This window comes from Dasypus novemcinctus, chromosome 25, assembly GCF_030445035.2.
Source record: "Dasypus novemcinctus isolate mDasNov1 chromosome 25, mDasNov1.1.hap2, whole genome shotgun sequence".
Lineage (NCBI taxonomy): Eukaryota > Metazoa > Chordata > Mammalia > Cingulata > Dasypodidae > Dasypus > Dasypus novemcinctus.
Genome location: NC_080697.1, coordinates 54,057,783 through 54,129,871, shown reverse-complemented (window position 1 = coordinate 54,129,871; position 72,089 = coordinate 54,057,783). Strand labels below are relative to the sequence as shown.

Here is a 72,089-nt window from a genome sequence, read left to right as displayed (position 1 = left end):
TCAGACGCTGGACTGAGGTAACAAGCATGCTACCATCGTTGGGCAGGCCCAGCACGTTGAGATGAGGCCTCGTCTCCTGCTGGGTGAGTGCTTGGTGTGGGTAGATTGTCGCCCCCTGCTACTCTTGCCCGTAATGGCTGCCTCCTCTATCTCCACCCAGCATCCGGTCTCCATAGGGGCCGCCCTAGGGTAATCGGCCTGCCTCTCCCGCGCCTCACCAGAACCCAACCCACAACTTCCCCTTATCTTCTGCCCCAGCCCCCATATACCCCCCGCCAGAATGATAACCTCACCTCTGCCCCTTTACCTAGCAACAGCCTCCAACAACCAATTGGAGGTCGCCTTCAGCTTAAGCCAATCCGCACCCCACACGTCGCCCCTTACCCTCGTACCTCACCCCCAACCGTCCCCCAGCCAATTAGCGGCCTCCCCTCACATACATTGCCTTATTTGGCTTGGCCTTGCTACCGCCAGCGCCCTAGCCTATATAAACGCTTGTCTTCCTCAATAAAGCAGACGCGTTGCCACCACTCTCCCTCTCCGCAGCATTCTTCGCGCCGCTGTGCGTCCGCCCTTGACACCGCCCGCTGTCCGCCGTGCGCCCTCACTGGACCTTATATATCCTGCCATAACCCACTGAATGTACTGGGGGAGAGTGCGAACTACAGTGTAAACTATTATCTGTGTAGTGAAGCAGTGCTTCAAAATGTGTTCACTCAGTGCAATGAGGGTGCCGCAATGATGAGGGAGGTTGTTGGTGTGGGAGAAGTGGGGTTTGGGGTGAGGGGTATACAGGAAACTCTTATGTTTTTTAGTGTAACAATTTTTTTGTGATGTACATATCTTAAAAAATATACAATTTACAAAACAGATGTGGTGGGGCATGGGGAGTGGGTTATATGGGAACCTCTTATGTTTTTTGTTTTTTTATGTTTTTTAATGTAACATTCCTTGTGATATATTAATTAAAAAAAATAAAAAAATCATAAGACCTGTATTATAAGTAAATAAATAAATGAATAAAATATGGTAATGAACCAGAAAATTTGACCTGAGAAATCTGCCTTTCTTTTTTTAAAATTTATTTATTTATTTATTTTTAAAAAAATATTACATTAAAAAAATATGAGGTCCCATTCAACCCCACCACCCCCACCCCCCACTCCCCCCACAGCAACGCTCTCTCCCACCATCACGACACATCCACTGTACCTGGCAAGCACATCTCTGAGCATCACTGCACCCCATAGTCAACGGTCCACATCATAGCCCACACTCTCCCACGCTCCATCCAGTGGGCCCTGGGGGGATCCACAATGTCCCGTAATTGTCCGTGAAGCACCACCCAGGACAACTCCACGTCCTGAAAACGACTCCCCATCTCATCTCTTACTCCCATTCCCCGCACCCAGCAGCCTCCATGGCCACCCTTCCCACACCAATGCCACATTTTCTCTGTGGACATTGAGAAATCTGCCTTTCCATTTGCTTGTTTGTTTCCTTTTTGCAAAAGTTTTGCATTCCTTTTTTTTTTTTTTTTTTTTACTTCTTTCCTTTTCGTCTTTGGCTTTGGTCTTGATCCTTTTGTGAATCTGATGAGAGGTGGAACTCTCCCTCAGAAAATGCACATATACACAAAATTCTACAATTAAAGGGTTCATCTTTGAAAACTTTTTCAGTGATTACTGAGTCCTCCTAGTGCCTAAAATGCCAGCTCCTGGCCATTTAATTGCAATTCCTGCGCGTGGGCTTTCCCCTTTGGATTCAATTTCTGGCTCTATTCCAAGCATCTCAGAGCTCCCTGGCCTCCCACCAGCAGCATCCACACAGCACTGCACATTTCCTTATCTACAAAGGCAGCAAACAAATGCCGACGTGCTTAGGCAGAACTAAGTTCCTTTTTATTTTCTTTTCACACGATTTTTCAGTGTCATTGGTAAGCAAAGCTCTGTCTCTGAGAATTGTTTGGAAGCCTTGGTTATGGATTATAGAAGAACCAATCAGCACTTTGGCTTTTTGTGTCTCAGACTTGCCATCTTGACTCCATTTAGATGGAGGGAGCAAACACTCCTGTTGCCCGCCAAGACTGGGGTTCGCTTATTTACTACTGCACACTGACAATTTACTTCCAAGAGCCAGCATGAAGGGCAAAGCAGTTTAATTTTAAGGTGTCCCATGCAATTTTAAGAAAGAGGATAATATTGGAGCACCTCAAGTTTATAATGTTGAGAACTTATTGGGCACCTACTGCTTATGGTCAGAGTCTATACTGGCAGCTGCACGTCTATTAATAAATCCATGATGTAGCTACAGTCATTCACCATTTTGCAGATGAGGATATAGAGTTTAAGAGATATTCAGTAATCTTCTTCAGAAGGCACTGTGTTAGCATTTCAGGGGTTTGGTAGGGTTGTGATGACATCTGAGATATGATTTAGGAACAGGAGCCATGTGAAGGTACATAATGGACTTGAAGAGAGGAGAAACCCTGGCAGGTGCTCGGTCACGGGAGACTGACCTGAGCAGGGTCTGCTGGAGCCAAGGGGGAGAGCTGTGAATCTCCCCTTCAAGGTCGAACTGGCAGGAAGAAGCAACCTTAAATGTGGACTCGTCAAGGTGAACCCATTTCATTTTTAAAAGTGACTCAGGGAAGGTTTTTGATCTTTAATCCTTCTCCTCTCTGGCTGGACAAGCAGGACACACTTTATGTAGATGCTCTGTAGTAGACCCAATGCACAGCAGCTGTGATGCAATTCATGGTTTAGAGCTACTGGCAAATGACTAAGTGTTTATGTAGGTCTGCCCTGTAGCTATTCTTCTATAAACACTGCCTTTAGCAATAATGCAAGAACCCTGTTAGAGCAAATGGAGTCACCTTAAGCATAATTTCCCAAATTTCACTATTCCTTGCTCCAATCTGTTAGTTTAGTCTGTTCCCCAGGTAGTAGCCCTTAAGTATTTCTGGAAGGCTTCAGGCAATCCCACACATGGTTTCCTGGTCAAGGCTGTGTCCTGCTGGTCTGTCTCTGACCACTGACAGCCTGGGGTCCTAATGATTCCAAGTGTGAGTGTCTTCTGCAAAGTGAAAAATGGACCCTCTTCCTTTTAATGTCACAATATGCAGGAGATACAAAAATGCTATCATTTGTGCTCTGGCATTTTATTTGCATTTTTAGTCAAAAACTGTCTTTTTTATTTCCAGCGCTATCCTTGCCTGACCAAGGTGGAACTAATCATAGATCCAAGGGCCCAACACCTTGAAATACACAGAATCCAAAAAATAAGACTTTGTTATTAGGTCAGGAACAGTGTTCTTAGCTTCCTAATCTGTTGATGAGTTTCTTTCCCAAGAACTCTTATTATGTGCTGAGCATAGGTTTCCAGAAAACCCACCAAATATCTTAAAAAACATGTCTAGTATCCCAGATCAAGCTAAAGGTAGGGTTTGTGCCTCCATTATTAATGAGTACTTGCAGGGCATATAGCATCAAAAGGTGTACATCATGGTTTCTATTCTCAAGTAGATAAAACAGGTTCAAGAAATGTCAAGTAATACAATTAATAACATTGCAAACAATGATTTCCTCCCTGTTAGGATAATAAATAGACGGTCATGCATTCCCCTTACCCCTAATCCCCACACTCCGTCCTCCAAACATTCGTATTTCTGGAGAATCTGTTTTCAGGCAAGCATCTGGCTCAGTCTGAAACGTGAAAACCAAAGGATGCACGGAGCAGGCTCATTGCAGGATGATGGAGTCAGAGAGGAAGACAAGATTCTGAGAAGGTCACTTGGACTTGAATCAAATTTTGTTCGTTTTTTTACTTAACTCCAGTCAGGACAAGAGACCTCTTTAACTGTCTGTAGCAGTTGATATGGTTATGAATTCCAAAAGTAGATATTGGATTATGTTTGTAATTTGGTCTGTGGACATGATTAAATTATGATTAGGGCTTTGATTGGGCCACATCATTTGGGCATTGAGACCCGACCCCTTGGTGGGTGGGGACTCACAGATAAAAGGCATGTCAAAGGGAAGAGTTGAGGGTTCTTAATGTTGGAGTTGTGATGTTGGAGTTTGATGCTGAAGTCTTAAGCTGGAGCCCCAGGGAGAGAGACAGAGCCATTTACTTGATAGTCTACATCTGACCTTGTGGAGAGAGGCAAAACCTAGAGAGCCTCCTAGTCTACAGCTGATCTTGTGGAGAAAACAGAGGAGTTGAGCCCAGAGGAACCCAGGAAGCCTGGACCCTCACAGACATCGGCAGCCATCTTGCTCCAACACGTGAAAATAGATTTGTGAGGAAAATAACTTATGCTTTCTGGCCTGGTAACTGTAAGCTTCTACCCCAAATAAATACCCTTTATAAAAAACAACTAATTTCTGGTATTTTGCATCAGCACCCCTTTGGCTGACTAATAAACTGCCCTTCAATTGTTTTAGCAGTTATTGCCAAAACATGTCTCCTCCCATCTCCAAAACATCAAGCCCTGGGGATGACAATCCCACCAAACTTTTAAAGCAAGGTTGGGTAGTACTAGATGGAGTATTTGGACAATATACTTTCAGCATTGAGGGAAAAAGAAATAGCTATGGTTTAAGGTAGCTAGGGCAGATTTCAAAATTAGGATCAGGAAGAAAATTAACCATGAAGGCATGGAGCATCATAAAGATAAAGTTCCTTGGGGCTCATTTCCTTGTGAAAATGGGATAGTCTATATTTCCTTGTAAATCATTTTTGAAGGTTACAGATGACAGAGGGGTGGAAAATGGATTCACAAATTATTTCATAAATTATAAAATTATATTCCTGATCTATTAAACTTCTTCCACATAGTGCCCAATGTATTTTGAGGGATGCATCTGAGGCATCCACCTCTTTTATTAAGGTTGGTAGCAGCTGGACTTCAGATTAATTGCAATGTGAGTACAAATGAAATAACTTTAGCCTTCAGACCCAGATTTTGATGGCTTGACAACATGCTCTTAGACCCAAATCTTTTTCAAAGTTCCTTTCCTTCCTCTACTATCCTGTGAGGCCCTGGGAGGATATCTCACATCAAACTGGGAATCAATCAGCCTGGGGCTCTACTTGCTTATCTTCTCTCTGCCACACGGCTTGAATAAAAAATGCTGTTCAACGTTCTTCTGTGGCAGCTGCTCATACTGGTGCCACCTTCCACCCAGACAACTCCTAATGATACTAGTGCCTGCAGTACCACTGTCACAACTGTTAGGCTTGCCTCATCTGGGCTACACTTGGAAACTCACTTGTACAAGAACAGCTGCTTTGCCATAACCTCAAACCTCCACTAGTACTTGTGTGGCATTCGGTCTTAACTCTTTACTCCCAGGGAAAGGGTTTTACTTTTCTACTCCCCCTGAATTCAGGTTTGACTATGATTTGCTTGACCCTTGGAATGTGAGTTGAAATGAAGTCACTTCCCAGAAAGAGTTTTAAAAGTGAGTTTGAGCTTCTCCATGTTGTCCTTTCTCTTAGCCATTCTAATAATGTTTTCTAGATGATGATGTTGGCCTGGGTTGTACCATGAGGGAGAATTGTCACGGAATTCCTAGGACATACAGGATGGACCTGCAATCGGAGTGGGAAGTAAACTGTTACTTACATCACTGAGATTTTGAGATGGTTGTTACTGCATTATAACCAATCTGATACCGACAGATCACTCCCTCAAATGTGGTCTGAAATGAACACCAAACTTCCTAGATTATTTATATATTGCCATGATGCTGTTACTTTTTCTCTGGACACCGAATTCTGGCTAAAACCTTCACTACTGTTAACAAGCCTTGACTATGACTAAGTACTCCACTAGGACTGCTACCTTATATTATCTTGAATCAATATGCTACCACTTTTGTGCTCCAGAGCAAATGGTTTGTTTCTTTGAAGTATATAAAGCTATGTCTCCCCTGTTTCTTAATTTCTAGCGGTTTTCATAATACAGCTGCTGGTGAAAAGTGTGAAACAGGGTTTCTTTGACTTTTTTACAGCCTTTTCTTCCTAAGGTTTATGGACTCTGTTGGGTACTAAAATAGGGTGCGCTAAAGTATCAGCAGCCATGCTACTCCAGGGTCATCTATTTATCCTTTGATCTAATGCTAAACCCACTTTATTATGCCTTTTTCTCTTAGGATAAAGGTACGTTTAGAAGCCTGGTAGAACCTCTTTGAAATCTGCCCCCCGTTGCCTCACGCAACTATGCAAGAAGTTTGGTTCATAGACACATGGATCGTTTGAATTTTTTTCCCAGGTGGCTCCCCTTCCCCTAGATAAATCAGAGGAGGCAACTGGATGGCAGGAAATGAGCAGAGGGTTCCTTTTACCGTGTGCTACATAGATATATCTGACTGCTTTAAAGTCATTTGGCCAGTTGAAAATTTATTAATAGGAGAATGAAGCAGTTGGCTCCAAACAATGGGTTAATGTGCATCTGCATCAAAGGTTAATGGTCATTAATAATCAGGAAATGAACAGCAGGTGCCCCTTTAGGAAAAGACAAGTTTCATATGTACTAGTGGTGTCTCTTCGTAAGCACAACAAACTGAATTAACAGTCATCCTTATATCAAGCTAACCCTTAATTTCAGAATTAGGCTGGTGTTTTATTTCAGGTAGGGTAAGGTTTGGGTGAGGAGCATTTGGGACCCTGGGGGCCCTGGAAACTCAAATGGTCTCCCTTAGACTTGTCTTTCCTTCCTCTGTCTCTTTTTCTTTAGCATTACCAGGCCTGTAACCAAAGGCTTTATTTTTTGTCAAGGTGAGGAGGGGCATTAGGCTGTGAATTACTAGTCATAATAAAAAATTAAAAACAGTAGTAATCGCAAATATAACATAAACAGTAACTACTCCTTAGTGATCATGTAACATATGCCAGATATGATAGATCTTTTAAGACCTAGTAGTTGCAATAAACCTGAAAATGAGTTGATTAACTTTATTTTACTAATAATGAAAATAGTTTAACTTGCCAAGGTTTGTATAGTCAGTGTCTGAATATATAGACCCAGATACGTTGTCTCCTATCTGATTTTCCTTCAAATATAATATTGATGCACACATTTCTTAAAATAACAGTTTCATTATTATTTTGGTTCAATCAATCACAAAAACTTCTTTTGGTTTCCTGCAGTTATATTTCTTGTTGTTATCATCATGGGTCCATCCCAAACTTCTTGGACTAGTTTTCCAAGATTCTGCTATGGTATCACCCTTACTATCCAAAATAATTTTATTGCATTAAGTTCCTCAACAAATATGATTTACCTGCAGACATCTCACCCAGGAAGGAGAACAATGGCCTGGCCACCATCAGATCTTCCCTTTCTTACTCACTGCCACCACCCAGAAATTTTTCTTCTGCTTTTCCAGCTAGGTCTCTGTGTCCAGGAGTTAATCTCACTCTCCCAACCTTCCTTCATTCTTCTTCTTTTTTGGCAAATAGGCAAAAATGGTATTAGCTTGAAAACCCAAGGAGTCTAATTTAGTGAAGAAATTTAAGCATGGGTGTGAATGAAGCTTCTACAACTACATGGCCTTATTGTTTTCCTTTGCTTCTAGCCTTCTTGTACATTCTTACTACCTATCTTTCCACTTCCTCCTTATTATCCATCTGCTCTGTTGATATTGCTCTCTTCCGGATCCAGACCTTGAAACTTGTTCAACCTTCAGCTCTTTATTAGATCCTTCTCCTCTTCTCTAGAGCAGCAGTTCTCCTCCTGGGACTTGCAGCAGCATCACCACCTGTGACTCTGTGTTATAATAAGCCTTACAGGAGATTGGGTTGCCATGAATCCTTCCAGGAGATTTAAGGTTTGAGAACCATAGCTATTGAACATGTGTTCCCCCTTGAAAATTTCTCCTGCTTTGCTTATATTTTAAATTTTAAATTCCTTTATTGCAATAAAGGAACACATTAGTGTTCTCTTATAATTTGCTTTATTTTCTTGATGTTTTAGTTACCCACTGCCTGCCTGACATTTTTCCTATGACTTTTATAAGTACCTCTATCCACTCTTGCTCTCAAACTTTGGATTTCTCCTCCTAAAACTCTATCCCTGTCCCTATTCTTATGGTTTTCTATTCTCATTCTCAACTTTATTTTCAATTATCTTGTCTATGCTATGATTCACATTTCTATATCTCTAATCTAAGCCTCATATTGTTTCATATCTCCAAATGCCTAATAATTATCTCTCTTTTTACTTTCTTAACATAGCATTTTAAAGAATCATTCTTTATTCTGGAATAAGCAGAAGGGCTGTCAATATTAGAAAAAAATAAGAGGAATTCCTGGAAAATAAATGTGTTAGGATAGGTGCTGTACCTATACCACAACTCAAAACATAGCTGAAAAACTGCTGTAAATTAGGAGCAAATTCAGGGACTTCCTAAGATCAGGAAGAACAAACAGTAAGAGCAGGAGTTGCCCCAAGGTGATCTTTTGGGTAATGGATTAAATAACTCAATGTGGTGAGTGGGACCAGGAGTCATCCATTACTCCCCCCCTGCAACTCCCATGCCTGCTACACAATCACACACACTTAGTGACAGCATCTGTACCCAGACCGACAACAGCATAGGAAAAGTTAACCATCTGCTTAATTTTGTGTATATGGGCTTGAGAGAATTCAGTCCAGAAATTGAGATAATTCAAGACCTCCATGGAAAGCAGAAAAAGAAAGGAGGCTTTGAGTGGTCAAGTCTACCAAGGAGAAAAAAAATCACTATACAATCCCATAAGTCTAGAATAAAGACTTCATTCTTCTGGACATTTAAGAATCCTGAGCCTATTTGCTGGCTTTCCATTCACACAGGCAGAGACAGGGGGGAAGTCTCTCAATTGCTGTGAGCAATTCAATTCCAGGAAGATGACAGGAAAACAGACCTCTAGAACCCAGAGGAAATTATCCAACTGCCTATGAAAGCTATCTTATGAGTTTATTTAAATGGGAAAAAACAAGAATCGAAAAATAGTTGAAGAAAACCAAGAGTCTTAAATAGTAGGACTGAAATGAAGCAAGCAAATATTCAAATAGATCAACTGATTCTAGAAACAAAGAGAGAATTCACTGAAGGTGAAAATATTCCAAATAATGCTTCTGGAGATATTTGAGAAGATAATGCTTCAATAAACTTAATAGGGTGTTGTTAAAAAAGGAGTGATCAGAGAACAAGATTTAACTTTGGAAATTAAACATTATTGATTAAAAGTTTAATATATTATTAGCAAATGGACATAGCCAAAGGCAGAAATTTGTACTAGGGAATTACCCAAGACTAAACAGCAAAAATGGGAAAAGGCTTAAAATATAAGATTATGGGTAGGGAGAATCAAACTAGAGGTTTCACCATATGTTATCTACTAGGAATTTCAGAAGGAGCAAATTGAGGTTACAAAAGAAAGAAACAAGTTCAATTCCATTCATAACCAAGCAAATGCAAATGAAAAAAGTCCACTGTATAAGAAAGAGGCCAGTTTTAAGAATTCAGGTATATTATTTACATTACTGTTAATATTTATTTACATTTTATAGGTGAGATTATTGTGGCATTGAGAGGATAAGTTCACACAGCAAGAAAGTGGTAGAGGTATGTTATGACTACAAATATTCATATCCTGGCATAAATATAATAAATTATAATGTGAAGCATTCTATAAAAGAAACCTGAATAATTGGAAAGAAGGGAAATCATCTTCTCAAACGGAAGTTTGTAAGGATTTTAACTTTTCCCAAATTAACCTATAAATTCAAAACTGTGATGGTAAATTATTCAAAAGGATTTTAATGGATCCTGACAACCCACTTTAAAAATTTATCTAGAAAATAAATAACCAAAAAACAAGAAAGAAAATTTTGAAAGGAGAAACAATCAAAATTGAAGCAAAACAAGATATTTAAACAATGTGGTAGATTAACCAGAATAGATAGAGTATCTGATAAAATTGCCATTCACAAAATGTGGCGAAATGACATATGCATAGCCATTCCATCAGATTTCAAAATTATGTATATATATAATTAAATGAGATATATAGTTATCTCATTTAATGTTGGTATGGGTGTGTTGCTATTGGAGATATAAATTGGTTATGTTCTTTTTCAATAGTAAGTTGGCAATATCAATATCTATCAAAGCAAAATGTGCTTTTCCATTTCTAATCTTCTATTTTGGAACAGTGTTCATATATATATATGCATGACCATGTTCATACTGAAATGAAGTTTGAAATATAGAAATATTGTAAAAAATTAATTCCCACAACAATTGAATGGTTAAATAAATTTAATGATTAATAGTTAAATAATTAATAGTATATCCATGCAATAAAGTACTGTGTGGTGATTAAAAAGATTGACACACACACACACACGAACACACACATAGAAGGTATTCTGGAAAAGTTTACTTCAAAATCACCAGAGTTTGCCTTTAGAGAAGGGAATGCTTTCCGTGTGGGTAGTGGTAAAGGGAGATTTTTAGTTTGTCACTTTGTACATTTCTGGGTGATATTTTTTGAAACTGTACTAGGCTATTCTCTAGAAAATATTTTTTAAAACCCCAGGAATCATGGTCATCTACTAAACAGGTAAAATTAGATTTCTAAGTGTTAATCAATACAGCCAATGGAGTTACGAGTTTTAGATGTGTGAACTGGAAACCTCTGCCCAGCTGAGTGAATGTGCCCGTGGGTACATAGTCCAAGTTCACTGAGCTCTACTGCAGGGAAATGAGTAAGTCAGAAGGACTATCTGACTGCATTCCCAAGACTAAGCCTAAAGTTTGTGAGACTAGAATTGAGTTAGGAATTAATTAGGTAAATTGAACTAGAAACACTAAATTTATACCTGAAATATGAAATGAACACAACTGCATTTTTCTGGTGAGAGATGCAGAGGACAGGTCACTGTGTTCTTTGAATATAACACAGGTTCACTTTGTATTGTCACAAAAATAGCATTAAAAATATAAAATTCTTCAAATGACACAAAACGAAGACCCAATGAAATAATTGGTTGTGGTAATTTTTCACAATACTGCCATTGTTCCTTCCTAGTGGTTTAAGGAGTTTTAAGGTCGCCGACCTGAAATCAGCATTTGGAATGCGTTTCTCCTCAGATCAGAGAAGAAAACAAAGTATTGCTCAAATATGCCCCAAATTCCCTTTAGGAAAAGTGATGACCCACTGCCTGCAGCTCTGCTCTGGCACTAACTTTCAGGCTATGACGGTAACATGAAGGAAAGGGGAGTGAGGCAAAGCTTGGCAACAAATACCAGACGTCAGTACCTGCTTCAAAGTTCAAGCTGTAATAAGAAGTTCTCTGGAATAAAACGGCGAGGACGCCTCCTCAGGACAATTTTCCGCATGGTTCACCCACCCTTGTAACCTGAGCACTAAATCCGACTCGCTCTTGCTTTATGTGTAGTTCTGTGTTATTCTACATTAAAAGGTCTTTTTAGGCAGCAGTTTACGTAATAATAGTCCTCAGAATCCAGGATGAAATCTTACGACCTTAATCGCATTTGTTGTGAGATTCTGGCATAAATTTGTGAAAGGCCAGTGCTTAATTTTAAAAAAAATAAATTTTATATTTGTTAAATAGATATATTAACTTCCCCTCCCCAAACAAACAAACAAAAAGGATAAAATGCCTCACTATTTTCTCAAACCAATTCTCAAGCTATAGGAAGAGACGGAATAAATATAACCCTGTGCTTTACTAGTAGGTTCTGGCCCAGAGCCCTCAGTCCCCTGCAAATTTGTTGAAAAGGCAAACATTGCCCCCGCCCCCACCAGCCCATGCCCACCCAGACCTGCTGAATCAGAAACTGCATGTGGGCTTACCAGTCTATCTTTTAACAGGCCTTCCAGGTGATTAGATATGTCTCAGCAATGCTATTATTAAGCCATGACACATTGAACTTATTTATATCTACATTAATTTGTACTAAATTATAATAATTTATATTATTTATAATCTATTAGGCATTATTTAGACCAGTACTGTCCAACAGAAATATGACCTAAGCACAAATGGGAGCCACGGATGTAATTTTAGATTTTCTAGTAGCCACATTAAAAAAAAGGTAAACACCGTGTGAAATTCACTTTAATGGTGTATTTTATTTAACATGGACTATGCAAAGTATCATCATTTCAAAGTTTCATCAATATAAATATATTTAAACTCACTTAAACTCACTTCATTTCAGACCGGCCACGTTTCAAGTGCTCACCAGTCACAAAGGTTTGTGGCTACTACACTGGATAATGTAGCCTGAGACTTAGGGGATGTTATAGCGCTCAGCTGGGGGAAATACAAGTCTTCAGTTATGTACTATCTTTGAACCACCAGAGTTGGATTGAATAAAGAATTATTTATCCAATTGGTTGAAACCATGGTCCTTGGTTCTCTCTCTTGGCAGCCAAAGCGAGGGCAGAGGAACCTCATAAGTGCAAAGTGAAGAGGGCGACTAGGGGACGTTTGGCTCTTCAGTAAATGGTGGTAGATGATAATCATTCCAAAGTAGGAGAAAAATCCAGTGACACTCTCCCCAGGTCCATTGGATGAGCAGGAGGGAAGAGCATCCTCTTCCTGGTGAAGGACGAGGGACTAGTGGCAAGCACCTGGGATTTTGTGTCCAAGCCTGGAAAATGAAGCCAGGATCTGCTTCCCCTCTGCTGAATCACGGTTTTCCTGAGTGGTGGAGGGCTGGTCATATTTGCCTCATGGGTTGTTGAAAATCAAATATATATATTTGAATTTGCCTTTTGCAAAATTTCAAGGACATTAGGTGGTGTCTGGCACCTTTAGAGGTAAAGCTTTTGTCTAATTGATTTCAGACCCTCTTTTCTTATCGTGTTGGTTTTGAACCCTCAGATCTGGGCACCTTGGCAAGAGGCTTCCAGTGACCTCTGTGTCCTCTTTTGAAGTAAAAAGAATTTCACCCCAAGGTATGGGCAATGAAAAAATAATTAATTATGAAAGAGCACGGGTATCAAGAGACTTCCTGTTATTTATTGAAGAGAATATTACCTTTCACCTATCTTCCCATCACCTACCTATCATCTATTTTAATATCCATTCAACCACAATTTGTCTTGCATGCCTTTGTGTGAAATTAAGGAATTTACAGCCTGTTAGCCAGTTTATTTCTCTTTTCCTTCGCTTGATTCCTTTTCTAGTCATCATTAGTTTCATTTGTAGATTTGAAGTAAGGCTCCTTCATCCTTTAAAAAATCCTTTATTTTTATTTCATCTATTACTACAGTTAAATATATTAATTAGCAACATTCTCCCGTCTTAGTTTTATTTACTTATGGTCTCTACCAGGAATAGATGACCCACATTCATGATATTTTCATATTTCAATTTGTGCAATAAGGTTCTGCAGCAATTTTTTCATACAAGGTTATTCATATTCTCTCTCCACCCAGCCACCTCAGTTCTCAGCATAGGTCTCTGTTGCCTACATGTATAAATGACAGTTTGACACTTTTCAATTCCTGACATTCTTGGATCACAAACTTTTTCTGAAAGGATTCTTAGACTTTCATACCCTGCATTAGTTTTGCAGTAAAGCAATCCAAAGCCACCCTTTTCTCTCTTTCTCTTATCTCTTTTCTCTCTTTTATTTTTGTTTGAAAGAGTAGACAATCCTTATTTTATTGTTAGTATTGAAGACTTTTTACCAGTGTTAGTCTTGACATTGGTTTATATTTATTAATTTTTACTTGTGACATAGTTTTCCCATTTAACTTTGAGAACTTTCAATTCCTTAAAAATATATTCTTCAGTTATACAATTGATTACCATTTTTGTTCTATTTATTTGGTTTCAATATTCAGGAGCTGCTATTATTTACATACTCAATCTTTGTTTTCTATCCTTTAGGTCCCATATTTCTCTTTAACTTCTTCACTTCTTCACTTTTTTTTTTTCATGAGAAAAATACAGTAATGTAAAAGCAAAGAGAAAAGAAAAGGCATAAATAACCCCACCATGATGAAACTGTGACTCAATATTTTGACATATTTCTTCCCAGCTTTTTTACTGTACATTTTTTTACATAGTATTATACTATGTATATTTTTTCACTATTTATGTAATTACCTGAATTTTGGAATTTAGATTATTCCCACTTTTCACTATTGATAAGAACAATGTGATGCATATATTTGTGAACGCTTGTTGCATTTAATAATTTCTTACAGATTCCAAGAAGGTAAACATAAATATCTGTTACTTAATGCTATGACTTCTCAATTATTTATATTTATATAGTCAAGAAATTTTTACCAATTTACATGGCTCTTGTGGCAGTTTGAGATTATTTATGAATTCCAAAAAAAGAGATTATTCTTGTAAACTAATCAATGCCTTTGGGTGTGATACTCTTTTATTGTATTAGACTCAGCTGAGATGTCTTTGATTAAATTATGTTATGACTAAGGCTTTGATTTGACTGCATCATTAGTGCCACTCAGAGTTGAGTGCCCACCCCCTTGTGGGTTATATAAACAGACACTCAGTCAAGAATATGGAAACAGAGTAAAGAGAGGAAGCTCCATGGACACAGAAGAGGGCCCTGTGGCCCTGGAAAGGGAGATGAGACATTTGCCTGATAGTTTACAGCTGACCTCATGTAGAAAGCAGAGCAGCTGAGTTTGGAAAGAAACTAACCCTCTGAAGAGAGACAAGCCTTATGCCAGCCTACAGCTGAGATGGAAAGGAGCTGGACTTATGGAATCTTAAGAGGAAAGAGGAATGCTGAACATTAACAGACATCACCTGCCATCTTACATCAACATGTGACAACAGACTTTCGGTGAGACAGTACCCCTTAAGGTAGCTTGAGTTGGATTCTCTAGGAAACTATAAGTTTCTACCCCAAATAAATACCCTTTATAAAAGTCAACAGAGTTCTGGTACTTAGCATCAGCATGCCTTTGGCTGACTAATACAGCTGTAATCTTTTCTGAAGTCTTTTTATTTTGTATATCTGAAAGTGTTTTTCTTGTTTTCTATATGAAAGATTACTTGGTTGTGTAGAAAATTCCTAGATCACACCCTTCACTCATCTAAACTCTTTAGAAGTGGCTTGTTTGTCTTTTTTATATTTAGAGCTGAAGAGAAGTTTGATTTTTCTTTCTTTGTAGGTAATTCTTTTTCTTGTTAATTCCTGGATGATTTTAGGTTTTTTTTTTTTTTTTTCTGTGTCCTGAGAATTCAAAACTTTGCCAGGATGTATTTGGCTTGGTTTAACTTTTTAATTATTTTTCCTGGAACTTGGTAATCTTTTTTGATCTTCATACTCAAATATTTTTCCAGACAAATAAAATTTCTTAGAATTTTCAAGACTAATGTGGATTTGTATCTGGTATCTTCAAAGGTATCTTAGTTCATGGCATCTCCATCCTTCAGTTGCTTGGGCTAAAAACCTTGGAGTTGTCCCTGACTCCTCTCTTTCCCATATACCCACATCTAATACAGCCACGAATCCCAGTTTGTTCTTTCATCTATGTCTCAAATCCTCCTACTCTTACCCCACCATAGCCACTGCTCTGATCCAAGCTAATCTCATTTTTCACCTGCATTTATGTAATTGCCTCCTAACTGACTCCTGCTTTAATTATTGCCCTCCAGTCTATTTTCAACATAGTAGCCAGAGTGATCCTATAAATCCTAAGTCAATTTTTGTTACTGGTCTGTTCATAATCTCCAAATGGTTCCTCATTTCACTTGGAGAATTATCCACATTCCTACCTTGGCTCACAAGTCCCTACCCAATATGCCCTCAGTTGTCTCTCTGCTCTCATCTCTACTTGTGCAGTTGCTGCTCAATCCTCTTCCACCATAATGATTCTCAAACATCCCCTTGTCTTTGCACTGGCTACTTCTCCTGCCAAGAAAGCTCTTCTCCCCGATGTTTCTTCTTCATCTTGGAGTGTGGTGGATATGGAGAACTATGTACTGAGATGTTCTACTAAGTCCCACCACACTGTTTTCCAGCTTTCAGACTGAGGAACTTATTCTTCTTCCCATGTACTAATTGCCATGGTGTTGTCTGCTGAAGGCCAACAGCTAAGTCTCTCCTGCAGAATTCATTTTTCTTGAAGAGAACCTCCTCTCCAAAATTATAGCCCCCTTCCTGGGTTCCACTTCCAATTTTAAAAATATGGATAACCCTGAAGAACCTATAGAAAACTTATTAGGAATATAAGAATAGCCAAAAATTAGATTCTGCAATTAAGTAGAAAATACCATTTATAATAGCATCCAAGAATATTGTGGGTATTGGAATAGAACTAAACAGATGTGATAAGGTCTCGACAAGGAAAGTTAGAAAAATTTTTAAAGAACTCTAAAATAATAGACATGTAAATTGATTTGTAATAGTTATTTATATATTGTTAATACTAATTCTTTGTCATATGTGTATATAATAAAGCATAATGTAAAGATGGCAATTCTGTCCAAACTGATGTATAGATGTAATGCAAACCTGGTAAAAAACGTTGGGGGTTTTTCATGTAACGTAAGATGTTTCTAAAATTTAAATGAAAGAAAAAATGGTCAAGAATATCTAGGATACTGATGAAGGAGGAGATGGGAGGAGAGACATGCCTGAATGGATTTTAGTTTGAAATTTTATTATGGAAGTGTGGTATTGGCCCAGGGTTAGACAATTGATCGGTGGAATAGAGTTATGGTAAAAGAATCATGTATGTGATAGATCAGATCAGTGGAGAGAGAAGGTTGCATATATAGAACTGGAAATATAGTTATCTTTATTAAGGAAGATGAAATTGGATCACCTCTTCATTCAATATATACAGTTTAACTGCAGAAAGATTAAGGAATTAAGGGTAAAAAACAAAATGTTCATATTTTTTGTAGAAATTATAGGTAAGAGTCTTAACTTTAGGGTCTTTAAATAAGGTTCATACCACTTTGATTATGAAAGAAAAAGTTGATAAATGTGATGATATTAAGAATAACATACTGTGCTTATCAACATTTATCTTAAAGTAAGTGAAGATTTTTGCAAACATGCAACTGGTGAAGAGTGTCAATAATATATACAGAATGTTTACAAAACAATAATAAAGAATTGGAAGGGAAAAATAAGTAAAAGTGATAGAGGCCTTTCACAGAACAGGAAACATATTTGGCCAATAAAACATAAAAATAGACTTTCAACATCATTTGTCATCAAGAAAATGCAATTGAAGAACTCAGACACAGTTTTACATCTGTTTAATTGGAAACAATAGAAGCTTAACATTATCATATTTTATAGTAGATGTAAAGATCCATTGGATCTCTTAGGTATAACTTGTAATATTCTAAATCAGTGCATCTTTGTTTTTGGAAAAAAGGTCGGTTTTATATCTTTTTTAAAAAATATTTTTTATTTTTAAAGAAGTGTTAGATTACATAAATGTTACATAAAAAATATATGGGATTCCCATATACCCCACTCCTTCCCCCTCATACCCTTTCCCATGTTAATAAAATCTTTCATTAGTGTGGTGCATTTGTTAAAATTGATAAACGCATATTGAAGCATTGCTACTAACCATGGACTATAGTTTATGTTATAGTTTACACTCTGCCCTGCACAATTTTATAGGTTTTGACAAAATGTATAGTGGCTTGTATCCATCATTGCAATGTCATGCAGGACAATTACATGTCCCAAAATGTCTCCATGTTACACCTATTCTTCCTCTCCCTCCCCTCAGAACCTCTGGTGGCCACTACCTTTATACAAATGATAGAAGTTCTTCCTTTGCTGTAATAATAAATTCATTATAGAATAATAATACATCTACTTTAGTCCATTGTTCATTCCCAATCTTGAGGATTTTGGGATGGTGGTGTCTACTCTGTTTCTAATTGAGAGGGGACTTAGATCTCATGGGGCGGATGGACAGAACTATTTTGCTTGCAGTTGCAGACACTCTCTGTTCTGTGGGACGGACATTGTCCATCATCTCCTTGTTAATTGTCCTGAGTGAGTCCAGTGAACTGGAGAGTAGATGTTACAATTCTGCTGAGATTCAGGGCATAACAGTCACATGAATAGAGCCAAGACTTAAGTTTCTGGGTAATATATTTGACAAGTATAGTGCTAATTATAGGTTCAAATAAAAAGAACAAAAGAACAATGTGTAGCAAAACTGTAAATAGGTCTGTCTGTTATACTGGAAAGCATAAATTCCAGCGTAAGGCCCACTGACAGGGTGCTGAATTCCTGAGCTGTCTGCCCTGCTTATAGTGTCTAGATGTCTCTAGAGACCTCAGGACCCTGCTATTTCAAGCAATGTTTACTGTGCAAGTCAATGAAATACTGCTGTGACATGCATAAGTGTAATGACCTCCCAACTCACTTTGAAATCTCTTCATCATAAAAACTTTTTATTTAATATTTCCCCTTTCTGGTCAGGATCTTTTTCCAGATGCATTGCTAATTGATGCTTGATAATAATCCTTGGTGCCAAGGAGGCTCATCTCCAGGAGTCATGTCTCACAACAGGAGGAAGGTAGTGCATTTACATGCTGAGTTTGGTTTAGGGAGGCAAGAAGAAGACGTTCAGGAGGTGACGCTTAGTAAATATATAATATTAGGCTAAGTTTTAATTTCACGAGTAAAGGTTCATAAGTATAATTATGAATATCAAGGATCTGGTGTAATGGTCTGTCTTCCTTCACTAGGTGCTACCTGTGCACTCGGGATTCTTGATGTTCCATTGGAGAATGTAGCAGAACTCCCAAGGATGGGAATTCAATATTCTTTTGGCTATTGTGGGGTTCTCCACCAACCAAGACAACATCCCATGAACACCTGACTATATTCATATGCCTTAGAGGCATGCCCCATGTGTACCCCTCCCACACATTGCCCAATCACTGATACCCCACACCAGTGATCCTCCCCTCCTCCAGCTATGACCCTTCTGTGATCCAAAACCTCTCCAAAAATGAAGCCAAAAAACCCCCCAAAAATTAATAATAAAATAAAAATAATTTAAATAAGTTTAAAAACAAAAAATAAAATACAGAAAGAAAAATTAAAAAATAATTGAAATAAAATTTTGTATATTGTGTCTTTCATCACTGTAAGATCTGTTATCTTGTATGTACAGTGACAGTTTCTTAACTTAGAGTTAAATATTTATTTCCACTACTAGATATATACCCAAGAGAAACTCTCACACATGTTCAATGAGAGACATGAACAAGAATGTTCATAGCATATTATATTTCACAATGGAATATTGTCAGATCTCAAAACAATTGCATGCAAAAAAATGGAAGATTTTTAGCAAAAAATATTAAGTGAAAAACTAAATCCCATAAGATTAGACACTTATAATAACTAAACCATCTATAATACATACATACATATATAATACACATATATTTAAATAGTATATAAAAAATAAAATATACACCTATATATATATGAGTATATATAGATGCAATTAAACTCCAAAAATGATGAGAAAGGAAATTTTGAGGATGATTCCAGAGTAAGAGTTACTTGGGTGGGATAAGCAAGAAGAAGGGAAATAGGTCTTATATGGTTATCCATAGGTCATAGCTTTTATTTCATTGGTGGTTTATTAGACACTTATTACATTATTTGAATTCATTTGAAAGAGCTAATTAAAGAGGTTATTCATGGACCAATAATGAAAATATGTCCTGAACAAGGATTAGGGCTAATTCAATTCTGTGCTCTGAGGTGCAAATGGGGAAAAATGATATAGTAAATATCCTTGTGCATACATTATTTCATATTTGTGCAAATATATCTTTGCACAAAATTCCTGAAATTGGAATTGTTGACCAAAGGGCATTTTTATTTTAAATGTTGGTAACTACTGCACAATACACTACAAAAGCTGAACAAATTTACACTCTCTCCCACAACACAAAAGGGCTGATTAACTCATATTTGTGTCAACAGGGTGTTATCAATCATTTGAAATTTGGCAGTCTGACAGATAAAACATTGAAAGGATTATTTTGCCTTTCTGGTTTTATTTGTGAGGATTAGTATCTATTATATAAGGTTCATTTGAATTTCCTTCTCTGTAAAATATCTTTTCAGCTTCATTTTTTGATTCATTTTTTTGGGGGGCTGTTCTTGGTGTCTAGATCTTTATATATTAAGGATACTAGCCTTTTCTTTATGTGAATATTTTACACGCTTTTCCTTATTTGTTGCTTGTCTGTTCACCGTGGGCTGCTTTTAGCCTTGCAAACATTATTTATTTATTTTTGTTTTCCAATTTTTCAGTCTTTAATTTTATGGCATCTGGATTTTGTGTCTTACTCAGAATTGAATTCTCTCAAAGACTATGAAAAAAATCACCTTGCCCCCTGTTCACACATGGGCCAAAGATGGCTCTGGTGGGTGCTGATTTCTTGGCAGCCAGCTCAGTCTTGTTAGCACAAAGCCTGCTGACACCAAACACAATTTCTAACACATCCAATAGTTCTCAAAATAGTCCAAATAAATGTAGTTTTAGCTATTTAGAGCCTGGCTGCTAACATCTGCCAGCCATCGATGTGACAGACCTTGTGGCTATAAAACATCCTAAAAGCCTGCAGCCTTTCCAAGCTCTCTGACCCAGGGACCCCCACCATGCTGCTGGGTGACATCACTTAGACACGTAGCCCCCTCTCAATTCCCCTCTGCACCGGGAATTGGCTTGCCCTATGCCCATCTGCTATGGACTTGCACCCTCTGGAAGCTCTCCTACTGGGAGTAACTTCTCTTCTCATGCAACTTAGAGCAACACCCAAATAAAGCTCGTGTGCTGCGGCCTTCTCAGGGTTATGCCTTTCCTTTGACCAACCCTGAAATCCTTGAGCTTACCACACTCCATTTTTTTAAAAAGATTTATTTTATTTATTTATCCACCCACCCCCCTTGCTGCTTGCTTGCTGTATGCTGTTCGTGTCCATTTGCTGTGTGTTCTTCTGTGTATGCTTGTCTCCCTTTGTTGTGTCATCTTGCTGGGCCAGCTCTCCATGGGCACGGGCCAGCTTGCATTCACAAGGAGGCCCTGGAAAGTGAACCCAGGGCCCCCCATGTGGTAGACGGGAGCCCAATCAATTGAGCCACATCTGCTTCCTGCCGCACTCCTTTCTAATACTTTGTTTCCATTTCTTAGGTTTAAAAATCTTCCCCAGCTGGTAATCCCTGAATGTCAGTTGTGAGATATGTATTAATTTTCCACAAATATCTAATTATCCTAGCATTTTTACTGAATTTTCTCCCACTAACTTGAAATGTCATCTTTATTATTTGCTAAAATATCATGAGCATGTGTGTCTATTTTTGAATTTTCTATCTTGTTTCATTGACCTTTTTGTCTATTAATCAGTGGCACTACATTGTTTATTTTAGGAAATATTTTAATCTCTGCTAGGACTGTGTAATAGATTTTATTATTTCATTTTTTTTCATACCCTCTTTCCTTCGAAGGCATATATAATCTCTCTTCTCATTGACTTTGGAGTTGGCTATGTCATTTGATTGAGCCAAATGAATGTATGTGAATGTGAGGTATATTATGTCCAACCAACTTTCTAAAAGACATTGCAAGTCTTTGTCAGCTTCCTTGCTCCTTGTCTCTGTCATGAGAAAGCCATGTCTCACAGACAGAAATTTTGATGCTTTTTGTTTGCAGCAAAGCTTGCTAATAGTGTCTGGTTCATTCTCATAAGTTTTCTTTCTAATAATTTGGCAGGACCTCCTTACTTTTTTATATGACTTATTTTTAAACGTCTCTTTTCTCCTAATGCACAACAAAATTATATAGCTCATTTTTAAACTGTATATTTCCCCAAACTTTTCCATCATGTCCCTTTTCCCCCAATTATCCTCCATCACACCTACCAATCTTCAATCATAAACTATCATTACCATGGGTTCTAAATAACTGGATTTATCGCTTCTACTTTTTGTACCATGCTAAGGTAAGTAGATGCAACTTGTGATTATGTCCTTCTTTCTCCATGTCTCTGCCAGGCCCACCCGTGTGGTTGGTTAGAAGTGGGTGGTGCAGTGTGGAGAGAACAAGTGGCTTGGTATTTTCACTCTGCCTCCTCAGAGGGTATGTCCAGTTACTAATTAGCATAACCATAAAGAACACCAAAGGTTTAGATCAGTCATTTGTATTTTCTAAGTAAAATTTATGTTTCCCTGTCCACATTAGGCGGAGAATGAAAATAACATCACAATAACAATAACAAAGATACTCTACTTGTTTCCAACCCAACCTTCTACTTCCAGGAACTCCACCTCAGTGAAAGTGCAGCTGGTAGAGTTCATCCTCCTGGTTGCTCTGGAACACTTACAGAAACAAGCCTCTCTTCCTCGCCCACTCTGCTTCCCGTATTGGTATTTGCTGGAACTGTGGAGTGTCTGGTGTATACTGATGCTGTTTTTCTGGTTTCAAGTATAATCTGATCCATCTCACTGCTAGGTAACTTTATTTCATGTTCCAACTATCATTGCAGGGGAAGGCAACCTCTTTCCCCTCTTATGTCCCATCAGTTACTTAGACTTTGATGCTCCAGTTTTGAATTGCACTGGCTTAAACAGAGGGAATTTATTAACTAATGGTTTTGAAGATGGAGAAGTCCAAAACTGAGGCATCAGCAAGGCGATGCTTTCTTCCCAAAGACTGGCATTCTGGGGCTGGGTCCCGTGATCCGTGGTCCTTGGCTTTTTCGTCACGCGGCAAAGCACACCGCTGTCCCTCCTGGCTTCTCTCTCTGTTTACCTCTCCTGGATCCTCTGTCTATAAAGGACTCCAGCAGTCTGGATTAAAATGCCACCCCATTCAATGCGGCCACACCTTAACTGAAGAAGTATCTTGAAGAGATCTTCTCACAATGAGGCCACACCCACCGGAATGCAGACCAAGACCAAGAACGTGTCCAAACTGGGGGACACAGTCGAGTCCACCGCAACTTCCCACTTTTTTTCTGAGAAGTGGCTGTTTTGACTTTTCCCAGTTGCTCTTCATCCAGGTTCTTCTACGTAGGTCTCTGGCATGAGCGATGGGTTCTACCTGGGGACCGTCTGAGAGGCAGCTCAGCTCTCCTCCCCATGTGACCTGCCGTTTTGATGTCACGACTCTTCTCTCTTCCCACAGTGCGGGATCTCTGCCCATCCATCCTCCAGCTGGGCCAGACCAGCATGGATCCCCAAGCTGCACAGGATTTTATCTTGAATTGACTAGAGCATAAATTTAATTTTTCCCCAGAATTGTGGAGATTATACAAAACAAGGCAGGATTGCTATATCCTATTATTAGAAACACATTTGAGCATTATTAAAAGTTTCAGAGTATTTTTTTTTGTTAGTAAGAGTGATTTTGGGTCTAGTTGTTGTTCCTAATCTTATTAATTTCAGACACCTTTGGTGTCTGTCCATATTAGATGATGAGTTGGTAAAAAAAAACAAAACCATAAACCTCCCTGTCAATCCCAAAGCATTATTAAAAACAATCTATAACATATCAATAAAATAATTTCGGATAATACAATGCTCATTTTTTAAGGTATCTGGCATTAGAATGGTACCTTGTTAATATTTTCTAGATGTAAAGTTTCCAAATATTTGTGATGTCTAGAGGCATGCTAGCTGCCAATTCTACCAGTAGTTACAAAAATCCTTCAGGTGTGACATGCTTGGAAAAGCAGCATTGAGAATAATTGACTATACCGAGGGGATGAAAGTCCCATGCCATTTAGAGCACAGTTGCTTTTTGTGGTGTTCTGTGGATGCATGAGCTGTGTACAGCACACAACTTCTACTATAGCCTCATTAAGGCAGTTGTCAAAACCGTTAAATAAATACATTAATACAAATCTTCCCATCTTCCTTTCCTTTCTTAATTCATGTGTGTGTGTGTATGTAGATATACATGTAAATATCTCTATGTATTTGCCTTTTCTTTCCCTCCTGTACTGTTCTTGCCTCATGTCATCTGTTTTGGAGGGGTTGTGGCCTGTTATGAAGATTTTCATTGCTTCCTGCAAATATATCCCAGTTTTTGCATATGCACACATTCAACAGCTAAATTTTAATTATAATCTTCCACAATATTAATTAAAGGAGATACTTTTTATCAAGGAGCACTGTGCATTTTGTAACGGACATTCAGAAAGAGCTGCACCCTTAGGTGCATGGTAGTGTAGTTTTGCTTTGTATCTGCATGTCTGCTCAGAGGTCTCTGTGCTCTTTGATGTCTACCTTTGAAAACACTGAAAAAGTTTTAACTCTCCTAGCTTCTCTGTTGGAGGATATTTTTAGATTTAATTGAAGCAGAACTTGGCAGAATATTGGACTCTTACATATGTCCATAGTAATTCCATTTAAACACCACTAATGGCAGTGGCCTGAAGTTCTACAAAGAAATGATTTTATATCTGCTCATGATTTCCTTGTCATAGATCCTCGTGTTTATGAATATGTTGTTCTGCTGAATTAATTTCTCTTGATATCACTTTGTACTTTGAACCTCATTCAAAGCCTTTGTTCAGTGGGAGTTCTCTAGAATACATCCTTGGGTATTCCCTACAACATATCAAAATCAAGCCCCTGAAATGGACTATTGCTTTGCAGGATAGCACTGGTAATCAAGTAAAGTTTGTTGATCCATGGGTAACTTACAGGATTTAATATATTCATTACTATTAGACTAACACCTTCTTCCAGTAAAATACTTAAGTGCTTCATGGAAGATAGTACAATGAACCATAAAGACTTCTAAAATTCTCGACTGGAGAAGAATGTCCCAGAAACGCTTTACTGTGTGTACTCTGTGCCCTCTATCAGTCTTCTTTATGTTTGCTGCCGTGAGAAAGAAAACCTCACTGACCTAACAGAAATAATGGCTTATTTCTTGCTTCAATCACAACCTGTGAAGCAGGTGGCAGGTTACCCAGGACCCAGGCTCCTCTTGTTTTGTGCTGATACCACTGAAAGGGACGAGCCGAGGGCAGTCCTGTGTGCTGATGGGGGGGCCTGGCGGGGAACGGAGCTCGTCCACCTGTGACCTGCTGCAGCAGCGTCTAATTACGTGACTCTAAACCAGCTGCCAAGGAGGCAGGCCGAGGAAAAAGGACTGGTGATCATTTAGAAGTTTCTTCTATATTCTACAGAGCGAATAGCATAACACTTAGAAGTTAATTTGGGAGAATTAGCACTTTTCCCATATTGATTTTTTTCTCTCTAGGTAGCCTATTTATTTAACCTATCTTCTTGGACATTCTGTATGGTCCTGTCGTTTCTACATGCCATGGCATGTATTTTAAATTATTTTCTTGGCAATGTCTTCTAGTTGTTTTTTGGGAATGGGATATTTATCATCCTGTTTTCTGGATTATTATTTCTGGTTAAAGAGAGGCTATTGATGTTTGTATAATATTTTGTAACTCATGTGTTCCACTGAACTCTCTTCTTAGTTCAAATACGTTTGTTTTCTTGAATACTGGAAGTAAACAATCCTGTCATTCCATTCACCTGGTTTCTCTTCATGACTTCTAATTTTTCTTGCTTTTTTTCCCAAGAGTTTTTGCATTACATATTTCTATAATGTACGTTTTTGGGTGGATATATATTCTTGACTGTTATATCTTCATGGTGAATTATACCCATTAATAGAAAACCTCTTTAACTTTATTTTGATGTTAATTATACTTTATTATTATTATTACTACCACAGCCCTTTTGGTTATCCTTGTCTTCTTTTTGTTATTGTTGATTGATATATCCTATCAGTGATTTATTTTTAACTTCTGTATTTCACTTTGTTGTGCTGGTGTTGATATCTCATTATGGAAACTTTAAATAGTGTAACCTGAGAATCTTGCCTTTCAAGGGGAGATTTCCCATTTTGTCTGGAGTCTTGACCTATTCAGTCTCTCTCACTTCTGTCCTCTTTCCATGCTTTCTTACTTTTTCTTTATTTCCTAACTTGTATTATAAGCATGTTTTCCTTCTCATATATTCTCTAATAATATAAAAACTATATAGCCCGTTTTGTTTTGTTTTGTTTTCTCTCCCTTTCTTCCCCCTTCAGTTGACTGCTCTCTGTGTCCATTCACTGTGTGTTCTTCTGTACTGCTTCTATCCTTATCAGCGGCACCAGGAATCTGTGTTTCTTTTTGTTGCGTCATCTTGCTGTGTCAGCTCTCCATGTGTGCGGCGCCATTCCTGAGCAGGCTGCACTTCCTTTCGCGCTGGGTGGCTCTCCTTATAGGGCGCACTCCTTGTGTTTGGGGCTCCCCTACGCGGGGGACACCCCTGCATGGCATGGCACTCCTTGCGCGCGTCAGCACATGGACCAGCTGCACATGGGTCAGAGAGGCCCGGGGTTTGAACCGCGGACCTCCTATGTGGAAGACGGATGCCCTATCCATTGGGGCAAGTCGGCTTCCCTATAGCTTATTTTTATACAACCCTTAGTAATCACCACATATTTCGAAATATTTTTGAATGTATATTTTCTAATTGCCAATGTCAAGAATGAAACAATTCTCCTTACACCCTCATGAAATACAGGAGTATTGCTACATTTATTTCTCTTAAATTAGAACCATTTTATTGATTATGCTGAAATTTTAGACCAATTTTCTTATTTGACATTGTATGTATTAACTTTCAAGAGAGAATAATGATGTATGTATTCTGTCTTATATTATATGTATTATATCTTATAATATATGTATTCTGTCTATATTATAAAAGTCAGAAAAAACGTAGGATTAAATGCAATTGTTATGCCCAGAGATGTACTCACCAAATGCAATGGATGTGTCATGATGATGGGGGAGAGTGTTGCTGTGGGGGGAGTGTGTGGGGTGGGGGCGGTGGGGGTGAATAGGGACCTCATATTTTTTTAATGTAATATTTTTTTAAAAATGAATAAAAAAAAATAAATGCAATTGTTTGCTTCTCATCAGGACTTCCATACAGTAACTCAATGGCAAAACTTAGCAGACCTTACTGAAAATCGTGTCTGTGATTCTGGACTGTGATAGGCAGGTGTGGCTGCATCGAGCATTGGGATGGGGCATTGGCCATTGATGAACATTGCAAAGCTCCCTTCTGGAATCAAAAGCAGCACATTCTTGCCCACAGCTACTGACAGGTGGAGAGTTTACAGAGGACAGCATTGGGAAAGGGAGAGAAGGGGCACACAGGCAGAATAACACAAAAGGAGGGTGTGCCCTTGGAAGCCACAGGACCATCTATTATCCAGGAAAGGGAATGCTGACCTCTAGGAGAAGAGAACTCAATCTTTTTGTTTTCTAGGAATTTGTGGGATCCACAGGGCAGGTCCACTTTTAGGCAATTGCATTTACTCACAGCACTGAGCCATCTCTCTTTATTATTTAGCATTTTATTTATCTCCTCTCTCCCTATCACCTTTCCCCCATTCTTCAGTATAAGGAAAGTTCCTCAACTAAGTCATTCAGGTTGTTCATCTTTCAGGGAAAGGAAGGCTGCCTTTCTGAGACAGCACCTTCTACCAAACCACAGGAAGTGAAGAGACTTAAATGCCTGCTTGATTATTTTCTAGTTACTTCACTTTTGCAGCTTTTCTCTTTTGAAATTCCTTTATGTGATTCATCACTTGGTCGGCTAAAATGCTTGTGAATGCCATGACCCATAAAGAATGCAGGGAGTTTACTTCTAAGTTTTCCTATTATGCTTGACAATTTACTGAGTATGGCCACTACCTAATTCAGCATTTGCTCTAAAATTGGTCCCTAAAATATATTTGTTGAATCATTTACTAACTATAGACTTTTTAAGTTATGAACTTTTCTATACATAGTTTTGAAAGATTTGCCTAAATATTTCCTGGCATCTGATGTTGAGAAGAAGAAATCTGAGGTCAAACTGATTTTCTTTCTGAGGATTTCTAATTTTTTTTTTCATCAATGTTTCGAAGGTTCTTTCCTTTTCCTTCAAGTGCAAAGGTTTCATCAGATGGTATCTAGATGTTTAACTCTCCCTTAAAAATAATTTTGCTGCTTTTCAGTATCTCTACAAACAGCAGATGCAGGTTTTTCAGCTCCAGGAAACTTTTTTCTGTTGTGCTTTTAGAGTTGTTTCTTTTTCAGGGGTTCTGTGTCTTCTGGAAGGAACAGAAGTCATATGCAGTTACATGTCCAATATACACATTTTGCATCTTCTTTCACAGTATGTTTAACTCTTTGTCATTTTTATTCATGGAAACTGGGCTGTTTCCTCAAGCTTGTCATTCACTTTATTAATTCAATTTTCTGCAGTGTTGCTTCTGTTCATTACTGATTCTAATGCAGGTTAAAATTCTGTAATCAAACTTTTGCTTCTATTAAAATCAAACAATTTCTTCTTTATTTCATCTGACTCTCTTTTAATTTCTGCTGGCCTCTTGGTAATATTTCTTTTACTACCTGTGGTCTTATAATCTCATATTTTAGACATCATTTTTCAAAAAATATTATGCTTTCTTTGAAATAATAAAGCAGACGCTTCTGAAATGTCTTTCTGCTTTCCTCAGGAAATCACTTTTCCTCCTTTTCTTGTGCTATATTCTTTTTCCCTTTCTTTGTCTTTTGTTTTAGAATCTTTTATATAAAACACTTTTTTTTCCTGTTTACTCTATTTAAATTGTGCAAATTTTATCTAGGCATGATATTTCACCTCTAGAGGGGGTGAATACATTTTTATGTGATCTTTTTTCCTCTTGCATATCCTTAATGACCTCCTCTTAGACTTCAAATATATGTTTAAAGTCAGGAGGGAAAAGAACACAAGCCAGTCCAGGGGTCTTTGGAGATCTACTGGGTGACCAGATGTCTAAGAGCCTTCAAGCAGAAATGCTGTTCCTTGAGCTTTGTGTTAGGGTATGCAATAGAGCATAGTATTTTTCATAATTTAATTAAAATCCAAGTGTGAAATAACTTAGATTCACCCTTGTTGAATACCTAGCTAGACTAATTGGTCCAGGTCACCAAAAAGAGCTACGTGAGTTCAGGTTCTGTAAGAAATAGAAATTATTTTAAAGAAATTGCCCTGAGATTATTCAGGGTCACTATTCAGGATGAATGTTAGCACAAAAGAATAATCTTTATGATAAATAATTAGAATAGTGCAGTCCAGCTTCTCAGAAGAATACAAAGTACCCACAAACCAAGAAAGTAGCATGGTATTATTTTCAATTGAATACAATTTCAGTAACATTATCCTCTTTTATTTATCAAAAAGAAAAAAATGCCTTAGAATTTGAAAATTTAATGACATAACAAAAGAAGAATTTGCTTTAAAATTAAAATTTAACTGTATATCCTGTATTTTTATTTGTTAAATCTGACAACCTTATATTTGAATCATTAAAAATATTATTCTTTTAAAATCTAGCTTATAAAACACCTAAACATTTTTTATAGTATGGAATTAGAATAATGAGATTTTGTTCTTCCTTTCATTTTGAAACAAGGAAATAGGATTTTAAATAGAGACGTTCATTGACTATTGAATTAAAGCAAGATGCCTTGAATAATCTTCTATAACAACTTTATTAATGAGATGTGTTTTGTAAGGAAGAGATATAAATATATTAGCCGAAATTACTCTTCACCTATACATATGTCTACTATAAATAGGCTAGTTTCTCTTTGCTAATATTAATTTCATGAATTTACTTGAAAAGTAAAGTATGGAAACAAGAGATTGAGTGGTATTTAAAACCTCTATTAATACATTTAAAAGCATTTATAGAACCTCATTGTGCATCAGCTACTGTGTTAGCCCCTTGGGATACAAATGCAGATCATTCTCTTTCTCTAATCTGAAGGAAATCATAGTCTAGCAGAAAAGAGAGACAAGCACATAGCTCATTTAAATACTAATAAATATAAATAAGGTGTGAATAGAGTGGAGACAGCCAGGGGAAGGGGTAGTAAGAGACAATTGATAATGCTCTCATGAAATGGACAATGGAGCTGCTGAAATTACAGAGGAGATAAGGTGGTGTTTAGCAAGCACTGTGGCACATGTGATGAACCAGATGCCTTTCTCCAAGGTTGGAGCAACAAGGGCCAGGTGTGGGGAAGGCATGGAACTGGGAATGAACTGGCCTTGGATCTGGATGGAAAAGGGAAAGAGTCCAGATCTTGGAAGGCAGAGTGCCTCCTAAGTAGTTTCAGATTTTGTCCCAAAAGGTTGATGGGGAGGCAGTGGAGTGTTTGAAGTAAGGGGATATTATAACAGTTTATGTTTAAAAAGTATTACCCTGCCATGGGGTTTGCATAGCTGGAATACAAGGGATTATGGAAAACATAATCAGTTTATGTTTAAAAGTATTGTTCTGTTGTGGTGTTGGATAGGTCCTTTAATAGTTCACATCTGAGGCAAAACAGCTTGAATACAGTGGGAGGGAGTGTGAAGATATAAGACATTTTGGGGGGTGGGGTAGAGTGAATGGATGTGGGACTCGTTGGGTTTAAGAACATCAATGAATGCAGGGTACATTTGGGTTTCTGTCTCTGATGACTAGGGGGAATAACAGATCTGCTGTGCCATGACTGTGGGGCGCCGTTCACATTGTACTTGATGTGACTGAACCCCACTGGAGTTTGAAGTATCCATCCTATGCAGCTGCATGCAGTGGCCCTGAATTTGAATGAGCCTATCCAGAACAAAGAAATCATTAGAAAGATGTCAGGCACAAGGTGATGAATTCAGGTTTTAGACACTGTAGCCTATGTATCAATCATGCAAAAAATAGCGTTTTTGGACTGTGTCCTTATATTTCAAATTTGCTGCTCTGGCAAATCTCGTTTCAAGTCTCCTTATTAAATCTACATAGAGTTGTCAGATGGTGGCTGCATATATGGGTCTGAACAGGAGAAAGAGATGCTGGAGTCATCAGCCTACAGGTAAAGAATGACAAATATGGGATATTTGGACAGCCTCAGCACCTATTTGTGCCCATGGAACCCTTCTTGAATTAATCATAATCTTCTTTTTCTAAACTCAAGGTTAATCTCAAAATCATTCTTAATTCAATTCAGATTTCTAGGCAGCAACAATCAAATTCCACCCCTGATATACAGGAGCTGGAAATATGGGTCTGACTGAAATTATCTGGGAAGAGACCCTTCAGTAAGAAGAGGAGATGGTCATGGAAATAGTCCAGAGTAACGCAAATATTTGTGGTGTAGTGGGCAAGTGAACTTTGAGGAAGCTTGATAAAGAGTTTTCATAGATCTAGGAGGAAGATTAGCAGTGATTGTACAATAAAAATGGGAAAAAAAGGACACTTTTAAGAGGGAAATGATCTTCAATATCAAAAGTAGTAGGAATATTCAGTAATATGAGGAATTTCATAGAAAACTTTAAAACAGGTCCCAAAAAGAGAAAAATTTCAATATTTTCTACAGAGAGGGGGAAGGGTATCATAGAGAAAGGGTGTTTAAAAAGTCAAGAATGAGAGGAATTAGTTAATCAATTGATGAAAATTTTTTTTTCCTTTGGAAAATAGAATCTAGGATACAAGGGTTGTAAGAGTGGGGAGGAGAATTAAAAGTGGACAAGAAAGGGAAGCTGATGCGGCTCAAGCGATTGAGGTTCTGCCATATGGGAGGCCCCTGGTTTCGTTCCCAGTGCCTCCTAAAGAAGACAGTGAGTTGGTGCAATGGGCAGGTGCAGCAAGCTGATGCAACAAGCTGATGCAACAATAGTCATAAGAAGGAAAACATAGTGAGAGACACAACAAAAGCAGGGTGTGGAAGTTCCCTGTGCCTCCTAAAGAAAGATAAGTAAGACAGTGAGCTGCTGCAATGGGTAGGTGTGGCAAGCTGACACAAGAGGCATGAAGAAAAACATAATGAGAGACACAACAGAGCAGGGAATGGAGGTGACTCAAGCAATTAGATGCCTCCCTCCCACATTGGAGGTCCCAGGTTTGGTTCCTAGTGCCTCCTAAAAAAAAGAAATCAAGGAAGATGAACAGATACAGCAAGTGCAAACAAAGAGAGGGTGGGGAGAAATAAATAAAATAAATCTTAAAAAAAAGGTGGACAAAAAAGAGAGGAGAGGGAAAAAAATGAGGAGTCATGGATAACCATAGATATGTTTGAGGGAAATTAAAAAAGCATATTTATTATTGACCAGTTGATTGATTGATTGATAGATTGTTCTGGTAACCTAAAGTCTCCATGAAGTAATTGATTCACTTATCTACTGAGAGAAGAGTGGCTGATCTTGGAGTAGGTTAAAGAAAGGTATGAAGATTAGAAGAACCACTGAGGAGAGTAGGATGTAAAGCTGGTTCATAGTATATAGATTTTTTCCACCAGTGTTGAGAACAAAATTGGGGTTAGAGGTCATACATTTTCAAAGGCACCAATTTACTCAGATTGGCATTTTATTTTCTAAAAACCATTCCTAGATCCTTTCAGATAGAATCAATCTCCTTTTCTTGACCTCCCTTTTACTTCTTTCAAAACTCTAGAGTGATTATCTCAGTCTAGTTAGAGTAATGTAAATTGTTTGACTATTTTCACAGTTGGATTATGAGATTAGACTGTGAAGTTTCTAGTTCCCCAAGTGCCTAGAAATGAAAGTGCCAGAAGAAAGAAGGAAGCAAAGAAGGAAATATAATAAAGAGACATATGGAAGAGTTTTTAAGAATGCAGGTGGACAGAACAAGTCAGGTGTGTTGGAATCTTAACTCCAGTAGTTGGCAGTAGTTGACCTAAGGAAAGTTATTTATTCTCCCTATGCCTCAAATTTTATATAAAATGGAGATAATAATGCACTTACCAACTAGGTTTAGTTATTAAGTGATTATTATTACTATATTATTATATTATTATTATTTTGCTTTTTTTATTGGGTTCCTTGTCAATTAATTAGATAAGAGGATAGAGATGGACAAGGCAGTAAAAATTAACTCTGAAGTTTCAAATCTGAGTGACTCTGAAGCTTGTGTCAAATCTTTGTGGTATGGCAATACCTGAGAAATGGCTAAGATTTTATTCTACTTGCAAAATAACAAGTTAACCTGTCACAGATACTCATAGACAACACAAAACTCTTTGGTTTGGTCAGCAATGAAAGACTTGTAACAATGGCAGTAGCCAGTGTACCATCTTTTTGCTCCAGTTCCCTAAGCAATAATTCCCTCAGGGCAATGCAATGAAAAGCCAAATGACACCTAAACCTAAGCTTGGGGGGCGAATATTTTATAATGGTCAGCTAGCATGCCTGCCCTTTGCTCCAGAGGAAACACTGTCTCTATTTTTCCAGGTTGTTCACCATATAAGCTATTTTAGTTTGCTAAGGCTTCTAATGCAAAAATAACAGAAATGGGTTGGCTTTTATAACGGGCAGTTTACTAGGGAAAAAGTTTACAGTTCTGAAGCTGTGAAAATGTCTAAATCAAGGAATCATTAGAGATGTATTCCCACCAAAGGTCAGCTACTGGTCCCATCCTGGTTTCCTGCTATGAGGTGAGGCAAAATGGTGGCTCTCCATCTGGGTCTCTGCCATCTCCTCCAGGCTGCTTTCTCCCCAGGCTCAGCTCTGGGTGAACAAGCACATGGCAGGGTTCATCTCCTCAGCTTTGAGCTGCTCCATGGGCCTAGCTTCTCAGGGTCCTCTTTCCATGCCTCTATGCTCCACTGATTTCACCCTTTGACCTCCAGGACCTCTCTCAGTCTTTCAGGGCTTCATTGTCTTTCTGCCACTGCAGGTGCTCCTCTCTCTTATGTGGCAGGGTCAAAATGGCAGCTGTCTCTCTCTGTGTTCTGCTTCTAGTTCTCAGTTTATATAGGATCCCAGCAAGATGGTGGAGATATACCCTAGGTTACAAGTCACTGACACAGTCCAATCAAAGGCCTTAAATTGAGTTATTCAAGTGATCTAATCAAAAGGCCTCTTAATGCAATCAAAGGACCCACACCCATAGAAATGGATTTGTTTATGAATTTGTTCTTCTCTGGGATTCACAAACTAACCTTCAAACTGTCACATAAACATTCTTGTAAAGATATCCTGGAACAAAGAAATAGTTCCTCACTTCACAAGACTTACAGAAACAGGAGAGACCTATGAAGAATTGTCTCGAGCATGGTGAAAACATAGAATTAGACTTAAGGGAATATTGTGAGTAGAGCTGTAAGAAGGCTAGAGTTTGTATTATCCATGTACAAAGTGGGTCTGGAGATGAAAAGATGAATAATGACTATAGTAACAATATGATGTTGTTGCTTTCTTTCAGTCCCTTCTATTTTTTATTTTAGCTCCAAAGTTATTAAATATAAAGGTCCCCTTTTTTCAAGATAACTACTATTTGAGATGAGTTTTGTGTAAAACACTGTCCTGTTTTCTGTAAGTAAGTGGGAATCATAATGTTCCAGGTAAATTTTGCTTTTGATTCTAGTCTATCTTCAAAAGCAGTGTATTGTTTATTTTTAAAGTTTCTTTTTTTAATTTAAAAAAATTTTTAAGGTAATTCACATCTCTCTTCTTTCTTTTTATAGGATTTCAAAGAATAATATTTACACATCTTTGGGAGTTTAGAAACATTTGAATCATGTGGCAAAGGAAGATTGTGATAACATCATAAAAACATGCCTATACATTGCTCTTTAGAATTCTTCCTAGCAGTACCCTGAATTTTTAGGAAGCAAACAACTATTACCTACCCATTTTCACATTCTGTACAACTGTGTCTGTAAGATAACATGCTAAATCCCTCATAAGGTGAGGAGAGACAAAACAGTACTTGCTTAGGGTGACAGCTGATTTTATGAACCGGCCTGTGTTTGGTACCTTGTTTCTCTCGAGCACTGAAAAGTATATGTGTACATATCTAAGAGCATGGCCAGAACTTGTTGGCCTTAAAATTGATCACAAGCTGACTACAGCTCTAGAGATTTCCTCTGTAGGAAATAAATTCCATCATTGATCCATGGTCAAATTTATTTTGTAACAATTATGAGAACACAGAAAAGAACATTGTCTTTAGGCACAGATCTAAAAGATCTTCCAGTTTTTAAAAAATATGGGAAGAAAACACACTGACCCCTAGAAAATACTTTGTTTTATATGCATTACTTTTATATATTATCTCACTTGAGTCATACAACTCTATCATAAAGTATTATTATTATTCATATCCAGATTTTATTTGAAATGATCACTTTCTCAGTGAGCTTAGAACATGAATCAAGGAATTTTAGGCATAAATCCTTGTATTTTGTAATGACTGTCATACTTGCCCTTCAAATATGTACATGCCACAAGCCATTGGATCTCCTTTTGAGCACAGCGTCCTTCATTTTCTATTGCACATTCTGTAGGATAAGGAGGAGGGGTGTGCTTTGATTTCATGCTCTTTATAGTGTTTTTGATGCTCACTATCACTTTTCCTACTCAAGATTTTACTGGGGAGTCAAAGCCAGTATAATAAGGCAAAATAATGTTAAGTACTGGAAAAGAGGAAAAAATTATGTCATGTTTTTCCCACATGATATTACTGTAGTCATAGAAAATCCAAGAGAATATAGAAACAAACTATTAGAAATAATAAATCAATTTATCCAGGTTTCTGAATAAAATTTTTTTAAAAATCAATAGTATCTTTATGTGACAGGAATGGACTGGGGAAAAAAATTTGTGAAAAATTACCATTATGATAGCATTAAAAATATCAAATAAGAAAGGATACGCATGGCCGCTACACAGAAAATCATAAAAATATAAATGAGAGAAATTTGAGAAGACCTAAATTAAAGTGTGGACCTTGTTCCTATATTGTAAGACTAATTGTTGTAAAGATATTAATTCCCTCCAAATTCATCTATATATTCAATGCAATTTCAATATCCATCTCAATAGGATATTTTGGGGGAGGGTAAATTGAAAATCTGATTCTAAAATTTATATGAAAAAGCAAAGAACCAAGAATGCTCAACATAATCTTGAAGTAGAAAGAAAGACTTATACTATAAGATATCAAAATATTTGTAAAATTATCTTAAGTTAGGCTGTGCCACAAAGTGGGACAGACATGAGGAATAGAATAAAAGATCTAAAACAGACCCATACAAACAGCCTCCTATCTTTTAACAAAATTCTCAGTGTAGTACACTGGGGAAAGAATGATCTGTTTAATAAATTATCCTAGAGCAATGCATATACAAAAAAAAAAAAAAAAACTAACTTTGACCCTTTACCTCATACTACATGGAAAAATTTCCAGATGGATTCTAGATATAAACATGAAGATAAACTGATCTGGTAAAAAGGCAAAATTTCCTTAAGCAGAATAAACGATCCAATATATTTTCTGTAGATATTGTAAATATATGAAATAAGGATCATTTTATTCCTGTTTGCTAATTAATGCATTGTTTTCAACTATTAAGATAATCATTTCAACTTTTCCTTTTCTCTATTATTGTCATATATCAGTAAATTTTTGTATATTAAACCACACTTACATTTCTGAAATAAACACCTTATTGTGATAAATTATTATTGTCATACTTTATTTTTGTTTGTTTATTAACTTTATTTTGTATTCAATGGGAAAAGGTTGAAAGCTTTCCCTTTAAGATCAGGAACAAGAAAAAAGATGCCCACTGTCACCATTGTTATTCAATATTGTACTAGACGTTCATTGCATTTGGTGAATACATCTCTAAGCACCGCTGCAGCTCATGGTCAATGGTCCACATCCAAATGCAAAGAATGTCTCATGATGATGGAGGAGGTTGTTGTTATGGGGGGAGGAGTGGAGTGAGGGGGGTGGAGGGTATATGGAGACCTCATATTTTTTTAATGTAACACTAAAAAATAAATAAAGACAAAAAAAGAAAAATACAATGTATAAACACACACACACACAAATATTGTACTAGCAGTTCTAGCTAAGGCAATTTGACAGGAAAAAAAATAAAGGCATTTAAATAGGAAAAGAGGAAGTAAAACTCTCACTGTTTGTGGGTGACATGATCCTTAGAAAATTCTGAAGAATCCACACAACAAAACAACTTGAGCTAACAAATGAGTTCAGCAAAGTGGCAGGATAAAAGATCAACACGCAAAAATCAGTAATGTCTTTGTACTCTAATACTGAACAATCTGAGGAGATTGGGGGAAAAATTCCATTTTCAATAGCAACAAAAAGACTCAGATACCTAGGAATTAATTTAACCAAATAAGTATAGGACGTATATGCAGAAAACTACAAAATAATGCTAAAAGAAATTTTAAAAGACATAAACAAATGGAAAGATAGTCCATGTTCATGGATTGGAAGAATAAATATCATAAAGGTGTCAATCTTACCCAAACTGATTAATAGATTCAATGCAATACTAATCAAAATCCCAACAGCTTACTTCACAGAATTAGAAAAGGCACTTACCAAATTCATTTGGAAGGGAAAGTGCACCTAATAGCCAAAAGCATTCTAAAACAGAAGAGCGATCTGGGAGAAATTTCACTGCCTGACCTTGAAGCATATTACAAAGCTACAGTGGTCAAAACAGCATGGTACTGACATAAAGATAGACACATCACTCAGTGGAATAAAATTGAGAACCCAGAAATAAACCATCACCTATACAGTCAACTGATTTTTGACAAACTTACCAAGTTAATAGTAATGGGACAAAACAGTCTCTTCAACAAATGGTGCTGGGACAACTGGATATCTATAGCTGAAAGAATGAAAGAGGACCCCTATCTTACTCCCTATACAAGAATCAACTCAAAATGGATCAAAGACCTAAATATAAAAGTCAGGACCATAAAACTACTAGAAGAAGAGGTGGGAAAACATCTTAAAGACTTATTGTAGGTGGTGGTTTCTTGGACCTTACACCCAAAGCACATGCCACAAAAGAAAAAATAGATAAATAGGACCTCCTCAGAATTAAACACTTCTACACCTCACAGTACTTTGTCAAAAGGGTGAAAAGTCAGGCAACTCAATGGGAGAAAATATTTGGAAATCATATATCTGATAAAGACTTAATATCCCTGGTATGTAAAGAGATGTTGTGACTCAACAATAAAAAGACAAATGCCCCAATTAAAAAATGGGCAAAAGACTCTTTGTTATATATTGCAGAATTCAACTGTTGTTTTGTTTAGAATTTTGTATCTGTGTTCATGAGAGATATCAGTCAGCAAATTTCCTCTTTTATGTCCTTATCATACTTTGTCATCAATGTAATAACTGGCTTCATGAAAGAATGCAGTTAGATTGGCATATTTTTTTCAGTTATTGGAAGAATTTAATGGTGAAGGCACTTGGGTCAGAATTTCTCTTTTCCAAGAGGTATTTTTATGAAATAAAAAGTTTAGCAGCATTATGACCAACCAAATATTCTATTTCTTACTATGTTTTGTTTGGTAAGTGGAATTTTTCAAGGAAATGAATTATTGCAAGCAAGTTTTCAAAAATACAGGTGTGAACTTGTGTTTCTAATATTCGTGTAAACTTCTGTGGCACTCTCCTCTTGATTGCCTCGGATTGGTACTGGTGCTCTCTTCCTTGTGCATTGAAATTGTTCTTGCTAAGTATTTATGAGTTTTTTTTGTTTTTCCCCTCAAAGAAGCACTTTTTGTCTTTGTCTTCTATTCAGTTTTCCAAATTTCCATCGCTTTTCTCCACAATTTCCCCTATTTTCTCAAACAAATTAATCATTTCTTTAAAAATATTTTTTTCTGGATCAGCTATGAATTTATGTCCTCCTTCTCCCCCTCTTTCTCCTCCAACCTCTCCTTCCCCTCCTCCTCTTCTTCCTTCCAGGCTCTCCCCCGCCCCTTCTACCCCCTCTCCCATCCTCATCTCCCCCCTCCTTTTCCTTCCACCTTATTATTATTATTTTTTTTATTATTACTATTACTACTACTTGGTGTGAGGCTATATGTTCTTTATTTTGGCTTGCTTAATCCTTTTTATTGAATCATACACATTTTGTAAGCAATGTAGAAGTTCTATGGAAGATTTGCCGTCTCCTCTGTCAGGGAGCAAGAGCAAGCCAATAATCACAGTAATTGCTAGGAAGTGAAGTGAACTGAGGGTAGTTATGTGTTTTGTAGGAGAAACCTCTGGTCTTGTCTGTCTCATGGTGCAGCAGGTGTGGCTTGCTAGGGTTGAGTGCCTTCTGTCTCACGGACCCCTCCTGAGCTCTCCATTTGCTCTTTCACACTGTGAAATTGTGGAAACCTCTGCTTGCTTTCTTCTTGGATTAAAAAAAAAAAAATTTAATTAAAGTTAATAGATCACAAAGAATATTACATTAAAAAATGTAAAAAAAACAAGAAACATAAGAGTTTCCCATGTAATCCACTCTCCACTCCCTACCACATCATTTATGTAAATTGTAAATTTTTTGAAGATATAGATCTTCTTGGATTTTAAGCCTCTTACCCACACAGCTTTGAAAGAGTGTAGACATCTCAGGGGGCAGAGATCGTGCCTTTGTAGGCCCTCAAAGGTTCCTTTTGTCTCTTGAGCCCTATGAGATGGCTGAAAGCTCTGCTAGTTTCTCTAATTTGCAACAGCGGCTCGGGTGTCTTCACTTTTGTTTTGTCCCTAAAATTGGCATAAGCCATAAGGATAATGTGTCTGCAGAACATTGCTCAGAGTATTAGGCCCACTAGTTCTCTCTTTTAAGTATTTCTCTTATGATTTTCAACATTTAAAAGGATTTATGTGTTGTTTTGGTAAGAGGTTTAGCCTCCCACAATCTAATCCACTCTCTTCAGAAGCAGAAATGCATTATCTTTTAATCTATCTCTTGATTTTATTTGCTAATATTTTTTCTAGGACTTTTCATCTATGTTCATGAAAGAAATTTTCCCATACATTTTCCTTTCTTACCACGCCCTCATCGTATTTTAGATATATGTTGTTCTTGCCTCACAACACATTAATAGTGGAAATTGTTACATCTTATTTTAGTCTCTCTAAAAGTTTGGTGTACTTCTTCTTTGAATATTTGGAAGAATTCAGTAATAGAGCCACTTCAGCACAGTTTTCTTTATGATGAGATTTTAGTTATTTATTTAATTTTCAATATATAGAGAAAATATTTCATATATTCTATTTTAATAGTAGGTTTGGTTATTTGGATTTCTAAAAACTGCTTAATGTAATCTAAGTTTTAAATGTTATTGGCAAAGAGTTGTTCATAAATATTCTCATAACAGGTTTTTATGTATGTAAGATTTATAGTGGTACTTTAGCTTTCATTTTTATCATTGGCAATTTGTACCATTTAATTTAGTATTTATAAGTCTTACTAAGGGGTTTAATTTCATTAGTCTTCAAAGGACAGACATTAAGCTTTGTTTTATTTCTCTACTCAATAATTGTTTTCTATTTCATTAATCTTTGTTCTTATTTTTACTATTTCTTCCTTATACTTTTTAAACATTTTATTTGGAAATATTTTAAACTTAGAGGTCAGTTATAAAATAAAAATAATGCCAACCTCACATGGAGAGTTCCAATATAGTTCTGTCCCTAGATGGATACCAATTTTAACATTTTGACCTTCCCTCTTTCTCTCCCTCCCTTCCTTCCTTCCTCTCATCTATCAATTCATTTTCTGAGCTATTGAGTGTTAAGTTCGATACATCACGTTCCTTGGACACTTAGTACTGTTATGTACATTTTCTAAGAACAAGGATATTAACTTGTTAAGTGCAACCTTTCAAGGTCAAGATATTTAACACTGATACAAAGCTTACAATCTATATTCCAAATTTTCATATATCCTGCTATGTCCCTTTGAGCCTTTTCTCCTCCCCTTCTAGATCCCATGAATATCATGTCCTGTATTTACTTGTCATTCTCTCTTTAGTTGCTTTTGTTTTTAAATAACAGGAACATATATACAACATGAACTTTCCCACTCAACCACCCCCAAGCATACCATCGATGGAATTAGACACATTCACAATAATGTGGTGCCCTCAACACTTTCCATTACTAAAACCTTCCCATATCCCCAAACAGAAACACTATACCCTAACTTCCCCTGCCCTCTTCCTTGCCAACCTGTACTCTAATTCCTGACTCTATGGGCTTGCATATTCTCTATTTTCTTTGTCGTTGCCATGGGGCTTAAATTTAACACCCTAAATCTGTAACAATCTCATTTGTTTTGCTGTAAAGTTAAACTTCAAAAGTATACATTATCTATGTTCTTGTGCCCCTCTGCCTCCGCACAATATGTAGTTCTTGTCTCAAATCACACATTCATACATTATGAGTGCAAAACCACAGATCTATCCTTACATTTATGAATGGACTTCCAGGTAGCATACTAGCCAGTGGGGTAGACACCTTGATGTTTGCTTATCTGTTCATATAACTAAAAAGATGTTCCAAGATATTGGCACCTGTTTAGTATCATTTTTCTGAGAAGATGGGGGGGAGACTTACAGCTATCTGGAAGTTAAACTTCTAAAGGATCCCTTTTCCCACATTTCGATCTCCTTCCTGATATAGTGAAACATGGGTAAGAAATCATGAAAAGGCATGTCAGGGAGAACTTAAACTCCCCTTAATTTAAGATTTGAGACAGTCCTATAAAAATTATTTTGTAAAATTCTCTCTCAACTGTATCATTCCAAAGGACATTGAAAGTGCAGTACAGGTATCCCAAGTAGCTTTGAGTATGAAGACAAACTCTTAGCAACAGGCTACCACTTAGGCTTCCTCAGTACAAGTTAGTAAAAGCAACCTAATATGTAGTGACATAATAAAAATGGAAACCTAATATTATCAAACTGCCTTCATTGTCTAAATTCATGTGACTAAAATAGAAGTTAAGCTAAAAAAATTTAGAAACTGCAGAAGAAATTAGAGAAGAAATCTCTGGGTACAGCAATAGTATACCTTGGACCAGATTATGCACTCACATTTAAATATTCCATTCTAAATGGTGTTTTAGGACCACAGAAAACTATGTAGAGAAAGACGATACGGCATCGATGCCTGTTTCTTCCTCAGGCCTGTGGCTGAGCTACAGTCAAGAAACTGATTGCAGTCATTTTTAGTGAATCATCTTGCTCCTCTGGCACCCACATGCCAAGTCACTTGCAGAAAAATGAGGAAAGAGTTCCACCAGACTCAATTAATTTTTGGCTTGTACGTCTTCTCTGGCTGGAGAGTAATAGGTCAATCGAGTCCACAAATTTTCTGGTCAATGTCTGTGATTTCCTGAATTAAAAGAAAGAGAATTTAGAGGGTAGATTTTAGCTAATCAAATTGAGATATCTAATATGTTTATGAATGGCAATATGTACAATTTCAGTTGATAATATTTCTGTAAGGGAAAAAACACTTGGGAAAACAATGGGTCATGACAGTCTCCAAAATAAATTTATAATCAATTTTTCAAAGGCAAACACTTAACTATGTACCTACCAGCCAGGCCTTACTCTAGGATCTGAGATTTATGAATGAACAACAATTACCAAGGCCACAAACTCCTTTCCTTGTGTCACTTTATTTCAGAGCCACAAATAGTTCTATGAAGGAAAATTTTCATAAAAATCTGGGAAATTTCAAAAGCTATTTAGTAAACACTAAAATCGTAAAATGTATTTGTTTTTAATATGCACTATTAATTTTGATGTTTAATAGTTTATGCAGTAAATGGGTGATTTATATTATTGGTGTATGGAAACATGACCTTTGAAATGGAAAATCCTTTGTGTGTACGTGTGATAAGCACTGTCTCCAAAATAATACTGCTCTCACAACTGCTCCCTGGGAGGGACTTTGTTTCTTCCTGTTTGAATGAACTGTGTTTGTGTGATGGAAGAAGGTTGCCAAGAATTTTTGGTCTCTCTATAGGGTTTATGTTACCAGAGTTGGTTTTATGATCCTCTAGTAGTATTTTTCCTTCTGTTATAGTGAAAGGGGTTTCAGGTTCTCATTATGCTCAGGGATTCTAGCTTCTATATTTAGTCTGTTTTCTTTTGGCAAATCAAGAAGTACAAATCACATAAGAAATAAATGTTGGCTAAAATATTCAGCCCCGAGAAAACATGGGTGGCATGGGGTTCTTGGTATCTGAAGCTCTACTTAATTTTATACCAGTTATGTGTGTGTGTATGTGTGTGTATTTGTTTGATCAAGGAGCAGGAATTGGGTAAGAAACAGTAGATTTTAGAATAACATTAAAAAGGATGCTAAATTCCAGGGGGGTGATTGACATTTCACATGGTGAAATGCAAATCAATTTGACCAAGAGCACGTAAAAGGTATTTAATAAAGCATTTGGAAAGATGGCAACACTTAAATGCCTCTGTTAAAAATCTAAATGGCAGAGAAAGTATAGGTCAGTAGTTGAGCACCTGCTTTGCATGTACAAGGTCCTAGGTTCAATCCCTGGTGCCTCTAAAAAATAAAATAACAAAATTTTTTAAAAATCCAAATGATTTTTTTCCTATGAATTCTCATTTGTGGGGGTTGAAACAGCATATATGAATTTTATATATTATTAGTACATTGTAATGGTTATACTTTACCTGTGAATTCTCAGAATTCTGGTATATAATGGAATCAATATCATCTTCCTTTAATGTCTTTCATAATGTATTGAAAATACATCAGGTATGAATCCTTTTGACCTCTTTAGAAGGAGTTAGTTATATTCAAGGTGTTATTTAGACTGGTATTGTCAGGGGACTGAAATTTGTTAGTGAAAAAAATTTCAAGTGTTAGGAAAGGACACAAAGAAGGAACAAGAAAGGAGAAATTCCAGTAGGCATCTGCTGCACCTGCTACAGGCCCTTGGGACTAAGAGAGAGCAAAAGTGAAAAATATAGGATGACTTTCAAGGAGTTCCAAATCGCATGGCAGTGTACTCCAGGGGGACTTTTACTACCTAGACATCTGTGGGTTTCAAATACAGCTATCAAAATGGCTCCTAAATTATGCTGAAGACAGCTTTATGACGCAGCAAGTGGGACTCTAACCAGAGTAGAAGTCATTGCAACTTGACTTGAAAATAACTGAGAGGGCTTGCATGAAAGTGCTGGGGATAGTAAGAGAGCTGGGTGCATGTGACTTGGAGATCTAGTTCAACAGACCAGCGAAGACTGACGCAACTGCTGGAATAAGCGAATTTTTAATTTATTTCAAGCAAATAAATTCACAGAAAAATATTTCTTTGGCATTTCTAAAAACATTACAACTGTGGGAAACCTTCATTAGTAACAACAGCTGGCACTTTTTCTCATGAGGGGATTGTGACGACTACTCAGTCAATTGTTCAAGAAAGTATATGGAAATCGAGGAAAAGAATAACTGGACATTTAAGAATAAATAGTCATCTCTTACAGAGCGTGTTATTTCTATGTTGTAGTCAAACATGAGTGCATGAGGAACTTTGGCAAAAGGAATATTAATACTCATGGCAGGGATAAGTTAAAATATATAATATAAAGGACTGGTAAATCATTTATGCACCAGCAACAGTCTCGCTGCACAAAACTTATTTTCTTTCCTTTCTAGACAGCGTTATTTTACATTGCTCAGCTTCCTTTCTGAGGTGTGGCCTTGTAGCTGATTTCTAGATGGTGGGATTGGAGTGGGAGTCAACAGTGTGCTCTTACCAGCTACTGGTTGAACAGGTAGAACTCTGGATCCTGGAGCAGCGCAGAACCATGGTATGAAGGAGACTGGGTCCCTCCATGGCCACATGAAAGCCTACCTGACAATCAGAAATAACTCCCTTGAGCGTCGTGTGGGCAAGAAATCATTCATTTGTTCAGCCGCTGACATGTTGGGATTTATCTATTGTAGCAGTTAGCATTATTCTGATATGATCCTTAAATCAGAACTCTTCTCTATGTGAGGGATAATCAATGATTGGGTCAAGCACATTAGAAGCTAATTTTACATCTATTTATCTTTTTGGCTATGGAAATGGGTATTCAAATTAGCAAAAATATATTAAGTGCTTTCTAGGCTCAAGGTACTCTCCTTGGTGTTGGATGAAATGCATTGAAGAAGCTAAAAAGTAGGAAATGAATTAGAAGTTATAAGAGCTAGCTGAGAGGAAATGAGTACATTAACTATCAATGTATGTCCTCTCATGCACGACCTAAAGTGGAAACAAAAGAAAGCAGATACATAAATGTACTGTGATGTTACATGTTCTCCCCTCCTTGGATACTACTTTTTCTGTATATTGTTTGTTTTATATAGATCATCTCTACATATGTGTTTTATGATGCTATTTTTTACCGTTTTTTGTAAATGAATTATAATTTTTCCAGGATATATCTTTAAGTCATGGATATTTCAATTATATTATCTTGAGCAGAAAATGAGAATCTCAGAGAATGATAATATTTACAAATTTATCAGAAAAATGTGCCAGTTAAAGGCATCTACTGCCATATTATGACAGTACATCCAAAATTAGGATTCATTTGTGATAGACTAAAAATATCTTAATACTTTCAAGGCAACTTTTCTGTAATCTAAAAATTCTTTAAAAATAAAGTTTATTATCTGAAAAAAAATCTTAGCTCCTGAAAAAGCTGACTGGAAGTTGCAATGACAAATGGGTACATTTGGGTTCTCAGTATTTAAGGAATCGTGAGAGCATTTATTTACTTATTTAACAAATAACACTTGAGCATCTACTGCATGTAAAGCAGAGTGTTTAGCATAAAGGGGAAAGGAGAATGAGTCAGGAACAGAGACCTCCCTGAAAATGATTGTCTAGTAGTTAGAAATCTTGAATACATGACTCAAAATCATAAATGTTATAAAAGAAGTAACGCATTTTTCGTGTTTCTAAGGATTTAAAGGAAAGAAAGTTTAAGTCCATTGCTGATACAAGAGTTGACTGAAGATGCTAATTTTATACCTGAGAAGTGAGGGAATGTACTTTTAACCTCAATGCTGTTATACCATTTTGTTTTCAGCTATTGAGATTTACTGTTTAGATAGAAACCACTGTGCGCAGATGATTTTCATGCAACCCTTCAAAAAACTTTGTCTGTCATCCTCAACAGGTCTCAAATTGTCTCCCCTAAAACAACAAAGCATTCTATCCTCGCAGTGGGTTGCAGCTACGTACCCCAGAAGAGCATCTTCTGAAATTTAGTCCTTCCCTGTGGGTGTGGCCCCATGGCAAGTAGGACCTTTCACCCACAGTGCTGACTGCCTCGGTCAGGATGGGTCTTTATCTCATCACTGGAGTTATTAATATTAAAAACAGAATGAACATCAGACAGATAGACAGGCACGGAAGCAGGAAATCGAAGGTCATCCCAACCCGGAAGAGAAAGCTGATGGCGCCGCCGGAAGTCCAAGGAGCAGCCGCCGCCCTGCACGGGGCCAGCCTGCAGGGGAAAGCACCGCCTCCCTGAGCCTCAGCTTCGTACTTCCCCCGGCCTCAAACCGTGATCCAGTCAATTCCCATCGTTTAGGCCAGTCCATTGCTTTAGCAATGAGAAAACTGTATTTATTAGAGAAATTATATGTCTACAGAAAAAAACAGAAAATGCAGCATTTCCTACACGCCCCGCAGCGTCCCATCATATTAACACTTTGCATTAGTGCACTTTGTTGCACATGATGAAAGCATATTTTTAGTTGTTCTACTAACTAGAGTCCATGGTGTACGGCCAGGGCTCACTGTGTAAACAAGGCACCTGCTGCTCACCTGGTACTTGCTATTCTTTTCAGGTCAGGGTCTGTTTGCCAGTCGCTGGAAGAATGCAGTAATGTTATCAGTTCCACTTTTTATTTGTTCCGCAGGTGACTGAGCATCAATCTTGAACACAATAATGCATTGTGACATTACTTAATAAGAGGCAGAAAAAAATTACTCTGGGGCTAAGAGCCTTTTGGCAAACTGTAACTCATTGGTTATTCAAAGTTGGGGAAGGTATTTGTGGGAAATGAGATCAGTGCATTATTATAGAAATGGAATAATTTTCTATAAGAATCTGTCAAAAAATTGGCTACTTTCTGATTTGGGGACATCAGGATAGTGTGATTATAATGGGCTCAGGAAGCAAATGGAATATTCTATGTTACCCAAGTTCCTTCAACCAGGCTAAAGAGTAGTAAGAAAGGCAGTAGGATGCTCTTCATAAGTTAAAATTTTGTTTGGATTATCTTCATTAATCAACCATATTAATGCCATCTCACAATATTAAAAAATCCATGTTGTAAGAAACAAAAATTTTTCAAGATTTTCACTGGAATTATATTAGAAGAGAAAGTGCTTATATCAGGTTTAAAAAGCATAATTTATCCTAGGAGCATCAGATAACCAGAAAAAAAAAAGAAATCTTTAAAAATACATTCAAAGAACACTTTAATCCTTAAAGAAATATTTTTGGTAGAACAAAATAGCAATGAGATAAATATATTCAATGGGAGTGCTAATATATTTATTTCATTGCTAATTTGTTCTACCAAAAATATTTCTTTAAGGATTAAAATGTTCTTTGAATACTTAGCTCACTCATTCAGCATGAATTTATTTTATTTATTCTTTCTACTTCATCATCTGCTAAAATTTTTTTGTATCTTTTGATAAGTATGGTTATAAGTAGTTTCATACTAGAAATTAAAATTGGATTACTATGATAATTTATTCAACATCAATGCTCCTTTGGGTGTGACAAAATTATCTACATGAAGCAATCATCCTTTTCAAAAGTATGCTCTTTTGCATCTTATGTTATCACTTAATATGCTTGTAAAATTCAGATTTGTTATTTCAGTTTATCATATTAGCTGTCAACATATTGCTTAATGAAGCAAGTGTTTTTGTTCAGAGAAAATGAATGCCTACCCTTTGATTAGCAATGGTTTAAGAATATGCTGATAAAAAACAATTTGCTATTTTTCAATTGGCTCATATGCAGGTAGCAACTTTTAAAAGAAAAATTAACTATATGTGCTTATTTACAACTGTAACCAATACTCTAGTTCAAGCCATCATTGAAAAATCAACTATGGAAGGTTTTCAGATTGAAATATAGAAAAAAGTCAAATAGCTTGAGAAAATTTAAAGACATAATAAATGTAAAATCCTGAAATCCCATTTTAAGCATTGAAAACTGTTTCAGGGTGGGAACACTTTTTGAATTTTGTACATTTGCCCATAAATAAGATTAACAAAGTGTTCTCATTTCATTTGAACTTACATTTATATTTCAGTGTGTTTTTTGATATTAAACCTAGGTGTGGCACATAATCTTTTGTGGCTGATTGCTTTTAGCATTACCATATTCAAAGATTGGTACTTTTAATCTCAGTCTAATGATTTATAATTTTATTTGCCCATGAAAAGTGTAAAAGCGCATTACAATTGAAACAATTTAAATTTTTAAATTCTTTATTCTACCAATATTATGTTGAAATGCTAATAGACACTAATAAGAGAAATAACAATTAATAAGTTAAGAAAATCCACCTACCTCAACTTAAGTGTGTTCTTAGAATGTATGAGATATGTATTGCTGCTATGTAATTTGGGCTATAGAGGTCAAACCTGGTGATCTAGGAAGTTAATGTACCAGGAAAATGAGGGATACTGGAAAGAGTATAAGAACTGAAAATCCGGAAGAATATAAGAATAAAAAGATCACAGGGAGCAGATGTGGCTCAAGCAGTTGAGTGCCTACCTGCCACATGGGAGGTCCTGGGTTTGGTTCCTGGTACCTCCTAAAGAAGGTAAACAAGACAATGAGCAGACATTGAGCAAGAATAATGAGCAAGACAATGAGCAAATAGTGAACAGACAATGAGCAAAAACAAATGAGCAGGGAGCAGATGTGGTGCATGCAGCTGAGTGCCTGCCTCCCACATGGGAGGTCCTGTGTTCTGTTCCTTATGTCTCCTAAAGAAAAAACAGATGAGTGCAAACAACAAGCAAAAACAATGAGCAAACAGATGTGAGAGTTATCCCAGGCGGGGGGCGGGTTGTGCAGGACACAATGAGGATTCTTGAAAGGATGTGAGGTGGCATGCCAGATACCCAATTTTGGAGTGCAAGAGAGCAACTGATGTCAGAATGCATCTAGGGCCACTGTCCACCTACAAAATGCTATATCATTTCACTCCCTGGAAACAGCGTTTGGCCTTAACTGTGAAACTGCCTTGTGTACCAAGCTAGGGTCTGGTGTTGAGGCAGGGCAGAAGGAAGAGCAAGGCACCAAGGGTCTTATTAAAGAGGAAGCATACGGCAAGTATTTCAGCCATGGCAGGGGAGGAAGGAGGAGTATAAGGAGCTGTACCAGAGGTCCAGACTGGGAAGAGGGTCTTGAACGAGCGTGAGAGTGAGATCAGAACAAGCAACACTGCACTAGGAGTCAGGAAACCTTCCTGGAGTCACAGACCAGTTACTAGCCAGCTAACTGGGTGACCCTGAATTAAATAAGGAAATTAAAAAAAAAAAAGAAAAAAAAAAAAACAAAACAAAAAAAAAAAAAACCAAAAATAAATAAATAAATAAGGAAATTATTCTTGGTCTGCTGTTGTTTACAAAGTAGAGGGTGTAGTAGCTTTTTATTGCTACATAACAAACTGCCACAAACTTAATGGCCTAAAAACACAAATTTACGACCTCAGTTTCTGTAAGTCAGAGGCCCAGGTGTGATATGGTTGGACCCTGTTCAGGGTATAAGCTCGTCTCTGCCTGGGGGTCCTCTGTGAGCTCACCGGCTGTTGGTGGAATTCAGCTCCTTGCCGCTAGTGGGTTAGGGTCCCTGCTGGCCTTCCAGCTGCTGGCTGGCATCCATCCTCAGCTTCTGAAGGCTTCCTGTAGTTCATCGCCTTGTGGTCCCATGGGCAGCTGGTAACATGCACATTTGCTCTTCTCTAGCAGCCAGAGGGCAGCCCTCTGACTTCATCCTCCTTCACTAGCTGGAAAAATCTCGGTGCTTTCTAAGGGCTCTCCTCAGTAGGTCAAGTTACCTGGACAATCTCCCTACCTTAAGGTCAGTTTATTTGGGACCTAAATTCCATCTGTAGCATTCCCTGACAGCAGTACCTAGATGAGCGCTTGATTGCCTACCTGGGAGAGGTGTCTTTCCACCAGGGGCTGGGAATGTGGAGGGGCCACTGAGAATTCTTCCTGCTGCAGGGACTTCTTTTAAAATTCATTCTGACTCTAAAGTTTGTGTTTACTAGTCAAATAACCACAGTGGCTCTGGTGAAGAGGAATGCGACTTTTGAATCAAGGATCAGTTCCCCTAAAGTTTTATGAATCTGCATTGTGGGAAGTCTTCAGATAAGATGCCGGTAGAGCCCGATAACAAAATGGATTATATAAAACTAGGTCATCTAAATCTGCTAGATCTCATGGCGACATTCAGAGATAATGCCAGCAAATTTCCTCAAGATCTTGGGGTTGCTCTCTTCTATTGATCGACACGCCATATTCTTCTAAATTCACTTCTAATTTTCATAAAGTAAATTATGTATTCAAGTGGATCAAAAGTAGGTGCAATATATTGTTCCTAAACTGAAACTTATGCTCTTTAAATTTACCTTTTTATATGCTGCTTCTTCCCAAAGTCTCATATTACCTTCCTCACCTGCTCACATCTAATTCAGATAGCTATTGACATTGGAAGAGAATTTGGTTTCAGATTCCCTAGATTCTGGTCTTAATTCTTTTAATATGATATAAATGACAGGCAATTTGTTTTATGACAGAACCTCAATTTGATTTTTATATTTTATTTCATAAATGGGAAGATATTACCTGCTTCATAAGGTTATTGTGAAGATACAATGAGATAATAAACATAAACACTATTTTAAAACTATAAAATACTCTGCAATACAATGCATTAATGGTTACAAATAGTCCTCTAGTAATGCAATTTTATCCCACAAGGCTTTATGAGTCATAAACATTAGTGATTAGAACATAATTTAAAATCCTCCCATATCTGCAGATGCCCTCCCTGCTTCCAAAATCTTTCTAGAATACAACTGTTTATGTTATTCTTTTGCACAGAAATCTCCAGTGCCCACTCAGTTAAGTCTAAACTAATTATTCTGACATTTAAGTCCTTCTATTCATCAGTCTCAACATATTTCCCTGACCTTGTCTCCTTTCCTCTAAACATCTATGTGATAGTCAAGTAATTATTTCTTGTCTTAAAACAAACCCTGTCTGGACACTTTTCTCCACTATCTCCAAGCGTAAAAATTTTTACTATAATCCCAGGTATACATCAGATTTTAATCTCCTCTGGGAAGAATTCTTGGGTTTTCAACAGTGAACCTTTTCCTCAACCTGCTTTCAATGTAGCACTTTGTACCAGTACCATACCATTTATTATATTTTGCCTGGGAGTAAAGTTATGGGTGGGTGAATAGGTCATATTTTGCTTAAAGGAAGGCAAGTTTCTCAGACACAAGAACCATGTCTTCCTCCTCTTCGTTTCTTCACCAGCATAGTCATAAATTGAATTGAAAGACTCTGAGAATGTCCACAAAATCAGGTTAAAGTAATGCTGCTTTTCATTTGAGGTCAAATTTATTTTTCAAACCTACACAGTAAGTCCATTGATTTTGTTGTGTAATGAAGCATCTGGACAGTGAAACCAGATGACATGGCACCGAATATTCTGTATCTCTGAGAGAGTGAGTAAACCACTTTATGTTTTAAGTAAAACCTATGAAGTATGAATCTTATAACACAGTGCTTTCTTTTTTTTTTTTTTTTTTTAATTTTTTTATTTTTTATTGACTTTGTAATAATATTACATTAAAAATATATATGTGAGGTCCCATTCAACCCCACCCCCCCACCCCCCCTCTCCCCCCCCCAACAACACTCGTTCCCATCATCATGACACATCCATTGGATTTGGTAAGTACATCTTTGGGCACCTCTGCACCTCATATACATTGGTTCACATCATGGCCCATACTCTCCTCTATTCCATCATGTAGGCCCTGTGAGGATTTACAATGTCCGGTGATTACCTCTGAAGCACCATCCAGGGCAGCTCCATGTCCCGAAGACGCCTCCACCTCTCATCTCTTCCTGCCTTTCCCCATACCCTTTGTCCATTATGTCCACTTTTCCCAATCCAATGCCACCTCTTCTATGTGGACACTGGATTGGTTGTGTCCATTGCACCTTTATGTCAAGAGGAGGCTCAGATTCCACCTGGATGCTGGATGCAATCCTCCCATTTTCAGTTGTAATCACTCTAGGCTCCATGGTGTGGTGGTTGTCCTTCTTCACCTCCATCTTAGCTGAGTGTGGTAAGTCCAATAAATCAGATTGTAGGTGCTGGAGTCTGTTGAGGCTCAGGATCTGGCTATCACATTGTCAGTCCAGAGATTCAAATCCCCTAAATATATCTTAAACCCCAACATTAACTGCACCTCCAGCACATTAGCATGAAAGTCTTATGAAGGGAGATCCCATCTGAGTCCAGATTCATCACACATAAACACCATTTCCAAAGAGGGGCCATCTGCCCTGGTAGTTAACCCCATCGGCCATGACCATAACTCCCATGGGTCTCTTTAGCCCTCAAAGGAACCAATATCTGGGGGTTGTATCTGCTTTATCTGTCTCTCTGACTCTGCTCAGTTGTGCATGAGGGCAAACCTTCTGCCAGCCTCCAGACTCTTTTTTAGAAACTCGTAGCCATATAAACTCATTTCTCCTTTCCATTTCCCCCTTACTTTAGGTCAAACAGCATTTTAAAGTCATGGTATTTTATGTAGACATGGATATTCTGCTGATCCGCATTGAACCTTCCGTATAAGGTCATTTTCCAGTTGCATCATCAGTTGGTAGTTGATAGTGGTCCCTCGTTGCCAGGGAGGCTCATCCCCGGGTGTCATGTCCCACGCTGGGGGGAAGGCATTGCATTTACATGCTGAGTTTGGCTTCGAGACTGGCCACATTTGAGTAACATGAAGGCTGACAGAAGGAAATTCCCAGGCACAAAGTTGCTCTAGGCCTTGTTATTATTTTGGGTTTATCAGCTCACAAGCATAGTCATTAGTATCAGGGGCTCACTGTTGAACCCTCACTCCCTCCCGGTCCCCACCACTGTACCTGGGAGACTGTCGCTGCTCCCCTAGGGACCACGACAGAGCACCACTGGCCAGGAACCCAGTACCCCCCCTACTGTGGTTTTTAATTGTTGCCACTATGAGTATATCCAAACATTACCATGCACCCTGGACATATGTTCAACACAGTGCTTTCTTGATAGTCCTGAAATAATGAAAGATAAAACCAAAATTTAAAAATTAAAACAATTAAAGAAGGTGAAAACTTGTCAATTTTTTGTTTAGCTCAGAGAAAAATTGCTTTAGAAATGAAATAACTTTTTTCTAAGATTACATGTGGGAAAAGCTCAGTAATAAATTTTCTATAAGAAATGAGGACATTTTGTTGCAAACCCAGTATAAGTGCACATACTTCAACCCAGAATAGAAAATAATAAATGAAATACCCTCTAGTTTAATGGCTAAAAAATAACAAATGGAAGAGAGAAAACTCCTTTTAATAGAGAAGACAATCAAAATAGGTTATTATTAAAATTTACATAGAATATTGCCATCAGTGTTACATATTTCCCTTTAGGCTAATTGTCTAATTTCCCTCACCAGGCTCTAAGTATGAGAGAAAGAAGACTGATTCTATTTATCATATTGCTTGCCAATAATTCTGATTTATTTATTTGAACTAGTTGATGCGAATTTTCCTCTTATTTTTCTACGGTTATGGATCCATTTGTGTGGTCATTAACATTTTAATATTTAAAACAGTTCATTGAAACAGTGTCAAAGCGCTTCTTAAAAAAGACCTGATCCTTAGAGAAAGAGGCAGGGTTAAGAGATCAAGAAAAAGGACAATACTAAGATTAGCAGCTATGCAAACATCATCACATGGCCTTCCCTGAAAAGTCTTGGTTTAGGAGAGAATGCATTAATTTACTGCATTCAGGGACTATCTACTTAGAATGCATAATTAAAAAGATGCTACAAGGAGTTTTACAAAGTTTCCAGAGAAGTCAAGAAGGGATGACAGAGAGGTAGAGAGAGGGATGTCGAGAGAGAGACAAACCTGTGAAATGTATATATGCATGACTGAATGAATGAATTTATGAATGGATGAATAGATGGGTGGCTGGAAGGACAATTATTGAATGAATGACAGCCAAGCAAGCAAGAGCTTAAAAAAAGAGACTAAAGTGGTTTGAAAGATTTTCTTAGCCCATGGGGTTATTGTCAGAAAGTAGTTCAATTTTAATTGCTTTTCAGCTCTGAAGCTGACAAAAAGTTAATCTAGAGATAGAGTAACACAACTATGTTATTATAGATGATAGTGGTAGATAGCAGTTATCTCATAGTTAACACCAACAATTCTTCATATTGTGATCATTTTTTCAGTTTAATGCATTTATCTCCATTTAATCATCAATATGTATTAAACACCAACTCTGCATTGGTTCCATGATAACTGTGGACAATATAATGTGAGAACATCAGTTTTCTTGCTTACAGTGAATGGTTTAATAATTATTGTATGATCATGATAAATTCTTCTTTGGGCATTATATATTCAGTAAGAAATCAAAATTGATTGATTTGTGAGGTTTATCCCAACTTTCTGAAGTCAGGGCCTTATGTGCTTGTTGCGCTTTTGACACCTGTTGCAGTTTCCTAGTTCATACACAAGGAGGGTAATGGATCTCATTAGCCTCTAGGGGAATTTACCTCCCAAGCCAATACTATTTCCTCTATTTATATTTATATACTATTTCCTCTATTTATATTTCTTAACTCCTTTATGATATCAAGTTTTCCTGCTGTTAGTGTTGAAAGTCATGTCTTTTTATATACAGGATCTTTACTTTATTTAGGGAGAGCCTCCAAAAAATCAGAATCTGTGTCTGGGCCCCAGAGGAAATGGGCTAATGAATGGCACTTGGCACTGCTGCCCTTGTAGTTCAAAGTAAATATCAACTCTAAAATATGCAGTGTCGGTCCCACATACCTCCACCCGTGACTCAGCTTCTTTCATTTCCTATTTCATCATCTGGAAGAATGTATAAAACAGGTGAAGACTCCATCATGTACCAGCACTTTCACTTCTAGGTGAGAAGGAGGGACCCCTGTTATGCCCATTTGTCTTCTGGCATTTCCCTGGAAAATTCCAGATACATTTTGTAAGATACAGTCATATCTAAATTCACCCCAGGCTCTTGGACAATCTGGTAGAATCTCAGGTAGAAAGTACAGTGTTTATTTGCTTATGGAATCGTTTTCTTCCCAGAAAATTCCTTTCTCATTTTTTCCCACATAAGAAAATTGGTTATATGATATAATGAACCAGGACTTTCCTACTCTTCTGCCCATTTCATATATTTCAGTTTGACATATTTGCTCCTCGTTTTCTCTGTCACATCTGTATTAGTCAGCCGAAGGGGTGATGACGCAAAATACCAGAAATTTGCTGGCCATTATAAAGGGTATTTATCTGTGGTAGGAGCTTACAGATACCAGGCCATAAAGCAGAAGTTACTTCCCTCACCAAAGTCTAATTTCACATGTTGGTGCAAAATGGCTGCCAACGTCTTTGAGGGTCCAGGCTTCCTGGGTTCCTCTGGGCTCAGCACGTCTGTTTTCTTCACAAGGTCAGCTGTAGACTATTAGGCTCTCTAGGCTTTGCCTCCCTCTGCAAGGTCAGCTGTAGACTATCAGGCGAATGGCTCTGTTTCTCTCCCTGGGGCTCCAGCCTAAGAGTTCAGCATCAAACTCCAACATCAAAACTCCAACATTAAGAACCCTTAACTTTGCTCTTTGCCATGCTTTTATCTGTGAGTCCCCACCCACCAAAGGGCAGGGACTCAACACCCTACTAACACAAGAAGTTTACATAATTACATAATCAAGTAAACCTATGAATCCAATATAATCTAATATGCCTAGAGGAGAAGATCAGTTTACAAACATAATCCAATGTTTCTTTTTGGAATTCATCAATAATATCAAACTGCTACAAGGTATTTGGATTGTTCCAAAAATCAAAATGAAGCAACAAGGTCTAGATTTAAAATGCTGTGTCCAACTCATTCTCAATTTACCTCATTCCCTTCTACTACCACAGTAACTAGTTAATTGGTATATTGTGTATCCCTCCAGAATTTATTTATACATATACATACTTGTGTGTTTGCCCCATTTATATATATATATATGTCAGTCTCTCACTCTCTCTCTCTGCCAGCTATACTCTTCTTGACCTAATCCTTTAAACTCTAGCCTGTATTCAGGCAAATGTAAATAGGAGAATTCTTATTCCTCTGTATAAAATACCATCATAAGTTTCCTTGGTTCTCAACTCATCAGGAATATTAAAATACAACTACAAAGTATTGATTGTATTGGATTCTATTCATTCTTGTCAGTCGTTTATGCTAACCAGCATCTGTTCAAAAAAAGAGAACACAAATTTTAAATAGTTTTAGTATATTCTTTTTCAGTTCATTTTTTAAACTTTTACTGTATGCAAAGCACACACTATGTTGAGTACCCAGTGGTGCTGGGATACAAAAGACAAAAGCAAAGAAGTAGCTATTTCTTAGGATTATTAAGCATCATCATCTGAAAGGAAACCTCTATTTCTCTGTATTATGAACTAGAATTAATTTCCATATTAAATCAAACTTCTATATTACACAGTTGTGATGCAATTAATACTTTCATGTATTCGGCCATATTGGAGAGTGAACTGTTTCACTCAAGTTGACTGTCTATATTGTTGAAGTTTATACTTCAATTGCTATAAGCCAGTTACAAAAGGACAAATATTGTATGGTCTCACTAATATGAACTAGATATGATGAGTAAACTCGTGGAGGTAACTCTAGAGTATAGGCGACTAGGATATAGACTGTGGGGTGAGAGTGGGAGCTGATGCTTAGTTTACTGCAAGGTTTATTGCAGAAGTGTGGAAATGAATAGACTTGATGGTAACACATTATCGTGAGTATAACTAACATTGCTGATCCATAAATGTGATTGTGGCTGAAAAGGGTAGTCTGTGGATGTAAATGTCAAGGGAAAGAAAACTAAAGATAATCTAGGAAATGTGTAACAGTGATTGCGGTGGTGGATGAAGACTGTGGTGGAGTAGTATCGATATAAAAACATTCTTCTTTTACATTAAGGATATGGTGCTACATGGGAAAATTACGACTAATTTAACTTATGGACAATAGTTATCAGTAATATTGTAATATTTTTGCAGCAATGGCAAAGAATATATTGTATCAATTCTAAGGGGCAACAATGGGGGATATAAGAGGAGATGAAATTTTTCCTTTTTGAGTAATGAAAACGTTTTAAAATTGATTGACTTGCTAACAGCACAACCTGTGATGAAAATGAGAGCCACTGAGTATACATTTTGAATAGATTGTACAAAGCAGGGACTGTATAACACAGGGAATCCAGTGGTGGAAGATGGGCTGGTTAGCAAGACAAATATTCTCTCTTATATTATAAAAGATGTATAATACCAATACAGGGTGGTAATAATTGGGTGGGTTGGGGGAAAATACACCAAATGTAAGTTATGGGCTGCAATTAGTAACAATACTTTGATGATGCTTTTTCATAGTTTGTAACAAATGTTTCACAACAATGCAAGATGTTGGTGTGGGGCGATATGTGGGATAATGGTGCATGTTTGTTTTGTAAGTTCACAACTTTTACTATATACTTACTATTTATGTATCTGCATGTGTGTATAATATACTTCATTTTTTAAAAAAGTATTAAGCTATTTTGAATAGAAAATTTCCTAAAATATTTTACAAATGTTTCTACCTTTTTAAAAAGAGTATACTCTAATGTGACATTTTCATTCCTTACCAAGAAATGAAAAGGGTTGTGCAAGATGTTCTCTAATTCTCCCCTTGCTTTCAAATAATAATTCATACAATTGTGAAAGTTTGCTTTAAAAATGTCACAATTATGTGACTCTACTCTCCATCATCATATTGTACTGGGATATAGCCTTGTTCTCTGGGCCTGTTGAGGGTGAAGTCTAATACTATTTGCTCCTCCAATAAGTGGTCCCAGGCAACTCTGTTTTAAAAAATTACTGTCATAGTATATTATAAAAATTAATATTATAAAATTAATAATTTTTATAATGATCAAATTATTATCGTAAAGACTATGGAGAGAAAGTTTGTGAAATGCTGATAGAAGCAAGTCATAACAAATCCCACCATCCTTGTACAATTATTTTAACTTTTTCTAATTCTCTACTATGCCATCTTCAAATGCTCTCTTATTTTTATACAAAATATAATAATATATATAACTTGTACTTGTCTATCAATAATGTTCTATGTATGTTACTACATAGCCCTTACAACTGTAATTACATTTAGCTGATATACCATAATTTAAATAGCATTCCTCTGGAGTTTGTATACGTTAGTTGTTTCCAGTTTTTTACAATTTTATTTACTATTTGAAAGTTAAGCTGCTCTCGAAGTCTTTATTTTGCCTTCTCTTTCTTTTGCATTTTTATGACATCAACCAGAATTTTGGTTCTACCTCAAGTTAAAAAAATTTTTTTTTCAGAGAGTTGTAGGTTTACAGAAAAATCATGCCAAAAAAATACAGCATTCCCATATACCACTAACACTATTATTAACATTTTACGCTATTGTGGTACCTTTTCTACCTTAAGTTTTAAATGCAAAAAAAATAAATGCTTGTCATTTTATGTAGTCAATATTTATTTTTACTTTCACCATGACTTGTATTTTCTTTGCTCAACTTTCATTTCTGCATTTTAGACCTCAACCCCTGGAATCACTTTCCTTCTTTCTCTTGTACATTCTTTAGAATTTCTTTTAGTAAATTTTTCTCAATTTTCATTTTCATTTGTCCCAGAAATCTTATTTTTCTAATTATTTGAAAGCTGTTTATTAGGATATAGAATTCTTGGTTGTAGTTAAATCCTTTCAGAAATATAATTTCACTTTTCTATGGTTTCTAGTGTTAGCCTTGAGAATCCTGCTGTTTAGTACAATCGTCCTTCCATTCACTGTAAGTAATTCTTTTAATTTCTTTCCTATGTGTTTGGTGTTCTGCAAATTTAGCACAAGTTGTCTAAGACTGCACTTACTTCAACTTGTTCGATTATTCTCAACTATTATTTCCTTTAATATTGCTTCCCTATTCTTTTAGTTCTTTCATAATTCTGGTTTAATATCTATTGAATCCTTGGACCTCTTTAACTTACTTCACATTCATGTTTTTATTTTTTCTTCTCATTTTTCTCTCTGTGTCAGATTCTGTATTCTTATGATTTAGCTATCTATTCAGGAATCTTTTGTCACCTATATCTAGTCTACTGTTTAACCAGCTCATTGAATTTCTAGCTAAAATATTAGTTTTCATTTCAGAAGTTTTGTTTCCATTTTATTTAGTTTTTAGATAGTTCTGACAATTTTTATTGTTTTCTGTTACTAATTATGCTTCTAAATCATCTTATTTATAAATATATATTAAAGTGTTATTTTCTATTTGACAAACTATCATAATATAATCTCTGCATTATATTACAATTATGTTATTTCTATTGCCTCTTAGTGAGTAGACATTTGCAATTTTGATCTTAACGTTTTACAAAATTCCATAACAACTCTTCGAAATCTAGTTTATTCTAAATTAGACTTCATTGAGGCATAATTTATACATAAATCTATCTAGTTTTGAAGTTTGAGATTTGAATACACCAAAGAAACTCTCCTCACAACCAAAGTATAAAACTATCCATTGTCCCTTCCCCCTTCCTTGCGTCTCTTTGCAGTCCATCCTTCCTCTTTATGTGGCTCCAGATAACCACTGATGTGTTTTTTGTCGACGGATTATTTTGCATTTTATATAAGTGGACTCATACACTTGTGTTCCTTTATGTTTGACTCTTTTCACTGAACATATAGTTAGGATATTCATCCATGTTGCTGTGGGCATTGGTAATTTGTCCCTTTCTTTTGCTGAATGGTATTCCATTGTATGGATATAACCATATTGATTACCTAACCACCTGTCAAAAGACATTTGGGTTGGTTCTAGTTCTGGGCTACTGCAAAAAATACCTGCTATTATAAGCAATTGTCCAGAAATATTTGTGTAAACAAAATTTCTTTTTTGTTGTTGTTAAATTCCTAAGAGTGTAATCACTGGTTCATGTGATGGGTCAAAGTTTAACTTTGAAAGAAATGCCAAAGATGCTCCATCTATATTTCCACCAATAGTGCATAAAAGTTATAGTTGCTCTACATCTTCACCAAATTTTATTATTGTTCTTTATCATTTTAGCCATGCCAGTGGGTGTGATAACTCATTGTTATTTTTATTTGAATTTCCCTAAAGTATAACGATGGTGAACATTTTCATGAGCTTATTGGCCATTCACATATTTTATTTCTCAAGCCTTGTTCAAATATTTACTGATTTTTATTGGGTTAACTATATTCTTTTTATTGACATATAGAAGTAATGTCTCCCATTTTGCATTTTATCATTTCATATTCATAATGGGGTCTTTTGAGGAGCAAAATTGTTTATTTTGATGAAGTTCAATTTGTCAATATTTTAAGAAGTTTGTCCTTACACCAGATCACAAACATATTTCCTGTACTTTATTCTCTAGTTTTATAGTTTTAGATTTTATGTTGTCTATGCTTTATTTTGTGTTAATTTTTTTGTAAGTATTCTGTGTGTGTAAGGGTGCCTAATCGTTGTTTCAGCACCATTTGTTGAAAAGAGCATTTCTTCCCTGAATTGCTTTGGCACATTTGTTGAAAATCAATTGACCATGGGGTACTCTTTATTTTTTTGTCATTTTGATCTATTTGTCTGTCTTGACACAATACTATACTGTCTGACTACAGTAGCTTTATAAGAATTGTTAAGTCAGATAGTGTACAACCTCTAATTTTGACCCAGTTTTCCAAAGATTGTATATTTTTTCTAGACCTTTGCATTTTCATGTGAATTTCAATATAAAATTATTAATTTTTATATGAAAACTGCTGAGATTTTGATTTTGATTATGTTCTGTTGAAATTCTAGATCTATCTGGGAAGAATTGGTATCTTAACTATATTAAGTTTCTGAATAATGAAAATAATATACACACACACACACACACACACACATTTGTATAAGACTTTAATTTCCCTCTTCAGTGTTTTGTAGTTTTCAGTGGATAGATCTTTTGTCAGATATATCCTCAGTATTTCAATTTTTATACTATTGTAAATTGTATTCTTTTTAAATTTCAATTTGTAATTCTTTTTTGCTAGTTCATTTTATTTATTGATTTTGTAATCTAAAACCTTAATAGATATATTTATAAGTTCACGTAGTTTGTGTGTATTTGAATGTGTGTAATTAGTTTACTTCTCAAATGTTTGATGGAATTCAGGAGCCTGGAATTTTCTTTATAGGAAGGATTTTAACTAAAAATTCAATTTCTTTGATAGTTATAGGACAATTTAGCTTCTCTATATCTTCCTGAGTGAATTTTAGAAGTTAGCATTCTTTCAAGGAATTAGTCCTTTTCATCTATGTTGTCATAAAGTTGCTCATAATATTCCCTTACTGTCTGTTTAATACATTTAGAGTCTATAGTAATGACATTTCTCCCTTCCTGAAATTAGTAATTTCTTCCCTCTGTTTTCTTTCTAAAATGTCTAGCTGGAGATTTATAGTTTTGGTGTTTTTGTTAAATAACCAGCTTTTGGTTTCAATTATTTTCTCTATTTTTTCTGTTTTCCATTTTAAATATTGTCAGTTTTATCTTTATTATTTACATTATCCTGTTTACTTGGGTTTAATTTACTCTTTTTCTGCTTTCTTAAGCTGGAAGCTGTAGTAATATGTTTGAGACATTTCTTTTTTTCAAAAATAGAGATTTAGTGCTATAGATCTCCTCAAACCTTTACTTGAATCCTTTTAAGTTTATAATGACTTGTTTTATATCCAGAATACAGTCTACCTTCATAAGTACTTGTGTTCTTTAAATGTATTTTAAATTTGGTTGACAATGTTTAAGTCTTCTAAAGTCTTATAGATTTCATGCCCATTGTTCTATCAATTATTTAGAGAGGATTGCTAAAATATTTCACTACTCCTTGCAGTTCTGGTTTTCTATTATTTGGTGCATACACAGTTAGAATTTTCATCCTCTTCATCTTTATGAAATGACATCTGCAGTAGGTTGAGGCTTTTCTGCACCTCAGAAGAATCCTGTCCTCAGAACTAATCCATTCCTGTGGGTGTGAACTTTCTGTGGCATCACCAGGGGTGGGTCTTAATCCTCTAACTGAAGTCCTTCATAACTGGAATGAGTATGGAAAGACAGGCAGAGAGAAAGCCACTGGAACTAAGAGAAAAAGTCAGAGGAAGCCAAAAGCTGAAGGCAATGAAACCCTGAGTGAAGGGAGAGTCCAGCAGATGCCACCATGGTCCTCGTTATGTGAGAGAGAAGTCCAGGGTCTCAGGGGGGAAGCATCTCATGATGATGCTCGATTAGACATTCTTCTCAGCCTCAAAACTGTAAGCTTGCAACCTAATAAATCCTCACTGTAAAAGCCAACTCATTTCTTGCACATTGCATTTTGGCAGTTTAGAAAATTAAAACAACTTCCTTGCCTTGGTAGTATTCTTTGCTCTGAGAGATATGTATCAGTTGTTTATAGGAGCTTTATTCATAAAAGAAAAAACTGGAAAAAAGTCATTAAATACATGAATGGATAAAAAGAAATTTTTGGTATATTAATAAAAGGGAATATAAAGGAACATATATTTTTAATAGTAATATAGCCACTCTAGTTTTTCTTTTATTTGTCATATAACGTGAATATGTTTATCTTTTTTTTACTTCAACTTAGTTTTATCTATTTAAACAGTATCTAACAGAGGCAGCAAATAGTTGCATTGTCTTTTTTATTCAATTTTACAAACTACCTTTAACTGGATATTTACACAATTCACTTTTTATGTCATTACTGAGATAGTAGGTTTCAAATCTACCATCTGGTTATTTAATTTCTATTTGTTCCATTTATTCTTTGCTTTTTATTCTTTTTTCTTTTACTTTCTTTTGAACTGAATAATTTTTATGATTTTATTTTATCTCATTTGTTGGATTATTAGCTATGTATCTCTGTGTTGTTATTTTTTATGCTTCTGTACAGTTTTAGTGTACTTATTCAATGTACCACAGTTTAGCTTCTAGTGATAATGAAGCCTTACATATATAAGAACTTTGTAATAGTATATTCTATTTCTCCCATCTATCTGTGTGCTATTGATGCCATCCTTGTACTCCTATATACATTATAAACCCCACTATATTTTGATACAGACTGTGTCTTTTTAAAAAAAATCACATTTATTGAGGCAAATATATGCAATAAACTTCACAAATTTTGTGGGTACAATTTAATGAATTTTGACAAATATAAATAGTCATGAAACCACAGCTTTAATTATGATGTTAACATTTTCATTTGTCTATTATCTTTTAAAACAACTTACATAATAAAATAATTATCTTTGTATTTACCCAATCTTATCTGTAATTAATCATATGCAGTATAATTTTCATTTCAGGCATTATAATTTTCATCTCTAGAAATTTGATTATACTTTTAAAGAAATCTCTTGTATCTCTATCATGTCCAAATTGTTCTCTAGATTCTTAGACATATAGAATACAGTTATAATATCTTCTTAATGTGTCATTTCTCATTTGATTTTAATTTATTGATTTTCTTCTAACTAGTAGCCATGTTTTTCTGCTTCTTTCCATGCCTGGTAATTTTTCACTTGTATGCCAGTCATTGTGAATTTAACCTTTCTGGATGCAAGGTAGTTAGGTATTTATATGAATATTTTTGAGCTTCATTCTTGAATACAGTAAAATCACTCAGAAAACTATTGATATTTGAGTATTAATTTTGTTAGGAGGCAGCAGAGCAGCATTGATTCTTTGGCTGTTTGTCAATTACTGAGGCAAAAACTGTTCTTATTCCTTTTCCTGTTGCCCTGTAAATTTCATTTTCTACTCTGGTGTGGAAACAGGAATTATTTCTGGGACTGCAGGAATTCTGGGGACTGTGTCCCTTGATCCTTTCAAGTGATTTCCAAGAGGAATACTTCTTTTTGGAATCACCCATAAAGTGATTTCCTGACTTCGTGTAGTTTCTAATGAGCATTAGAACTTATCTTAAGCCTCAGGAGGATTATCCCCAGATCTGGATAGAGCTCTCCAGGCAGCTTGCTCCTTTCTGGTGCTCTTCTTTGAATACTCCCTGGGCTCCAAGGAGATCACCAGGCTCCACCTCAGTTTCTCTTCTGTGCCACAGACTGGAGCTCAGGGTTTCATCGCCTTCAGCTTCTGGCTTCCCCTGGCTTTTTCTCTTAGCTCCAGTGGCTTTCTCTTTGCCTGTCTTTCCATACTCATTCCAGTTACAAAGGACTGAAGAACGATTTCCCACCCTTGTCTTTGTTTATCTGTACATAGAATGGCCTGTGCCCACCATCCCACAACACCTAGCAAATGCTTGTGAGAGTTTTCTTTTATATCCTTGACATTCAGTAATATGATAACAGCCTTGGAGTGGTTTTCCTTATGTTTAGTTTGCTTGGAATTTGTTGAGCATCTTGAATCTTTAGATTTATAGTTTTTATCAAGTTTGGAAATTTTTTGGCATTAGTTCTTCAACTATAGTTTTTGTTTCTTCCCCCACCCCCACCCAAGTTATATAGACATTGTAGGACTTCATCTCGTCTGACAAATAACGATGATTTTTTAATAATTTTCTTGTCATCATTACTCTCTACCTATTTAGGATAGTTTCTATTGCTGTCTCTAAATTTACTAATCATTTCTTCTGCAGTCCCTAATTTGTTTTTCTTTCCAGCTAGTAAAATTTTCAGTGTATATTGTATTTTTCTTGTCTAGTAGTTCTAGCCAGCTCTTTATATCTTTTATTTATCTCATCATGTTAATATTTTTCTCAACCTTCTTCAACACATGAAGTCTGTTTCTAATAACCATTTGTGGTCCTCTGCTAGATCTATCATCCCTGTCATTTTATGAGTTTCTTTCTATAGAATGATTGTGCTACTGTTTGTGAGTCAATTATTCGCATCTTGCTTGCCTGGTAAATTTTGACTGGATCCCAGACATTGAGAATTTTATACTGTTTCTTACTGGGTTTTGTTTTCTTAGTTAGTGTTAGAGTTTGTTCCCACATGCTGTTAAGTTACTTGGAATCCTTTCAAGAGTTTCTTTTAAGCTTTCTTAAAAGCTCAGCTTTCTCTGAGTTCAGAGGAGTCGTCAGTCTAAGGAAAATATATTCCTCTCATAGGCAATATCCTTAAGACTCTACACAATGTATTTTGCAAGCTCTACCCTGTGCATTACAAAGACTTTCTGTTATGACTGGAAACTTCTAGGGTTTGTTAAACCTAATCATTTCTTATGATTCTTTTCACACTTTAGATATTTTCTTTGTATATGTGCATGCCAGTGCTCAGTCAAACACTCAAGGATTCCCTCTGCACATTTCCAGAGTTTTCTCTGAGGGTAGCTCTCTGCTTTCCTGAATTTTTTTCTGTAAATTCTATACCCTCACCCCTTTTCCAAACTTCATGTATGTCTTCTCAACTCAGTGAAACCACCTGTCTCTGTGTTTCCCTCTGTTCCTTATAGCCTAGAAACTACTTCCCATTCAGTAAACTTGTGTAAAAGTATAACTCAACTTGTTTACTTCTCTTCCCTCAGGTATTGCAGCCCTGTTCTCTCCTTTGTCAATATCTCTAATGTGTTTTTTTCTATATATTTTGTATAGTTTCCTATTCGATTATAGCTCATGGGTAAATATGGTCTCTGTTATTTTATCTTGGCTGGATATGGAAGTCCTATTGATTGATGTTTTAATGTCAAACCAGCCTCATAGCCCTGAGAGAAATCCTGTTGCAATATATTATACTTTTTATATATCATTGTATTCTATTCACTTATCTTTTGTGAATGATTTTTATTTCTATAAATCTGTGGTAAACTGGTGTGTAAGATTTGTTGTTGTTTGTTCTATCACATGTCTGTGTGTGGTTTTGATTCAGGCTACTGGCAGCCTCATAAAATAAGTTAGGAAGTGTTCTCCATTCCATATTTTGTGAAAAAGTTTATGTAAGATTGTTGTTATTTCTTGTTGGAATGTACAGTAAAATTCACCAATGTAATCATCCAGGTCTGATATTTTCTTCATGAGAAAGGTTTATGTAATTAACTTGTATTTTAAAATAGATTTTGCTTTATCATGTCACTTTTGATAAATTGTATTTTTCAAGGAATTTGTCAATTTCATGTAAGATCAATATTGAATTTGTTGGCATAAAGTTGTTCATAATAGTTCCTTGTTATCCTTTTAATTTGTCTAACCTCTAGTAAGAACTCCTCTTTCATTCTTGGTATTTAATTTTTTTTCATAGTTTGCTAGCTGTATACCACTTTTGTTTATTATTTTCCAGATCCAGATTTTGACTTCGTTATAATAATATTCTCTCTCTCTCTATTTCATTGATGTATGCTCTCCTATATCTTCTACATGCTTTGTGTTTTCTTTGCTTTATACTTCCAATCATTTTTACATGGGAACTTAGCATATTGCTTTAAGACTTTTCTTGTTTTCTAATATAAAACTTTGAGATTATAAATTTCTCTTTAAGCTCTACTTCATTGCTTCACACAAACATTAATGCAAATGGAAATATTTTCATTATCATTCACTCTGAAATATTTTCTAACTTCTTTTGTAATTTCTTCTTCATATTATGGGTTATTTAGGAGTATATTGTTCAGTTTCCAAATTTGGAGTTTTGCTGTATATCTTATTATACATATTTCTATTTTAATTTTGTTTCTACCTGAAAACATATGCTGTATAATTTTAATTCATTAAAATTTATTAACACATTTCATGGCCCATATATATGGGTTTATCTCCATGAACCCATATATATGCAGATGAAAATAATGCTTATTCTTTAGTTGTTAGATTATTTTATATAAAGCATTTAGCTCAAGAGGGTTAAAAGTATTTTTCAAATCCCCTGTATCTTTCTGATTTACCTAATTTTTCTACCAGTTACTGAGAGGTTATTACAATCCCTGACTATGAACATTGATGTGCAAGTATATGTTTGTAGCAGTTTGCTATTGTTTATGAATTCTAAAAATAGATATCAGATTATGTTTGCAAACTGGTCTTTTCCTCTGGGCATATTAGAGTGTATTGGATTCAGAGGTTTCACTTTTACTTGATTAAATAATGATTGAGGCTTTGATCAGGCCATGTCAGTAGGGTGTTAAGTCCCTGCCCCCTTGGTGCGTGGGGACTCATAGAGAAACTGCACTGCAGGGAAGCGAGTTTGGAGTTTTGATCCTGGAACCCAGGAAGTAAACATACAGAGAAACAGATACATGAGGAAGGAGAGAAGTCTCCATTAAACACAGGAAGAGGCTTTGGGGAGAGAGACAGAACCATTTGCCTGATAGTCTACAGCTGACCTTGTGGAAAAAGCAGAGTGGCTGAGCCCAGAGAGAAATGAGCCCTGGAAGAGAGGAACCCAGGAAGCCTGAGTCCTGGCAGACGTCGGCAGCCATCTTGCTCCAACTCAGGGCAACACTGTGGTGAAGGAAGTAAATTATGCTTTATGGCCTGGTATCTGTAAGCTCCTACCCCAAATAAATACCCTTTATAAAAACCAATTTCTGGTATTTTGCATCAACATCCCTCTGGCTGACTAATACAATGTTCAAGTTCCTGCTTTCAATTCTGTAAACCAACAATTTCCCTAAGAAAGAAAAAAATATTAACTTAAAAAATCCCTGACTGTGACTGTAGAATCTTGTATCTCTTTCTCTTAGTTTACACTTGATGTATTTTGGGACTCTATTGTGTACATACACATTTATGGTTGTTATGTCTTCCTGATGCACTGACCTCTTTATTATTATGAAATGGTTCTTTTATACTTGGTAATATTACTTATGTGATCATCTATTTTATCTAATATCAATAAAAGCACTCTCGCCTTCTTATTCTTGTTTCCATGGGATACCTTTTTTCACTCACTTTTCATAAATACAAAGAGTTCTTTATATTTAAAGTACATTTTTATAGGCATGATAGAGGATTGCTTTTTAAATTCAAATGTGGTCATTTTAGTCTTTTAATTGTAATGTTTAGTTTATTGATATTTAATGGCATTATTTATATGTGTTGATTTAGGTATTCCTTTGTATTGTATGTTTTATATTTGTTTTATCTGTTTTGCTTTGTTTTGTATTTAGAGCCATTCTGACTTTTTATTCATTATTAGTTGCTTCTTTTCCACCCATTGAGCAGGATTATAATATCTCCTTTAAAGCCCTAGCTTGATAATTCCAACATCCAAGTCATCTTTGTGTTGTCTTTTTTTGGCAACTTTATTGATATAATTACACATATCATGCAGTTCACCCATTGAAAATATACAACTCAATGGTTTTTAGTATATTCATAGAATGTGCAACCATCACCACAATTTTACATTTTCATCTCCTCAAAGAGAAACCCCATGCGTATTAGCTGTCAAACTCCCTAGCCCCTAGTATCCAACCCCGCTTATGAAACCACTATTGTACTTTCTGTCTCTATCAATTTCTCTGTTCTCGACTACTTAGAATTCTATATGTGCTATATAGAAGTTTAGGCTTACATTTATTATCAACTTTGTGGTAACTTTGTTATCTTTGTTGTAATCATGATTTTTACAAACTTCTGATATTCTCATTGAGAAAATAGTAGGAGATATTGCTCCTGATAAAATTTCATGAGACCTGTTACCTCAAAAAATCATCTTCTGAGTATCTACCATTAGGCTATCAGATCAGAGCCATTTAACTGCAAGTTTTCCCAAATAACAGAAAATAAGAATTATTCAAGTGCATAGATTTTAGTGTCAGTCTTTATTATTCAAAGCTTTTCTTTTCTCATGTTTTGCCCTTTGCTATGATCCAAATAGAGATGGATAATGAACATTTAAATAACTAAAGGAATATTACTGTATATTATATATCTATACATTAATATTTTATTTCAGAGATATTTAACAGTTCTGTGATACCAAACACATTAGTTGCATGGAAACTTTTTGGATTCTAGACTGATATATTTTATGGCTCAGAGCAGTGATGTTAAGCTATTAGATTCAATAACTAGATATGGATTTTAGTATGTAACAGGGAATTATAAATTACTGTGCTACTTTGAATTATTCTAGAACATTCCTCTTCACTGGTTTTCTTAGAAATTAGAGTCTCACAAAACATGATAATAATTTAGTTATATCCAAATCACAATTTAACATCATTTTTAAGTTTTCCAAGAAAATTTTTTAAAACCTAGAACAACCAATTAAATTTGAAAACCTGAATTTGATATTTTACAGGTAATATGCAAGTTGTACAATCACTTATTTTCATAGAAGTGCCCTTTTGTAAATTGGCAAAAGAAACCAACTCATTGTAGGAGAAAATCTGGCTGTGTTGGTAAATGGGTGACTGTGAGACTGAGTAGGTATGTGACTGCTACATAGGCCGTCATTTTAAGAGTTGATGAGTATAGCAGTTTGACATGGTTATGAATTCCAAAAATAGATATTGGATTGTGTTTGTAATCTGGTCTGTACCTGGGCGTGATTAAGTTATGATTGGGGCTTTGATTGGGCCACATCATTAGGGTATTGAGTCCCCACCCACCAAGGCATGGTAAAGATAAAAGGCATGGTAAAGGACAGAGTTGGGGGTTTCTGATGTCAGAGTTTTGATGTTGGAGTTTGATGCTGAAGTCTTAAGCTGGAGCCTCAGGAAGTCAGCATGCAGAGGAAAGAGAAGCAAGCCCCAGGAAGAAAGGACCTGAGCCAGGAGAAGAACACAGAGGAATAGAGACGGCTCCTTAGATATGGCAGAAACCTCAGGGAGAGAGACAGAGCCATTCACCTGAGAGTCTACAGCTGACCTTGTAGAGAGAGGCAAAGTCTAGAGAGCCTCATATTCTACAGCCAACCTTGTGGAGAAAACAGGGCTGCTGAGCCCAGAGGAACCCAGGAAGCCTGAACCCTCACAGATGTCAGCAGCAATCTTATCCCAACATGTGAAAATTAACTTTGGTAAGGGAAGTAACTTATACTTTATGACTTGCTATCTGTAAGCTTCTACCACAAATAAATGCCCTTTATAACGGCCAGCAAATTTCTGATATTTTGCATCAGCACCCCTTTGGCTGACTAATACAATGATCTTATGTTTTGGTTAATCAGTCTGTACACTTACTGAACTGTCCAGGTTCTACAAGGAAATATGTAGACTATTATTAAATGCTTTGAATCTAGAATGTTCTAGGAGCTTAGACAACAAAATAAGTCTCCCATGGAAGTTCTCAAGTCAACTGACAAATATGATTGCTTTAAGATACCAAAGCTAGCAGGTATGTCTTTACAGAAAAAGAAGACAGCTTGTCTTTATTCTTTAGTCTTTTCCTTATCACCCTGCCAATTTCTCTAAAAATCTAAAAGAGAAATCCACTCCAAATCAGTTTCCACAAACAAAAATCAACTCAAAGTTACTTCCTTTCATTTAATAAAATGTGACATATTAAAATAAAAATCATAAAGGTTAATTGAAATTTTGAAGCCTTTCCCAAGAGTTTAGACAAAGAAAACAATAAGTCTGTCTTAGTAATTACACATAAGAACCACAAAGGGGTAGCCATGTAAGTGGCAGAATTAAACTTTGGCCACACTATTCTATTTAAAAGGGGACCATATACAAGAACAAATAAAGAACATATAATGATCTTGAACATTATAGGCATTTAAATATCTAAGCCAAATGTGCCATGGAATAATGTTAGGAAATGGAAGACTTCTTTGCATTAAATAGTAGGTAGTGTCTGGTGCTAATAAAAGTGAAAGTCATCAATATCCAGCTGGCAGGCATGGACAAAGAGGGACTTTCTATCACAAAGCACATTAATGTTTATTGTAACTCTCAAAATCTAGAAGTCTTTTTCCAGTGAAGTTATGTTTTTTTAATCAGAAGTGAGGTCAGCATATTCATGAAGTTCATCAAAAATGTCTTTTCTTGTACAGACTTTCTGCCACTTCAATAAAAGAAACATCATTCAGCATTAAATGTGTTTTCTTTCCCCTAGATTGAACTTTGTTCTTATAATACCTGTGCTGGATCCCAGAGAACAAAGTAAAACACCACACCATTTATATTAATGAAATTTATAAAGTAATGATCCATTCTTTGACCAGAACCACTTAATGCATATCCAGACACCTGTAGTGTGGCATGCTGTGGAAGATGTTATATTAGCAGCAAATAGAAGAAGCAAGTGAGCTCTGGAGAGGTGAGATTGTGCCCAAATAGCAAGTATTTTTCATTTTTCTTTATTGTTTACTTTAACGTGATTGCCAAATTCTCAGTCATAACTGTAGTCACAGACACAATGGAGGCCAGAATAGCATCTAAATAAATTCCCTCACATTTTTTTGGGGTTAATTCAAACAGAAAAGAATTGACTTCCCCAGTAACCTCAGAGTCACAACAAGGATGAGGTCGATTAAGTTGTTGTCTAGTGACCTAATGAAATCGATAAGCAGCAAACTTGTGAAATCTGTATGTCGGCTGGTATCATGTGCCATTTAAAGTTTAAATAGGATTGGATTGAATCCTCCATCCTTCAGCTACTAGTAAGTCCAAAGTTCTTCCCAAAAATTTTCTGAATTTCCAAGATTTATGTTCTCTTGTAAACTTCATATTCTTGTTCCTTTACCACAAACTGTCTTAGAAT

At 36.3% G+C, this 72,089-nt stretch overlaps 1 long non-coding RNA gene across 1 annotated transcript; it reads right to left on the bottom strand.

Moving 5' to 3' along the window:
• Positions 1–39,099: 39,099 nt before the first annotated feature.
• LOC131275914 (uncharacterized) lies at positions 39,100–46,284 on the bottom strand. Its single transcript, XR_009183388.1, has 3 exons — positions 46,202–46,284; positions 42,018–42,318; positions 39,100–39,328 (listed from the first exon to the last, which is right to left on the bottom strand). It is a non-coding gene; the product is annotated as an uncharacterized lncRNA (long non-coding RNA).
• Positions 46,285–72,089: the final 25,805 nt, after the last annotated feature.